The sequence below is a fragment of the Labeo rohita genome, chromosome 14 (genome assembly GCF_022985175.1).
Source record: "Labeo rohita strain BAU-BD-2019 chromosome 14, IGBB_LRoh.1.0, whole genome shotgun sequence".
Classification (NCBI taxonomy): Eukaryota; Metazoa; Chordata; class Actinopteri; order Cypriniformes; family Cyprinidae; genus Labeo; species Labeo rohita.
In genome coordinates, this window is record NC_066882.1 from 4,440,330 (window position 1) to 4,512,418 (window position 72,089).

At 36.8% G+C, this 72,089-nt stretch overlaps 1 protein-coding gene across 1 annotated transcript; it reads right to left on the reverse strand.

Annotated features, from left to right (window-relative positions):
- Nucleotides 1-3,366: 3,366 nt before the first annotated feature.
- On the reverse strand, nucleotides 3,367-59,676 carry fat2 (FAT atypical cadherin 2). Its single transcript, XM_051127184.1, has 24 exons — nucleotides 59,017-59,676; nucleotides 51,985-55,260; nucleotides 50,145-50,456; nucleotides 48,366-48,424; nucleotides 46,401-46,712; nucleotides 44,802-45,012; nucleotides 42,064-42,203; nucleotides 41,647-41,922; nucleotides 41,105-41,315; nucleotides 36,872-40,912; nucleotides 36,481-36,677; nucleotides 35,516-35,669; nucleotides 34,757-34,990; nucleotides 32,521-32,910; nucleotides 25,808-26,019; nucleotides 24,820-24,957; nucleotides 24,477-24,620; nucleotides 22,162-22,359; nucleotides 19,462-20,263; nucleotides 17,737-17,891; nucleotides 11,562-12,003; nucleotides 10,903-11,062; nucleotides 7,867-8,375; nucleotides 3,367-5,606 (listed from the first exon to the last, which is right to left on the reverse strand). The coding sequence occupies exons 2-24, from the start codon at nucleotides 55,229-55,231 to the stop codon at nucleotides 5,149-5,151; spliced, it is 13,002 nt and encodes a 4,333-aa protein (XP_050983141.1). The 5' UTR covers nucleotides 55,232-55,260; nucleotides 59,017-59,676; the 3' UTR covers nucleotides 3,367-5,148.
- Between the last annotated feature and the right edge of the window lie 12,413 nt (nucleotides 59,677-72,089).

A 72,089-nucleotide genomic window follows, 5' to 3' on the forward strand; every position in this document is an offset into this window, starting at 1 on the left:
TCTGCTAGTCTATTGTTTTTTCCTAGCTATAATAAACTTCATTAGATTAAAGTCTTTAAGGTCCAATGTAAAAATGCCATGTAACAGGACAGACAAATGTCCTATACCATCACCATCACATATGAAATATTTGGTCAGGATTATCAGGTGGCCTGAGCTTGATCTGTGTGTGTTTTTCTTCACACACTTTCTCCCTGTTTTATATTAAAAATATAAAAAATAAATATTTTAAAAATAAATAAAAAATGTAAAAAATATAATAAAAAATCATAAAATAAAATAAAATAAGAAATAAAAAGATAAAAAAAAATAAAAAAATAAATAAGTAAAATAAAAACATAAAAAGTTTAAAAAAAAAATAAAAAAAATATAAAATGAATTAAATTAAATAAATAATAAAATAATATAATAATAATAAGTAAAATAATAATAAATAAAATAAAATAATTCAACAAACATGCTCAGTCCAAAATCCATCAAGCTTTTGCAGCATCTATTCGTGGACATAAATATTAAAGAGTGCCACTCAGTTGAAGTAAGTGTAAATCGTCAACAGCGTTTAACATTGCAAACGACGTTCTAAACAGTTACATCATGCACTTCAAATGTCCTGTCTGTGTACGAGTTCAGGATGAGTTACGGCCATCAGTACTGTTATGAGTTGACACTTATTTCCGAAAGCCTCAAGGGTCCACAGCTGTGAGGTTATTTGAGATTCTTGTGCTGTAGGACAAGAGATGTATACATTATGGGACTGCTCCGCTTTCACTCGTGCATAAATCTTGGGGAATTGCTGAGTTACAGTAATTGTGGTGAAGCCCCCGGCGAGCTGAGTCAGAGCTCCTCCGAGTGTTGCCACTCTGATTCACGACCTTGATCGCTTATGTTCTTCCATTATTCTAATCGCTTTTATTCCACGTCTGAAAGCTAATGAGTCTCCCTCATCCATCGCTTAATTCATCCAGAGATGTCTGGAACAGAAACAACTGTGTGAAGCACATTTATAGGCTACACTACCAGTCAAAAGTTTCTTAATGTTTTTTTTTTTCTTCTGCTTACCAAGCCTGTATTTATTTGATCCAAATTACAACACAAACAGTACAATTTTGAAATATTTTTACTATTTAAAGGAGAAGTCCACTACCAAAACAAAAATTGACAGATAATGTACCCCCCTTGTCATCCAAGATGTTCATGTCTTTCTTTCTTAAGTCGTAAAGAAATTATGTTTTTTGAGAAAAACATTTCAGCATTTTTCTCCATATAATGGACTGATATGGTGCCCCGAGTTTGAACTTCCAAAATGCTGTTTAAATGCATCTTCAATCAATCCCAGATGCGGTTGTAAATGATCCCAGCCGAGGAAGAAGGGTCTTATCTAGCGAAACAATCGGTTATTTTCATAAAACAATTTATGTACTTTTTAATATCAGAAGCTCGTCTTGTCTTACTCTGCCTGAACTGAGTTTTTGTTCCGGTTCATAACAGTTAGGGTATGTCGAAAAACTCCCATCTCATGTTCTCCCTCAACTTCAAAATCATCATATTTTCGACCTTTTTTGTTAAGGGTGTTTGAGCTTCTTTGCATGTTCACTTTGCAAAGACTGGGTCGGTACTTCTGCAGCGATACAGGATGATTTTGAAATGATTTTTGAAGTTGAAGGAGAAAATACGATTGGAGTTTTGACAAACCCTAACTGTCTTGAGTCAGAATACTCAGAGTTCATGGAGAGAAAGACAAGACGAGCGTCTGAGATTAAAAAGTATTTAAATTGTATTTTTTAAATGAAAATAACCGATCATTTCGCTAAATAAGACCCTTCTTCCTCAGCTGGGATCGTTTACAACCACATTTGGGATCGTTTGAAGCCGCATTTAAACTGCATTTTGGAAGTTCAAACACGGGGCACCATATCAGTCCATTATATGGAGAAAAATCCTGAAATGTTTTCCTCAAAAAACATAATTTCTTTACGACTGAAGAAAGAAAGACATGAACATCTTGGATGACAAGGGGTGAGTACATTATCTGTCAATTTTTGCTCTGGAAGTGAATTTTAAAATAACTGTTTTATATTTAAATATATTTAAAAATGTAATTTATGTGTGATCAAAGCTACATTTTAGCACCATCTTTAGTGTCACATGATCCTTCAGAAATCATTCTAATATGCTGATTTTGTGTTCAAGAAACATTTTTATGATTATAATTATTATCAATATTTAAAACAGTTGAGTACATTTTTACATCTTTGATGAATAGAAAGATCCAAAGATCAGTATTTATCTGAAATAAAACCTTTTGTAACATTATACTACACTATACTATTCAAAAACTTAGAGTCTGCATAATTTATTTTTTTATTTTATTTTATTTTTTATTTTTTTGGAGGGTGGAGGGGGGTGATAGAAATGAATACTTTATAATCAGCGAGGATGCTTTAAATTGATCAAAAGTGATGATAAAGATATTTATAATGTTACAAAAGATTTCTATTTCAGATAAATGCAGTTTTTTCTAAACCTTCTATTCATCAAAGAAACATGAAAAAAAATATTATTAATAATAATAATAATCATAATAATAATAAATGTTTTTTGAACACCAAACCATAATATTAGAATGATTTCTGAAGGATCATGTGACTGGAGTAATGATGTTAAAAATGTAGCTTTAAATCACAGGAATAAATTACATTTTAAAATATATTCAAATAGAAAACTGTTATTTTAAATAGTAAAACTATTTCAAAATTTCACTGTTTTGCTGTAATTTGGATCACATAAATGCAGGCTTGGTTTGCAGAAGAAACATCTTTAAAAAACATTAAAAATCTTACTTTTCAAAAACTTTTGACTGATAGTGTATATGGTGTATTATAGTATGTAAGACTTTTAAAAGTTTTAAAAGTCTCTTGCTCACCAAGGTTGCATTTATTTGATAAACAGTAATATTGCGAGATATTACAATACAATATACATGCTCTGTATTTGATTTTGTTTTTTTGTTTTTTTAATGTATTATTCCTCTTCAGTATCACATGATCCTTCAGAAATGGTTCTAATATGCTGATTTGCTGCTCAAGAAACAGTTCTTATTATTGATATGTTGAAAAGTTGTGCCACCTAATATTTTGGTGAATTTAATGTGTTTGCTGAAGGATTAATTTAGTTACTTTTTTTTTTTTTTTTTTTTTTTTTTTTTTTTAAATGAACAAAAATACTAAACACTAAGAAAATGGCAAAAACATAAATACATTTTTTGGCATCTCAACACTATCAATGTTGAATTGAAAAATGACTTTTGAATTATTGATTTTTTGAATCTATAGGATTCTCATGAATCAAAATACAACAAACAGTACATTCTGTATATTAAACATAATTTTATTTTATATATTTCATAGTATTTTCTACATACATGGGAAATGGCAAAGACAACACAGATTCTCTCACAGAGGAACTTATTTAAAACATGGGATTGGTCCCACATTGAATTTTCAAAATACAAAAAAATTACATTCGCACTCACCACACCCACTGCACAAACATACGGCAGATCAGAACAACAAATACTTGCAACAGCTGCCAATAATATGTACATCAACACTGTACTATGTCAGTTGAAACACTATAGACTACAGTCAATGAGAGAAGGGAGCACATGCAATATCATTTGATGACACATGCATCAGTCCGCTAAACCGATCTCCAAAGCCAGTCGCATTCAGGTCAACTTTGCATCCAATAAAATGTACTCTTGGAAATCCCTATTCATAACAAAAAATATTGAACCCTAAAGATGACATTGACAGAAGCGCTTTAGAATACAAAATGATGCTCACACACACACACCATATACATGATTCTTCAATCAGTTCAGTTTCTTTCATACTTTGGCAGTATTTTTGATCTTTCTAATGATTAGTAAGCATTATGACAGTTTGTCAAGAAGCATAATTGAGCTGCATAGAGATTTTTTTTATGCCTTAAGTTTGATTGCCTTTGATCACTGAAAACTTCTAAAACTGCAGAACGTCTGCAGCATGAGTAGATAAAGCCAGCGGAGTTCACATTTAAAATTGCAATTCATCAAGCGCAGCAATCCAGACACATCTTAAAGGAATAGCTCACCCAAAAATGAAAATTTGCTGAACGTGTATTCACCCCAAGGCCATTTAAGATGCAAATGAGTTTGTTTCTTCACCCGAACAGATTTGGAGAAGTTTAGCATTGGATTGCTTACCAGCATGAAAAAGTCCATTCCCTGAGACTGACTTTTTCACTTTAGGAAAGCGTAATTATGCATTATGGACTCATATTTTGAACAGAACATGAAGCTTTTTGCTTCATAAGATGGACTGGAGTGGTGTGGATTAGTTGTGATGTTTTTATGACTCTCATTCTGACGGCACCCATTCACTGCATTCATCTATTGTGAGCAAGTGATCTAATGCTCAACTTCTAAAAACATCTTAGAAGGCCCGAGTGCACGAGATGAGCTATTCATTTAACGAAACAGTCAAAAAGCTGTACGTTTCCCAACAACCAATGACTTATCAGGGACCTATATTTGACATTTCATAACATACATTTTATATTTCACATTGTGTACTTATTTTTGATACAGCAGGGATCCAGCCTCTGCTTCAGTCGCATGTACAAATCAATGTATAATTTTGCTCTAAAATGTGCTTGCAAAAAATGTTTACACCATATTGAAAATGTTTCATAGCGCACTGATTTCGGTGAGCACATATGGGCAGTCCTCAGTTATGTTTTACAGAAATAATCATCCGCCCCACAGCTGGTTTCCAGTCTGATAATGACATGCAACACTACAATCAGTCATTCAACACATGTGCCGAAAAGAACATACACTTTTTCCCAATCAAACTGGACGGGGTGCGATTGAACTCACAAATTAGGCCGCATTAGCTCTAGACACTAATAACATCATTTATAATCACACCGTAGACGTTTTAAGGTCATGCAACAGTTCTACAGGGTAAATCTGCGTGTGTTTGCTTTCCCTGAAAGTGACTATTAATACTGATAGTGCTTCTGTGGCTTTCAGCCATTGAGCTTCATATACTATACGTACGAGATGAGCTTCCCATCTATAACCCGACTCATCATTTTTGTAACCTAGAACATGACCTCCTCACAGCTGCCATAGTCACTCTCCACCATATCCGAGCCAGCGTAACTGCGAGGCGTCCTTCTAGTAGATCCGTCGCCGTCCGCGTAGGAAGGCTGTGCCACACTCAAACGCACGCTGAGCCTCTTATAGCCGCTGGAGACGTTGTCCAGGCTGCGCGCGTGCTGGGTAGGGTAGTAGCTTATGGCAGTGTACTCATTAGGGCACTGAGAGCTGGGCAGCGGCAGGCCGTCCGGCCCCAGGAAGTCATCTAAATTCTGATTGCTGTAACAAGGGGGTAATGGAGCGCGGCGGTCGGCGCGGTCCAGCGGGAAAGGGAAGCCTCCGAAACGTGAGTTCCTGCGCGACTCTGTGGTCGCCGTCGAGTAGGTGCTTTCCACAATGTCGAACTGTGGGAAATCTTGAACCGTGGGTCGGCCGTAGTAGTCAGGATCAGCTGGGTACACTGTGAATGAGAGTTATTGTTAAAAATGGTTTATTTCTTGCAGCTCGGGGTTGCACAGATTAGGTGATTAGTTCTGACATTAGTAGATGAGTTCTTGGTTTAAAAGAAATTATTTAAATATTCTATTTATAAAACGGGAGTTCCAATCCTTGATTCTGATTGGTTGAGCCGTGTTCTAAAGTGTTGCAAATTACTCTACAAACATATGCCTTTGTTTACTTCTTTGTTGCTTGGAAACTACAACTGTTTCTGAGGAGCATTGTTTGGTGGAAGAAAAATGTTTTTATTAATATCACACTTTATTTGCTCTGCTTTATTTTGTGAAACCTTACTACATATGTGAAACAAACAGCTAAGGGGGTTTTAGGCACGCTTCACGTCATGCCTAACAACAGCCATTAGCTGTTATAAATTCACTGTAAACCACAGCTTCACGGGGCTTACTGCTTTATTTCATGTTATGGCTGATAAACAATAGATGCTTGATGTACACTACTGTTTGAAAGTTTGGGGTTGGTAAGATTTGTTTTTAAAAGAAATTCACCAGGGCTGCATTTAGAAATCATAGTAGTGCTCAAGAAACATGTATTATCATTAACGGTAATATAGTTGTGTTGCTTAATATTTTGTCTATTTTAAAATGCTCTTGCCGAAGAAACTTTTTTTTCCTTTTTTCAAAAACAAACAAAAAACTTTGGTTGGGTTGGTTGGTTTGTTTAATCTCATGTAAATCAACTTTTTTAAACATTTTTAAATTTAAAATACTTTTTTTCTATTAAAAATACTTTACTTTTACTTTACTTTTTTCATCTAAATAAATAAAAAAACATTTTTTTCTCTTTTACATTTTTTAAATACTTTAGGTTTTTTTTTTTTTCTAAAAATACTTTACTTTTACTTTTTCATCTAAGTAAAATAAAAACAAATAAACTTTTTTAACATTTTACATTTTTTAAATACTTTACCCTTTTTTCTAAAAAAACATTACACTTTTACTTTCTTACTTTTTCATCAAAACAAAACTTTGCTTTTTTCTAAAAATACTTTACTTTTACTTTTGCATCTAAATAAATAAAAAAATCAACTTTTTAACATTTCTAAAAATGCTTTACTTTTACTTTTTTCATCTAATTAATTTGTTTTAACATTTTTTGTTTTTTTTAAATACCTTTTTTTCTCAAACTAATTAACTTTTTTATATAAATAAATGTATATTTTTTCCCTTAAAAAATCAAAAACAAAAAATGTTTTGTTTTGTTTTTTTTACATTTTTAATTTTTTAAATACTACAAGTGAATTTAGGAATCACAACCTTATAATTTTCAAAAAAAAATACTGGGTTAAAAACCACCAAGCGCTGAGTAAAATATGGATAAACCCAGCAACTGGGTTGTTTTGACCCAGCGGTTGGGTTAAATGTTTAAGCCAAGCTAAGTTATATTTCCTGCTTAAAATGAATTCAAAATAGGTTGTTTTTAACCAGGCATTTTTTTAGTGTACAGAATGAGATATGTTTTAATAAACTGTTTTTAAAGATTTACTTTAAGTGAAAGCAAGATAGCAGGGTTAAATGTATCAACAGGGGAAATAAACGTACAATGTACACATAAAATATCCACCTATATGTATCTAATATTGACCACCACTATCATCTGAAAATGATATATGTACGGATATATTTTGCCTCACTAACGGCAAGAGCGGAAGAAAATATATATATATAACCAAATATACGAAACAAAGAAAGTTTTGCTCAGAGTCTTCCCACTATGTGAGTGGGGTGAGACTGTTTTGCACTGATTATGACAGTCATGACAGTTTATGACTTTCCATCGATGTGCCACAAACAGCAGAGACACAGTGTATTTGCATCAGGTAAAATTCTGTTCTGCTGACTATTTGAATTTAGTAAAAATCAGTAGTCATGTTTAAGTCAAAATTCAAAAAGTAATCAAATTCTCAACTTTTTTTGAGTGTTAAGGATTTGCTTGAGAAACTAGCATGTCATCATTCTAAGTGTGATATTTACAGTTATTAAGCCATAGCTTTTAAGAAGAGGCACACATGAGAAAGTGCTCAGTGCGGCAGCAAACAGAAGATGTAATTGAATATGACCCACGCATGCTTTCCCATTGACCTGCACAAGCGCACACAGCTATTTGTCCTCCACCTCTCTCGTCTTTTATGATGTGACTAAATTCCAAATGAAGTGAAGTGCCTGTAGAAGATGGGCAAATAGTAAATAAACTCAAGTTCTCACCTTCGTAGTCGTGCTCCCAGTTGCTTTTCATAATAGAGTCGTTATCAGAGCTGGTGGAGGGAGGAGGAGGTAGATTGGGGGCCACGCTGCAAATTACAGGACCCTGAGGCCTCTGGGAGCGAGAGCCCACCTGAGGCCCGAGCTCTCGCTGTTCGTGAGGTTTGAGGGAACGGAAAGGACTGCTGTCCAGATCGCCTACGGAGCCAATCAGGGTGCTGATCTCCATTGGAGAGCTGATCTCGGTTTCTTTCATCATGGTTTTGGGCAACGTCGGGAAGTAGCCATTGGAATCTTGCACGCAGCCGGACTTGTGCTTCTTACGGCTGACGTAGTGTTTTCGGATAAACACAAAGGCCACGACGAGGAGGACAAGCCCCAGTATGCCTGCGCAGATCTCGGCGATTTCCACATATGGAGGGGAAGTGGTGCGCTCACAGTGGATTGAGTTTCCTGCCACTGAACAGGCGAAACCAGCGAGACATGGATTGGGAGTGCATGCATTCTGACATCTGCAAAGAGAAGGAACAGTTGACTGAATGTAGGAGTGTGTGTGTGGGCCACACCGATCTAGATATTTTACGCTCAGTCACAGATACCACAGATGAGTTACCATTCAGTGGAAATGGCATATGCCATCTAATCAAAATTAAATATCTTCCTCACTGCAAACTTCCAGTGTATCAGATACATTTCTTTCATCTTTCAAGCTATCATCTGGGTGTTTCCACATAACTCGTTTCATCTTCAAAAAGAAAATAACAAATCAGCTACACACCTCTTCTTCCAGGCGTGAAAAGTATTTTCTTTTTTTAATTCATTCCATATGATTTAATCTGAGATACCTTTATGCATTTGATAATATAAAATGCTACTGTTAACTCTTTCCCTGACAGCATTTTGTTTGAAGTTGTCAGTCACCGGCACATTTTTTATTATTTTTTTACAAAAAAATAATGCAATATGTCAAAAGTTTTTAAACCAACTAACAAACAACAACAACAACAAAATATTCTAGCTTTTTATCAACAATTGATTTTTGGTAAGTTTCATAAAAAAGCAACATTTTGGAAAAAAAAAAATAATAATAAAAAAGCTGAGAAAATTGCCACTCTATTCAAGTATGCAAGTTGCAGGTGATCCAGAGCCAAACATTGGTCAGCTTAAATGGACAAATACGCAAAAAATATGTCAAAATGTCCACTTTGGTGGGTTTTTAGTTAAACGCAGTAAGTTACATCTTAGGTGAACATAAAATAATTGGGAAAGCGATCTGTGCATTCAGTCTTAAAGAGACAGCAGCCAATAAACCTGTTGCTGTCTCTGTCATTTAATCTTAATAAAACAACAAAAGAAAGCTTTCACTTAATATCTTTAGTAACTTTAATAAGAATCAATGTATTGTAAGAATCAATTTGTACACTACCAGTCAAACGTTTTTCAACAGTAAGATTTTTAATGTTTTTAAAAAAAGTCTCTTCTGCTCACCAAGCCTGCATTTATTTAATCTAAAGTACAGCAAAAATAGTAAAATTGTGAAATATTTTTACAGCAATCAGCATTTATCTGAAATAAAAATTATAGAAATGAATACTTTTATTTTGCAAGGATACTTTAAATTGATCAAAAGTAATGATAAAGACATTTATAAGGTTACAAAAGATTTATATTTCAGATAAATGCTGTTTATCAAATTCATCAAAGAAACCTGAAAAAAATTCTACTCGGCTGTTTTCAACATAATAATAGTAATAAGTGTTTTTTGTGCAGCAAATCAAAATTGAATGATTTCTGAAGGATCATGTGACCGGAGTAATAATGCTAAAAAATCTGCTTTGAAATCACAGGAATAAATTACATTTTAAAATATATTCAAATAAAAATCATTTTAAACAGTAAAAATATTTCAAAATTGTACTGTTTTGTGCTGTACTTTATATAAAATAAACGCAGGAGTGGTGAGCAGAAGACACTTCTTTTAAAAACATTAAAAATCTACTGTTCAAAAACTTTTGACTGGTAGTGTATTTTTTACGGGGAAGACTGTTCAGCGTTTTATTTTTTTTTATTATAATTTTTTTTAATATACATTTTCCTATTGTTTTTGTCCTGTTGTTTGTATTTTTTTTTTATTATATTACTGGCTCTCTCAACTGAGTTATGCTTAGGGCCCCCATAGGTCTAAGACTGGCACTGAAGACATGTCAAAAAAGAACAGACAAATATTTATTTTAAATAACAATGAATGGAAATTTGATTGATTTTTTGAGTGCTATTTGAGTGTCTAGATAAAACACATTACATATGAAAATAATGGCAATAAAATAAACATTAACAATGTGTTAGCTGCTCCAGAAAATAATTACATATTAAATCATATTAAATAAATGGTTAAATTAATATTACACATTTTTCATTAATATTTCTCGCTACTTAATGTTATGACACTATAGTGTTAAAAATGCATTATTTATATTTTTTAATTTAAAGATACAGTATTAGTTTACATTTTTACATGCAGTATACAGATGTGCTGTTCTAGCGAAACACTGGTGAAAATAATCTTTTTTCATATATCTGAATAATATCAAGTGGCATTTTGCTACTTGAAGTAGCATAAGTTGATGTGTCCATATTGTTCACAATACAGAGAAAAATATTGCATTTTGCAATTTGACATAAGCATCTAACATTATTTCATAAGTAAACAATGTTGGTAAAGTTTTGATGCTGTGATGACCAATACACTGTTATGGTTTAATGCACACAGAGACAGACACGCACAAGGACATCTATTGATTGAAATTCTCACTCCATGACTAATTTCCTCAAGCTTTGGTGTTATATATGAATGAGGACAATCAATAACATTTTAATTTGGTAACTCAAAGGCGCACGGCAAATGGCAAACACACGTAACGTGTGTAACCTGTGTGGGCGAGTATTCATTCTCATGCAAATTAGTCAGACTTCTCAATGCCTTCACCAAGGACATGATATGCATGTCTGATTTCGAGAGCTTCGCTGTGTGATTCTCACCTGTTTCCAGCAATTTGTGCAGAGCAGTTGCAGATGTACCCTTGATTATTTGGCGTACACAAGCCATTAGCACATGGCTGGGATGCACAAGGATCGTCCGGCAGGATGCCGTTCTCACAGCGGGAGCCAAAGTACGGCGATAGACAGCTACAGCGAAACTCTGGAGGACAGATGGGGAAAAAATGGATCTTAGCATAATGGTCAGTATAACAAAGACATTTCCAGAGGAACTTCTCTGTGCTGAGATGAAAGTGTATAATGACACTGGGGTATTGAGAGATCTTTTAAGTGAAGATACAGTGGAGACTCCCTAGCTTTATTTCCATATCTGTGTAGTTATACTCCAAAGACATTCCAGTATTTCTGTTTGTTGTCCCTTACCAGTTTGTTAAGGGACCTTGTTTAATATGCAAGAATTAATTAACTACTTCACAACTGTATAACATGTAAACAAAAAAGGTGAAATATAGGGGGTGAATACTTTTGCACCACTTTCACTATATGCTATTAAATGATGGATGATTATAATCATCCATATATCAACCAAGTTGGGAAAGTGTGTTGTGCAAATGAGCTAATTTGCATATCAAATTTTATGAACTAGTTGGTGAAACATTGAAGACAGTGTGAGCAAATTTAGAGTAAAACTGCTTTCCCACCTCCACTGGGGTCTTCGACACAAGTGCCTCCGTTCTCACAAGGATTACTGGCACAGATCTTCACATCAGAGCAGCATTGGTAGATCCCGAAGAGTCTGCCAATCTGCGGGCCAGTTCCTGTCATCCCCTCCTGTCCTCTCACCGCCTCTCCATTGAACTGTACGCTCTCCAAACAGCCGGTGAAGCCCAGCTGCTCTGCATCTGTGCTGGGATTGGAGCTGGCCAGGATCAAGGCCCCACCGGACTGACTGAGCCTGCAGGGTTGAGGAAGAACCACAGAGTTGGAGTGGCTGGCATCAATGGTGAGTCTTAGGGTTGTGCCGTTGACATCCAGAGAGACGTGATGCCAGCGGCCGTCAGCCACAGGGTGGTTGGCCACATGCAGACTGGCAGGGAGCATGTTGCCACATCTATATCTGAGCCACAGCTCCTTGTCCACCAGCTAGAAAACAAACACAAATGAGTCAATGACAAATAACAGTATTCATGATGAGAACAGGAAAAATCTTATTTAAAAAGTTACAAATGTACTCTTTGTATTCATGTCGGTTTCATATGTATTTGAACAACTTTTATAATTTTCTTAATGAAAAGGTTAAATCTACTGACTATACATATTTCACTTGAATACATTTGAATGTATGTATTTGAATCTAAAAAATAGTATAGGTTATAAACCCCACCCTCTCCATGAAAACAAATGGGACATAAGCCAAACTAAAAAATGAAATTACATTTCATATAAATGTTTCCCAACGATGGTTTCTGTCATTTTAGCTAGGTCTTGTCACGCTAATGTATGTTCAAGTTTTCATTTTACTAATAAGTTTGCTTTTATATATTTGATTCTATAAAAACGGGGTGTGGCGTCATGGTTGTGAGCTTGTGATTGGTTCTGCGGGAGTTTGAGGAGGACTTTGACTTTGAAGGCTCCAGCTCATGATCAAATTAATTACTATTGCACAGACTCTGCTCCAAATGAATCACTTTCTCACAGACTGCTCCAAATGAATCTTTAGTGCACCAACTCGCGATCCAAATGAATCACTACTGCTCAGACTCTGACTCCAAATGAATCACTTTCTCACGGACTGCTCCAAATGAATCTTTACTGCACCAACTCGGGATCCAAATGAATCACGACTGCTCCGACTCTGACTTCAAATGAATCACTATTGCGCTGACACAGGCTCCAAATCAATCACTACTATGACTCAGGATCAAAATGAATCATGACTGCTCAGACTCTGACTCCAAATGAATCACTACTGTGCACACTCAGGCTCCAAATGATTCACTACTATGCAGACTCAGGCTCCAAATGAATTACTACTGCTCCAAATGAATCACTACTGCCCTGACTCAGGCTCCAAATGAATCACTACTGCTCAGGCTCTGACTCCAAATGAATCACTACTGTGCTGACATAGGCTCCAAATGATTCACTGCTGTGCTGACACAGGATCCAAATGAATTACTACTGCTCTGATTTTGGCTCCAAATGAATCACTACTGCGCACACACAGGCTCCAAATGAATCACTACTGCTCAGACTCGGGATCCAAATGAATCACTACTGCTCAGACTCGGGATCCAAATGAATCACTACTGCTCAAACTCGGGCTCCAAATGAATCACTACTACACAGACTCGGGATCGAAAATGAATCACTACCACACAAACTCAGACTCAAAATTCTCACTACTGCGCAGACTCGGGGTCCAAATGAATCACTACTGAGCAGACTCGGCTCTAAATGAATCGTTAAGTTTAAACTTGGCTCCAAATAAATAGTTGCTGTGTAGAATCAGCTCCAAATGAATCACTGCTGCGTAGACTCAGGCTCCAAATGAATCACTGCTACACCGACTCTGGCTCCAAATGAATCACTACTGTGCAAACTTGGGTTCCAACTGAATCACTATTGTTCAGACTCTGGCTCCAAATGAATTACTACTGCTCAGACTCAGCTCAAAAATGAATTACTACTGTGCAAACTCTAGCTCCAAATAAATCACTACTGTGTTGACTTGGGCTCCAAATGAAGTTTTCATTTTCACAAGATGACAGCGGCTAAACTGATGTTTTGGCTTCACTTTTGTATAGTGGAAGGAAGTTGAGATGCATCATCCATGGTTTTTTTTTTTTTTTTACAGTCTATGGTCAAACTGCATTAAAAAAAATAACATAAAAATCTTAATAAAGCTGTAAAATACTAAACAGATTCTCAAAAAATCTGAATTTTAAACTTCAGAAGAAAAGTGCAACACTCACTCTACAAACACAGACTTTAGCAATGTTTCAGCCAACTTTAAGGCCTTCATTAAACAAAAGAAATAAAGACTATAGACTATGAGTCCAAAATTTGAGCCATGTTCATCAGAAAACATACACAGTAAAGTCACTGCATGTATAATTGCATATTGAAAGTTTTTTTGAAAAGACTAAAGAAAAATGAGCATTACACCTTCGGTCTGGCATGTAAGAACATATTCAAAAACCATCAAAACAAAAGCACACACTTATTAGCTTTAGCCTGGTGTCTGCGGATTGAATGAAGTTACATATTTACAGACTGTGCCCAGGTTGCTGAAGAGCAAGCGAAGCTCTTGCTGAGCTAGGTTAGATAGGTTGTGTTTTTGCACAGTTGGAAGCGTGTGCTCCCAGCGCTCACTCTGTGGGAGATAAGAAGCCCTTTGTGTGCGCAGAAGGTGGTTGTGAAAGACAGAGCTCACGGGAGAATGCGGTTAGTTCTCCTTCAATCGCACCAACAACTTTATGATGCAAAGCCGAAGTCCAATCAGGAGCGTTCAAACAGGCGCTGACATTCTGCCTCCTCAGCGATCCACCCACAAATAATGGATCACTCACGTATGCATGTATTAGTTTCCTGTTCTGTGCATTAAAAAAACATAGCTTGTGTGTGTGCACTCCACATCTGAAAGTATAGTACACTGATGCTGAGAGTATGCATTATTAACAATCATCTCCTTCACACCAGCCTCTTAATTGCTGCGGCAGAATCTTCAGAGAGTTTTGGGATGTGAGAAGCGAAGTACAGAGCCTTTTGCTCTGATCTGATACCAGTCAGCCCATGGGTTTTGCTCATTTGCTTTCATTGGACGGAGCTGCTGTTTGATTTTGCTGTGCTGGGCTGAGCTGAGTGTGCAGTGGTGGTGGTGGTGAGATGAGCACAAAAAAGGAAGAGGAACTTTTCCCGAGAGAACTCATCGAGAGTGAATGTACGATCTGAGCTTTGGTTCCTCGAGGGCAATGCTGAGTTTGACAGGTAAGAAGGCTGTTTAGCCACCAGGGTTCACATCAAAAAAAAAAAAAAAAAAAACATACAGCACATGATCTCACTGTGCTTGTAAATCCAAAACAAAACATCAGCTAACTAAATATTTATGCTCAAACAAGCAATAAAGAGTATATTTAAAGGAAGTGAAATTCCCTGCCCAGTCATTTGTCTTGAAAAATGATGAGTGCAAAGTATGATGGCAAAAATATGTTTGCTGATATGGTTAAACTAACTTATATTTATCATACTCAATATTACATGTGCAATAATTTATTTGTCCAACAGCCACACAATAAGTGAGATAAACTGAAAATAGGCTGTTTATGGATAATAAAAATGTCTTGATCATCCTGTATACAGCCTGACTATTATCCCTTACTTTATTTTTATGTTATTATCCCTCAATGAATGATTGGATGAAATCTATTTTTTCTGCTTTATTCTCCACTGGATTCATATATGCAGTAACTCCACATATATAAACCCTAGTGAAAAAAAATACTAAAATGTATTTAAAATACATTTATTTGTGCTATGTATACTAGAAATACATATTTATGTGCTTAATAAAAATGCCCTGCAATTGTACTTTTGGTATGCTAAACTGGTATACTTAAAGTCTCCTAAATTGGAACAACTAATTTTGTGCTTTGTGCTAATTGTGCAGAAGTAGTGCTGAGGTCCAATTACAGATATACTTAAGTATAGCTGATTGTGCTAAAGTGAAACTGTTGCAAGTATACTTCAGGTGCACTTTAAATTTCTTGCATTCAAAGACTGATATTATACAGAGATCATACAATTCTTATTAATAGTGATATTAAAAAACATTTTAGGTATGATATTCAGAAATGTGGATTGTGCAATAAAAAATACTCCAAATTAAGTTTAATTTTAATTTTATATCAGTAAGTCTAAAGTGATATGTCAATAAATACTGTATGTTAATGGATTTGAAGTAGACTTAGTATGAAATAAATGTATTTTAAATAAATTATGGCATTGTTTTTTTGTTTTTGTTTTTTTAAATAGAGAATTTTATTGATACTTTTTAGTAGTGAATGACTCAAATTGATTTTGTAAGAATGCATTTATACTAGTTATACTAGGATCAGTAAGAGTTTTAAACGTTTTAAAAGAAGTCTCCAAGGCTACATTTATTTGACCAAAAATATTAAAAAAAAACATTAATATTGTAAAATATTATTACAATTTAAAACGCCTGTTTTCTATTTTAATATATTTTAAAATTCAATTTATTCCTGTGATGCAAAGCTGAATTTTCATCATTCAGTGTCAAAATGCTGAATAAAAAAGTAGCACGGCTATTGTTTTTTAACAGTGATAACATTGATATAATAAGTATTTCTTAAGAAACAAAACTGCATATTATAATCATTTCTGAAGGATCATGTGACAGTGAAGACTGGAGTAATGATGCTGAAAATTCAGTTTTGCAATAAAGGCATTCATTTCTTACAGAAAAAAAAATAATAAAATCTCTAATAAAATATCTACCACCCAAGATAAAATGTAGCATTAGAATTTGTCAGACTAATAGATCCTACATGAATCATTTTACTGCCTGCTGTTTGGAAGAGTCTTGGCATCAGGATTGTGCCTGCGATGCCTTACAAACGCTGTCTAGGTAGGTTTCGCAACAGACCTCCTGATGTGAGTCCGGTTAGAAGAAAAACCTAATTATTGCGATCAATGCCCCCATGCTCGGACACTTCACTGCATTAAAGGCTATCAGTTCCACCGTATCTATCCCGCCACAGATCTCGTTTCTCTTAATAACGTTAGATCGCAGCTGTCAGTATTCATAAATGCTACAGCTTTTTAACTGACAAGTCACCTTTTCTTCCCTTTATCTTGTCAGAGGTGGCTTTGCTCAAACGGGCTCGATTTCCATTTGAAAGTAATTACTTAAAACGCAAGAAAACTGAAAGTACTAGCTTAGCAGTTGATTCAAATTTTACAGGTTTCCAAAGCTTAAGCTGTCGCTCTTTTCAGATTAAAAGACTGAGAACTGATAGGAATTTGCTGAGATGCGCCAGAATGGTAATTCTCGAGAGAGACACATGAATTATGTCATGTATAGCTTTGCAACGTGTGAAGATGAATGCCCTGAAGATTTCTTGGATGACCATGTTTAACAATTCCTTTTGAAGCCCATCTGCAACAATGAAACGGTCCAGCTTGCCAGTTTTCAAAACCCAGAGGTAAAGCTTTGAAATAAAGAAGAGTGCACTTTTGATGTTGCAACCCATTTAAATTGAATATTCAATTATGGTGCATAAACGAGATGTCCTCTGGGAGAGATGTCACATGATTTTGAAGCAGAGGTTGGTGTTCTTTATCTTACTTAGAATGTATAGAACATGAATGCAATTTCAGTTTTTCTTTTGTGTGAAACCTTAAAGACTTTCTGTAGCTGAAGCTTCAAAGCTGCATTAGGCCGTTTAAATAAACAAATACTCAAAGAGCCCTCGCTGTGCCTCTGAGTCAAAGGAGGAGAGCAGTCAGCCATGAATTCATCATAACACTCATTTCAGAAATCCAGGTTGATTTATCACTGATGTGCTCAAGGGGTGGGATGAAATCAACATCACAAGCGCTTTCATTCCCTTCTGGAATGTGCTTCTGAATATTAACGCGTTTAATGCGCAGTTAGTTGTTCATGAGGACAAACAAGCTTCTACTGCAAACATTCGGACATTGTATTTGTCGTGGGTGGAGAGAAGTTTCCTGTGATCGTTCTATTGTGATCTGGATGGCAGGGTTTTCTTTGTGTTTTAGATTTATACCTACAGCTATGCGCTTAAAGTAAGCTTTCTGTGCAAGACAAAAGACTTCTGAAAAATGTCGTACCTCTAATTTTCCCCAGTCAGAGGCATTGGTGGACATCACTGTGCCCTCTGTTGCAGATGTCTTGAGTCGGAGAGACAGATGGAAGTTTTCTTTGCCCTCTTCCATTTGATAGAGGTATTTCAGATAACCCTTGCCGTCAAAACTCACAGCAGATTCTGCAATGCAGGAAGTATGAATAGTAAATACATTTGGCAAAATGCCCACTGTCCACTTCCTGTTGAAACCAAAACTCTTAAAAATAAAGGTGCTTTAAACGGTTCTTTACAGTGATCCCATAGAAGAACCATCTTCTTTAAAGAACCATCTTACCTTTTTATAATCTGAAGAACCTTCTTTTGTCACAAAGAACTTTTGTGAAACAGAAAGGTTCTTCAGATGTTAAAGGTTCTTCTATGGCATCGTGAAGCACCTTTATTTTTAAGAGTGTAATAACAGGAATTAAGTTAAACATGCAAACTTTAAAACAGGCATCTTTAAAGGAATAGCTTAGCAAAAAATGAAAACACTGCACTGTTTGCATATACTACTGTTCAAAGGTTTATGGTCAGTCAGATTTGTTTTAAAAACATTTATGTTTTTATTCAGGAAGGATGCATTAACCTAATCAAAAATTAGATTAAAGACATTTACAAAATCACAAAAGATTTATATTTCAAATCAATGCTGTTCTTTCTATTCATCAAAGAATCCTGAATAAAAACGCAGCACAACTATTATTTATTTTTTTTTTAACATTGATAAGAAGAAGAAATGTGACTCTGGATCACAAAACCAGTCATAAGTAGAACTGGCATATTTGTAGAAATATATTTATTTATTGTAATGATACTGTACATTATTTTGCACCCTCAAATTCCAGATTTTCAAATAGTTGCATCTCGGCCAAATATTCCTTTTCAGCTTTCAGATGATGTATAATTCTCCATTTCAAAAAATTGTCCCTTATGACTGGTTTTGTGGTTCAGGGTCACAAATCTTTCTTGAGAAGCCATGTGACACTGAAGGCTAGAGAGTAATGATATTGAAAATTCAGCTTTGCATCACAAGAATAAATTACATTTTAAAATATATTCAAATAGAAAATGTTTTTTTTTTCCGATCTGTTAAAAATTGTCACAATATTACTGTTTTACTCTATTTTTGATCAAATAAATGCAGCTTTGGTAAGCACAAGATACTTCTTTCAAATGCATTAAAAATCTACATATGATAAAAATAATTTTGATAAAAAAAATGATAAAGTGGATCATTTTGAAAAATAAATAAACTTCTTTTTACTTACAGCATAACTATAAAATGTATAAACATTATAAAAATACCCATAGTGTTTTAAGATTGTATTCATTTACATGACTTCTCTAGAAATCTAAAAATCACATTATTAAAATGAGGTGGGAACAAGATGTGGGAATCTTAGTTTTTCAAACACAAAGAGAGGGTGAATTATAAGATTATTTAGTCTTATTTTTGGTTGAGAACCACTGATATAAACTATTGCTTTTTATCGTTATTGGAGCTTTTTTAGCATTTCTGCTAAACATCTCCTTTTGTGTTCCCTGGTTTTGGAATGACATGAGGGTACATTTAATTTAGGGTGAGCTGTCCCTTTAAGGCAAACCCAGAGAAGTCAAAACAAAGGTGCAACTAAGTGAGAAACAAGATAATATTCAAGGCCTCCAGGTTTGTCTAAATCCTCAGTGGAATGCTGGTGGTCTCGCCGCTTACCATTGCAGGTGCAAACGCTTTCCCAGCTGTGCTGTGGTGTGATGAAGTTCGCCCGTGTGGTGGCGTAGTTACTCATTCTCCCCTGTCTCATCACTACAGCGTTCCTGCAACCCCGAGGTGGGCATCCAGCGCCCACACAACCATCATGCTTCAGCCTTAAGACGTTCAAACCCAGCGTATCTTCTACAGTCGAAAGCACACCGGTGAGCCGCTGAGCAGACACGGGCTGGACGGAGCCGTCCTGAGCTCTCCGGACCAGCAGCACCTCCATGTTGACGGAGTTTGGCTGCTGTTGCAAGCTGGCGATGTGCAACTCTTGTCTGGGGATGTTCAGCTCCAAGCCCAGGTTGCGCTGGAGGCCTCGCCAGTGATCGGACACGAACTCTTCGGCCGAAAGTCCAGCCAACTGCAGCGTGAAGCCCTGATCCAGATCGTGTTGAGCGGCAGCCCAAACATAGACCTTCACTCCCGCCCAAATGCTGAATTTCCCATCGGACACGCTCACGTTCAACTGGTACAGGCCTGGATCCAGGTTCTTCTCCACCACGATCTTTCCATCCACTGGATCCACTGAGAACAGGCCTTGGTCCAGGCCATCAGAAACCAGTTTGTAAGTTAGGACATCTTGGGGATCTTGGTCCGTGGCGTGCAGCTTGCCGATGACACGCTTCGAGATCGTCCCGCCGGCGGTGGTGATGAAAACCTCTAGCGGAGTCACCGTGGGTGGATATCGGCTCTGCTCCGTGATGTTGATTTTCACCACGCATATTGAGGACAGGGGAGGGTGGCCGCTGTCAGTGACCTGTGGAGATGATATTTATGTGATGTGTGAAAAAAACATTGCGACGTGCAAACAATACACTGACCTTTGAAGAGTCGCTTTACATTATTTAAGATGGTGTGGTAGAATCACTGCTCCTCAGATAAGAATCAAGTTTAGGTCAGGTTGTACTATGCCATACATGCCATATTCCATTTGAAGGTATAGTTTCTGTCATCATTTATTCACTCTAGTGTTGTTCCAAACCTGTGTGTGACTTTTTGTTTTTCTTCAGACAGGAAAAAGGAGAAGTTTTGAAAAATGTTCACAATACTCTTTTCTATACAATGAGAATGAATGGTGACCAGGATTGTGTGCCTTTTATAATTTAAATGTGAAAACATTCCAAATTCCAATTCAAGTTTTGAATTTGAATTAATGTAGCAAACAGGATTCGGAATTCAAATTGAATGTTAATTCAAATCTGAGTTAACGGAAGCGCAATTTTAAAATTTAAATTTTATTTAAAATTTAAACTTTACATTTAAACTCAAGGAAACTGCAGTAAGTATAATTTATAACTTGCAAACGAAAGTTTGTCAAGACAAATTTCTAAGGTTGGGTTAACAACGCCTTGTCTGAAAAGTTAAAGTCTTGAAGATCATGTAGATTATACATACCCTAGTAAAAAAGTAATAGATTTAAAATGCATTTATTTCATACTAAGTATAGTTCAAGTCTATTTACATATTTACTGATATATCGCTCAAGACTGATATAAAAATTGTAATTAAACTTTATCTGCAGTACTACATGTGCACAATGCACATTTCTTAATATTAAGCCTAAAATATGTTTAAATGTCACTGTTGATGAGGACTGTATGATCTTTAAATAACATCAGTCTTTAAAAGCAAAATATTTAAAGTGTACCTAAAGTAAACTTGCAATACTTCCACTTTAGCACAATCAAATATACTTAAGTATATCTTTAGTTAGACTTCAGCACTACTTCCACACAATTAAAGTGCATTAAGTACAAAATTAGTTGTTCCAATTTAGCAGACTTTAAATATAAAGTCGGAAAAAAAAAATCTAAATATTGAGAAAATTGCCTTTAAAGTTGTCCAAATTAAGTTCTTAGCAATGCATATAACTAATCAAAAAATTAAGTTTTGATATATTTACAGTAGGACATTTGCGAAATATCTTCATGTAATATATGAACTTTACTTAATATCCTAATGATTTTTGGCATGAAAGAAAAATCAATCATTTTGACACAAACAATGTATTTTTGGCTATTGATATAAGTACACCTGTGCTACTTAAGACTGGTTTTGTGGTCCAGGGTCACATATGATAAAAAATCTAACATCTTTTCTGGTAAAATCTTACTAAACAGGTCCCTGAGTGAGCATACTTCATAAAAAAAGTTTCTACTTGCATTAAAACCAATAAAAATAACCAATAGTCCAATAAAAATGTTGGTAACACTTTACAATACGGTCCAAATTTGTTAATGCATTAACTTACACAAACTAACAATGAACCGTTTTGAACTATGAACTATTTTTACAGCATTTATTAATATTTGTTAATGTTAAATGTTTGTTAATGTAAAATATAATATAATATAATATAATATAACATCCCTCTCCCCTTTGGCATATAATGTAATATAATGTAATATAATATAATATAATTCTGCATCATTCTTTGAAAGGAAGCAAATTCCTAAATTCTGAATTTTGCCCTTTTATGGTACTTTCACACTGTTTTTGGGCTGTTTCTGACAGCACCCATCCTTGTTCACTTCTATTATTAAGAAAAGAGCAGCATGTAAACATTTCTAGCAGTCCTAATTGCTTTGGAACAACATGAGACTGAATAAATGACAAGAGTCTTTCATTTTTTCATTAATGAATGAAATCTTTCACCTGGATTTTTAGCAGATGCTGAGGCTTGCCTCTCCTCCTCAGGGGGGAGGATACAGACAGCAGTCCTCCTTGGTCAATGTTAAAGCTCCTGTCCTCATTTCCTGAGACAATATGGAAGGAGAAGGGAGGGCCGTTCTGAGGCGTATCTCTGTCTGTTACTAGCAGCTGCAGAATCCCACTGCCCACAGCCTCTCCTTCCTGTGGCCAGAAAAACACCATTAATCAAGCCGCACATGCTTGGAAAATACCATCTGACTTTTAGGAAAGTTGTAGCTGTCCTTTCTTGAAACTACATAAACATGTTGTTTATGTTGATCGGGACGCAGGTGATTTTGGAGTTCGCTCCTCTGAGTGTTATTGTATTCTACTACTCTGCCAACAGAATCTATCATGTTGACCAGAGAAAAATTGCTGGAAAAGAATAACCGTGATCAATCCGCCCTGTTGTTTGTATGTTGCTTGCTGTTTTTCAAATCAATAGCTTATTTCTGTCACGGGACTCGTTTTCGATGCCAGGATCTTCTGTGCAAACAAATCTAAGCTTGAAGAAACAGCCCCATTCTGTCGAAATGAGAACGCAGCAAGAACAGATGGTGATTTTTATCACTCTGTCTGCATTTGTCAAGAAAGTTACCGATTCGACATGTGCTCCTCATCTTCCTTCAAGCTGGCACAACTGGAACAGGTAATTGAAACAGAGCGCTCGGGCAGCAGAGATGAGCCTAATTGTTACTGACCACCTACATGGTGGCAAATAGCCGCTGCACTCTGAACACACAGACACCTTGGGTGGGGGTAAATGGGGTGTGAAAAATATTTCCAAGTCAGCAGATCTGACCCTATAATTAGAAGCAATGGATCCGGCTGACGCCGAAGGGGTAAAAAGACAGTTCGAACACTTTTTTTGTTGTTGCAGACAAAAAATGACTATATTATACATGGCTGACTGGCTCTTTAGCTTGAACTCTTGGCTTCCTCTGTGCTCATGTGCAGAAATGAGATGACAACTGTGTCCGCTTTTTGCACCTTTGATGTCACACAATCCTATGCTTGAGAAGAATTGGTGTAGAAACAACCAGAAATTGCTACCTTACTTAAAGCATTTATGTATAATGCATTATAAAGGTATTATAATGCATGTTTTAATGATTTTTAAAGAAGCCTCTTCTGCTCACCAATCCTGCATTTATTTGAAGTACAGTAAAATTGTAAACTATTTTCACTATTTAAAATAACTGTTATCTATCTGAATATATTTAAAAATGTAATTTATTCAGATTTTTTAGAATCATTACTCCAGTCACATGATCCTTCAGAAATCATTCTAATATTATGATTTGCAGCTCAAATTTTTTATTATTATTATTATTATGCTGAAAACAGCTGAGTAGAATTTTTAAGGTTTCTCTGATGAATAGAAAGTTACAAAGAACATTATAAATGCCTTTATCATCACTTTTGATCAATTTAAAGCATCTTTGCTAAATAAAAGTATTCATAAAAATAAATAAAAATATTTCTATAATTTTTTTCCCAATAAAAAATAAAAAATACAAATTTTACTGACTCCAAGCTTTTCAAGGTATAGTATATACTGTTAAAAAAAAACATTTTATTACAGATAAACGCTGATCTTTCTATTCATCAAAGATTCCTAAAAATAGTACTCAACTGCTTTAAATATTGATAATAATAATAATAATAATAATAATAATAATAAATGTTTCTTGAGCAGCAAATCAACATATTAGAATGATTTCTAAAGGATCATGTGACTGGAGTAATGATGCTGAAAATTTAGCTTTGATCACAGGAATAAATTACATTTTAAAATATATTCAAATAGAAAACAGTTATTTTTAGTTTTACTGTTTTTACTGTGCTTTGAATCAAATAAATGCAGGCTTGGTGAGCAGAAGTCATTAAAAAAAGCAAAAAAAATCTTACTGTTCAAAAACTTTTGACTGGTAGTTTATGTGGTTACAATAATTCATACTATATCATATTATAAGGTGCATTACAAAACATAATTAATGCATTAAAACTATTTTATAACACATTATAAATTAGCAATTTCTGAATAAAAATTGGTTGGTTGAATCTTGTGTCTTGTGGAGCGGCAGTAAATAAAAGTAAATATCCATTTTTAACACATTCTTTCATTTCTACCGTGAAATATCCATTACAATCAAGAAAATTTGCTTGGTTATCTCTAAAGCTCGTTTAGATCGTTAGGCGTGATATTACAATGCCGTCTGAAGAAAGCGAAATCATCGACTAACTGGACAGGGAGGCAAAAAGGTTTGTGTTTTTACCTGAAGAACGAGGCTGTGATTGATCTGTGAGAACATCGGTGGGTTGTCGTTGACGTCAGAGACGGTCACTGTCACCTGAACGGCTGAGGATAAAGGAGGATCGCCTTCATCGGCAGCTTGCACGGTTAATGAGTAGTGCGTTATCTGAAAGGCGAGGGGGCCGTGTCAGTGGGATTATGAAGATATGAACATCACGGCACCGACATTCAATAACAGCAGTCAAATATGCACAGATTAAAATGTTCATCTGTGATCAGACGATTCAACAGATACAACAAAATCCCTGATAAAACAAGCAAGTACGTGTTCTGGGCAGCGATTCAGGAGTGAAAGTGAAACCCACCTCTTCCCTGTCCAGCATGGAGCGCACAGTTACGTGGCCGGAGCGAGGGTCGATGCTGAACTGCTGCTTTGGATCACCGCTCACAATAGAGTAGATGATGAAGTTATTCGGGGGCTCATCAAGGTCAACGGCTCTTACCTGAGACAGATGCACAGTTAGTGAAAGGAAGACTAGCACACAGTGGAATTAAAGCTCTGGATTACTGCAGGTTCTTCTAATCTAGCAGTCTCCATCAGACACGGCTAATGTCATAATGAATATCTGACTGTGAGAACATTAGATGATTGCTCCATTCAGAATGTTTTTCTGATTGATGCAGTAAATCATTCACTCAACAGCTGCCACAATAGCTAGTCTCAATCCTGTCACCAGACTGACAACAGTTGGCTTTATTTTGCCACACAGGAAGCCTCATGGAGAAAGTCTGACACACCTTGCATTTGAAGTCAACCAATATGATAAGAAAAATTAATAAATACTATGATTGTACAGAAAAAAATACTAACATTTTTTTTTTCTGTCTGATTTCCTGAGATTTATTCTATTTTATTTTAAGTTTAAATGAAATATTTATAATATTAATAATAAAATATTAACAGCAATATTATATATATATATATGACAAAACCACAAAATAAAATGGTTAAAACTCAGTAAAATTTTAATTAGAACTAAAATATAAAAAATAAAAATGAAGAACATTTTCAGAAAATTGTACAGAAAAAATACTAACATATTTTTTGTCTGATTTCCTGAGACTTCTTTTATTTTATTTTATTTTGTTGTTGTTGTTGTTGTTACCATTAAAAATGTATCTTTCCTACGCAATACAATATTACTGACTATGAACAAGCAGCAATTATCAATTTACTGAGGCAAAAGTCATAGTTAATACTTAGTTAATAGTGAGAATTGAACCTTATAATAAAGTGTGACCTAAAGGTTTTATCACTGGATGTTCAGTGACAGTTAAGGGAAAGCGTGATACCTGCAGAACCATATGCCCAGGTGAAATGTCCTCTGCAATCACAGCACTGTAGCTGCTGCGGTTAAAGACTGGCGGGTTGTCGTTGACGTCTGTGATATTGATGATAACCGTGGCAATGTCAGTGAGCGACGGTTTGCCCCTTGCTCCCTCCACTGACAGGTAATATTCATGGCAGAGCTCGAAATCCAGCGCGGAGTTCACCGACAGCAAACCTGTGGCACAAAACAACAAAATCACATCCAGGCCTGGCCCATCTCTGTATCAGTTTTCAAGCTGGCTGACAGTAATTGCAAAAATGACAAAGAAAAGTAACGTTTGTTCTGGGAAAACTGGGAAAAGTATGAATTAAAAATACAAAATACAATGCTGGCAGGATTTAACACAAACTTTTTTTATTATTATTTATTTTATTATTGCTGCATAGGCTGACCACATACAGTAAAAACATACAGTAATAACTCTCATGTACTTCTCAGTGGAGTTGGACTAAATGCATTATATCTTTTATGCATTGTTGCTTTTTCTGTTTTTGCAAAGCCGTTGATTCCTACAAGAAGCTGATGTGTCTAAAGCCGGTGGGATTTGCTCTGCTATTAGGGGTGTAACGGTACACAGAAGTCACGGTTCGATACGATTTCGGTACAACAGAGGGAAAAAAACAACAAATGTACTATGCTTGCTATGCTAAGTTTCTTTTCATTTATTTTGAACAGACAGTAGTACAAATTACATTTTTTTTCCAAACAGATGTGAAAATACTAAATATATTAAATTATAATGTGATATATATATAATCTGCAGTACATATATACATACAAGGAATAAATACTTGAAATCAATTTGATTTAGTTAACAGATAAACAAGGGGGGAAATCATAACGTAGCCTATATTTACTCAGTTTCAGTTCATTATTGTGACAGAAAGGAAACTCAAATGGCAGAAAGCGACATCCTATTTGTTTTCTTTAATTTGCAAAAGACCTTTTACATTGATGCATTACTAAAAAGACAATAAATGTCAGTGTTAAGTTGACGTTGCTGGTATAAGAAAAACAGTTTAAGTAATCGCGCCGGCGCGCGCACATAAAACATAGCAGTTCCAGGCTTCTAGCATTGGTAACTTGACAGCGCAGTTGGTAGTTTATCTAAATAAAATACAGTGAGCCAAACACGCCCACCTCATTGTTTCAACGTTGGAACCAAGCGGCAACCTCCAGGTGTCCCTCTTGAACCCAACACGGAAGTGATTAAAAACTGCAATTCATCGACTGGCCGCTAGAGACTGGGTCCAAAAGGGAGTCAATCCCATAGACTCCCCATGTTAAAATGCCCAACTTTACAGCAGAAAAAAATATGTTTACAGCCTGGTACAAAAAAGTGGCTAATTTTAGCTAATTTTGCCCTTCATGTCAACTGTGAGGGGGCTGAATTTTTTTATAACTCATCCGTTTAATTAATATTAAGCCTTAAAGTTCTGCATAATTCAGGGTGTGGCCATTTGAGTGACAGGTGGATTGCCGCTGCATTAACACCGTCGCGCTAGGCGGGCGTGGCTTCACCAACCGGCTCCACCCACCTCCCGCCGCTTTGCCCATTTTCGATTATCCGGGAGTGACGTACAGTGACGCGTTTCTAAGATGGCGACGGCCGACTCCCGCCCACTAAAAGCTTCAAAAATGCTCTTCAGAAACCTACGGGTGACGTCACGGACACTACATCCATAATTTTACAGTCTATGATTGGAACGCGACTGAAGTACAAAACCTATATTTTACATACTAAATAATAGCATTTGGATACATCGCAAATATGGAAATATTATGGAATATTTGGATTTGTGCCGAATGAGAGAGGTAGGATACACGAGCACAAAGCTCCATTTCGCAAACAGTCGAATATCCAAGCCTTTAAAGTAACGTTATAATCATTTGTCAGTGAAAGACGCGTTCAGAATCAGCACATGATCACTGTCTGGGGGGCTTTGTTTTTAAATACGCAACTCACAGCATTCGCTGTTCTTCTGCGGTCAGTTATCAAACAGCGTTGCATTACTTAGGGCGCCACCTTCTGGGTTAAGGGTGAATTGCCTGTATTCGTTATAAGGCCTCATGCACCGAACCGAGATGGTTCGGTACGAATACATGTATCGTTACACCCCTATCTGCTATGTCTCATTCTCCAGCAGAAAATAAATAAAGTTTACTACCAGACCTCTTGCTGCTCCATCCGCTCTCATTTTTAAACTAAAACAAGGCAGCGCAGAACAACACAAGCACTGGCATTTTTGCTTAGCTCAAGAATCCAGTTTGCAACAAGTGCACAGTTGCTTTCTGTAATGTTTCTTTTTATTGATTCTAAAGATCAAGGGCTGTGTTGTGTCACTTAATGGCTTTCTTAGAGATCCTCCACCATATTATTAACAGGGCTGTGTTTGTCCTTGGCACATGTTCTGTCAATATAGGCGTGTTTGTGCTTGTGTTTGAACACAGAGCTTGTGTTCAATGCAAGAGTGGACAGCAATAGTAATCCTTGTCTAAGCAAAAGGAGCACTTGTCAATGTCAAGTGTGATGAAGATGCATCAGTGTGTTCTCTGCATTTCAACATGACTGGCTCAGTAGGAATGAATGTGCGTCATTTAATTGTAAGATGGAGAATGATGCATGCTCGGCATTCATAAAAATAGCAGTCCATGTGGTCTGCAATAGCCATCAGCAGCAGACATCAGTATATGCCTGGTCGTATTTTCATTTTTCATTTGCTTCGGATGACAGAAATAACTTTAGAGCATAGAGATCACAGCCACTGATCTTGTCATGAAAGATGCAATGTGACAGTGAACCGTGGGTAATAAGATGTAAAACTGTGACATCTACTGGAAGATGCAAAAACTGGAAAATTATATTATTTCATGAGGGTTTATGTGATTCAATAGTCTGCTTTAGACATTCTACTAACTATAAGTAACTTTGTAACTACATGTCAACTAACTAAATAAGTTGACAAGTACTTCCAAAGTATTATAGTCAGTAGAATGTTTGCGTTAGCAGATATTAAGCAGACTGTTTACTAATTCTCTAATGACTGCTAGTTGACATGTAGTTGCAAAGTGACTTAAAGTAGAATGTCTGAAGTAGTGTTTGCAATGACAAAATCACATGCTTTTTATGTCTAAAAACAGTTATGAATCTACATTATTCCATATAATAGCCCTTATAACCCTCTAATGTTGATGTCACACATATGAATGTTTTATTAACAATAAAGGATTACTTTAGCTCACAATGACAAATACTGTCAAGTAGCATCGCCTATTTTCATAATTAGTGTGAGAATGGACAGCTTTACTTTACTAATGATCAACACCCAGATCACAAAAGTACAACCAGCTGAACAAACTACACATCTTCGCTCATCATTATTCACCAAAATAAGCAAAAAAAATATGCGGTTTACCTCAACTAAGGTCTGTATGGGTGGGGGAAGATAATGTCGTTAATTAGTCAACAGTAACCTGCAAAACGACTTACTTGCAAAAAAATTAACCCTTGTGAACCTTCCAGTTTTAATGAACATGTGCAAACATGCGAGCCCAAGCATAAGCTGAAGCTTTATTTTAGTCATTTTAAAATTGCAGTAGCAAACCGATGTTTTAAACTCTTAGGAAATCATTCCTGAGGCTATTTATAACCGTTAGATGAATATTTTTTTGACATTTCATTAAGCCCCAGTGATTAAAAAAGTTCTCTTGAAATGTCAGCGGTGTTAGCTTGTTAATCAAATTATGATCGCTTTTTCACCGCAGTAGGTCAGGTGATTGTCTAATGCGGTCATGCTTATACATTTCTGTAATTCATAGCTACATCATGTAAATCATCTTACTCATTACTCACTCATTAGTGTTACTTGTTCTTTTTGCGTTTAATTAGGTTTAAGAGATGTAAATTAAATGTATTTATTTTTAATCCTAGACTTATTCAGTCTGACCTCGCATGAAATGAGAAAAAGGCTAAATAATACAGTGCAAGTGGTTTGATGTATGATTGATGAGTTTCAATTATTTCATGCAAAAATATTCTTATGTGCAAAATGCATTTGATTATTATTGCTAAAATGTGATTAACTACCCCTTTTTATGAGTCCCTTGTTTGTCCTGAACAGTTAAACTGCCCGCTGTTCTTCAGAAAAATCCTTCAGGTCCCACAAATTTTTTGTTTTTTCTGCATTTTGTGTATTTGAACCCTTTTCAACAATGACTGTATGATTTTGAGATCTATCTTTTTTACACTGAGGACAACTGAGGGATTCATATGCAACTATTACAGAAGGTTCAAAAACTCACTGATGCTTCAGAAGGAAACACGTTGCATTAAGAGCCGAGGGTGAAAACTTTTTGAATTTGAAGATCAGGGCAAATTTAACTTATTTTGTCTTCTGGGAAACATGTAAGTGTCTTCTGTAGCTTCTGAAGGGCAGTACTAAATTAAAAAAAATACGATATTTAGGCAAAATAAGAATAATGTACACATCTTCATTCTGTTCAAAAGTGTTCACCCCCCGGCTCTTAATGCATCGTGTTTCCTTCTGGAGCATCAGTGAGCATTTGAACCTTCTGGTTATAGTTGCATATGAGTCCCTCAGTTGTCCTCAGAGTGAAAAGATGGATCTCAAAATCATACATTTGATATTTTAATACACAAAAAAAAGAACAGCAGGCAGTTTAACTGTTCAGGACAAACAAGGGACTCATGAACAACGATCACAAAACAGGAAAAACACAGCTGTGGATTATAACAACACAGTAAGAATCAAGCGTATGTAAACTTTTAAACAGGGTCACTTTTATAAATTCAACTATTATGTATGTATATGTAAATGTCTTTTATGTGAAATACCTTATTCAGGTCAGTACTAAATAAAAAAAAAAAAAAATCACATGCATTTTGTATGATCTCTCTTTTTTTTGCTAAAATAATTAACATTTTGCAGATTCTGCAAGGTTTATGTAAACTTATGACCTCAACTGTAAATACACAAACTTCACTGAAAGGAAAATATTGCTGACATAACACTAGAAAAACTGCTTATAAACTGCAATAAATCATCTTTTTTCTTTCCTTTCTTGTATAGGTTTGTATAGATAGAGCACCTTAAAAAAAACACTACACTCGAGGCAATAAGAAAAAGTCCAAAATCTAATGCAGCAGATGTGAGCTTGACTGAATGCGCTATGAGACTATAAGAAACTACACAGTGGATTTATAGCTTTAGGAATGAAATTATCTCTAAATAGACAATTGATTTGTGCAGGATGCCTGCTAGCAGAACTCAAAGTTGCGTATTGTTTGACAACTAATAAAGAGCTTGGCTCAATCTCTCACAAAAGTCCTACAGCACGAAGGCTCTGAGGATTCACGATAAGGGGACATAAGCGAGAGAGGAGAGACTAAGAGGAATGAACAGATGGGAATAAACAAGCTGACAAGTGCCTGTGTGGATTCAAAACATGTCAGCACAGGTTCTTCAGTTTAACATTTACTCATGCTGAAGAAAATTCCAGCTACACAGGAATAAAGCCACAGCGAGTCAATGGCGGCATGCTAATATATCAAGTCTGCTTTCTGTGAGTAATGATGAGTAATACATGTTCTGTGCATTAATCACAAACATATTTAGCCTTAATTTTTCATTTTTTGACACATGCTGTCAAATCTTTTCAAATCAGATTTTTTGGTCCCTGAAAATAAAAGTGTCAGGTAACACTTTATTTTAAAGACCAATTCTCACTATTAACTAGTATGCATATTACTAGCATACTGGTTGTTTATAAGTACTCATGCATTATTCTGCATGATATTTTAGATATCTTAATTCTAAACTTAACTATTAATATCTTAACTATCATTGAGTATTGTTTATTGATGCAAAGGTCATAGTTAATAGTTAGTTAACAGTGAGAATTGGACCTTAAAGTGTGATCAAACTTAAAAAAAAAAAAAAAAAAATTAGAAGATTTATACCATTTTCAAGAAAAGATTGAATTTAATCACTTTAAAAATGCCATGTAACCATCAAATGTGACCCTGGACCAAAAAAACAGTCATAAGGGTCAATTTTTTTAAATTGAGATTTATACCACATGGTTTGTTAGGATAAGTCAATATTTGGCCGATATACAACTTGCAATACAATTTGAAAATCTGGAATCTGAGGGTGCAAAAAAACTAAATATTGAGAAAATTGCCTTTAAAGTTGTCCAAATGAAGTTCTTAGCAATGCATATTACTAATCATAAATTAAGCTTTGATATATTTACGGTAGGAAATTTACAAATTATCTTCATGGAACATGATCTTTACTTAATATTCTATAAGGTATAAAAGAAAAATAATAATTTTGACCCATGCAATGTATTGTTGGCTATTGCTACAAATATATCCGTGCTACTTAACACTGGTTTCGTGTTCCAGGGTCACAAATAATAAGTAAAAACCATACAACTTGAATATATGCAAGTGTGACTTGTTATTTTTTTCTTGTTAGTTGCACCTTGATTTCATTATAATAAAAGATTACTGCATCTCAAACCTCCCAAAATAAACCCAAATCTAAGTGTTCTTAAGTGTAAAAATGTTGACATGCTTTATTATTTATTTCATCGACCAAATTTCTTTTACGTGCATTAAAAAAGAAATCTAAATTTAAAAGCCTGTACCTGTCATGGGGTTTATCTGGAATCGTCCGTCTTCATTGCCAGATATGATAGTATATCGCACAGGCTCGCTTTCAGTGCCATCTTTGGCGAGAGCGGACACGCTGATCACCTCCGAGCCGATCTGGAGTGATTCTGGGATCTGTACATAGTACTCCGAGCTGAGAAACAATGGCTGGTAATCACTCAGGATGACCACGTGTACTGTAACGGTGGCGAAGGAGAAAAGGTGGCGAGGGAGGCCTCGGTCAGTGGCTTTCACTTTCATCTCGTAAGTGGACTTGGTCTCATCGGCTAGAGATCTCTCCAGTCTCAGAATGCCTGAGATTTCATCTAGGGAGAAGAAGCCGCTGTCGGCGCCTTGAAGAGAGTATCGCACTTCTGAATTTATACCTGGAAGAGTTATACAACATAATATTCTCAGAATTTCAGTTCAGGAATGGCAGAACAAGACATGGGGATCAGTAAGATTTTTAATGTTTTTCAAAGAAGTTTCTTCTACTCTTCAAGACTGTGTTTAAAAAGTAAATATTATTACAATGTAAAATAAGGTTTTTCTATTTTATTATACATTAATATCTAATTTATTCCTGTGATCAAAGCTGTATTTTCAGCATCATTACTCCAGTATTCAGTCACATGATCCCTCAGAAATCATTCTAATATGCTGTGATTCCTTTTTGCAGGATTCTTTGATGAACAAAATGTTAAAAAGAACAGTGTTTATTTAAAATAGAAATATTTTCTAACAATATACACTATTGTTCAAAAGTTTGGGTTCAGTAAATCTTTATTCTTTTTTGTTTTGAAAGAAATTAATACTTTTATTCAGCAAAGGATGTGATAAATTGACAGCAAGTGATAGCAAAGACTTACATTTTTAGAAAAGATGTATATTTTGAATAAATGCTGTTATTTTTAACTGTTTATTCATCAAAGAATCAGGTTACAAATTCTAACACTGATAATAAATCGGCATATTAGAATGATTTCTGAAGGATCATGTGACATTTAAGACTGGAGTAATGGCTAATGAAAATTCAGATTTGCATCACAGGAATAAATCATATTTGAAAGTATATTAAATTAGAAACCATTATTTTATATTGTAATAACATTTTGCAATATTACAGTTTTTTTCTGTATTTTTGATAAAATAAATGCAGCCTTAATGAGCATAAGAAACTTCTTTAAAAAACATTACAAGTCTTACTGAGCCCAAACTTTTGAATGGCAGTGAATATATATATTATAACTGGTCACACTATTTTAAGGGCCAATTCTCACTATTAACAAGCTATTAACTACAACTTTTGCCTCAGAAAACTCTTAATTTGCTGTATATTAATAGTTAGTAAGATTAGTTTAGGATTAAGGAATCTAAAATATGGTCATGGAGAATAAGGAATTAATGTGTGCTTTATAAGTACTAATAAACAGCCAGTGTGAAAGTAATATGCATGCTAGTTAATAGTAAGAATTGGCATATCATTTTTAATTAGTTAAAGTTGATTTGATTACACTTTATTTTAATAGTCCACTTTAGACATTCTACTTGCTATAACTCGCAACTACATACTAACTAACTGTCATTAGAGTATTAGTAGATTAATAGGCAAGTGTTATGGTTAGGGTCAGTAAAATAAGCTGACATGTGCTTGCAAAGATACTTATATTTAGTAAAATGTCTGTTGGGGAGCTACAAAATAAAGTGTAAGTAGATATTAAGCAGATAGTTTATTAATACTCTAATGACTGCTAGTTGACATGCAGCTGCAAAGTTACTTTTGTTAGCAAAATGTCTAAAGTGGACTATCAAAAAAAAGCATTTCCATTCATTTATGTTGACATTGAAGGGTAAAAAAAACATTCTGTCCTTTGCGTGACAGTGACTTTGCGTAATACTTGTGCTTAGACACGATAATGTCATTATTCACTCGAAGACATAATATATAAAAGTCAAAGTAATTCACATGAATCCATGTAACAGTAGCTAGTATGTGTACTCTGCATGTTCACACACATCTCCAGGTGTGGTCGGTCCCTCCCTAATCATGTTTCTCTGTCACAACCTTCAATCCTAGATCAAACGCTGCATACCTTTAGGATTTCAACCTGCGTGTGATGGGTCAAGGAAATAACCTGGGGGCGTTTAAAGCTTTCTGAGTGGATAAGCCGAAAATAGTCAGTGCTTTTTGCTTTAAAGCAGCCATTCATGACAAGAGAAGCCGTACTATACCTGTGTCTGGGTCTTTGGCATAGATGACAGCAATAGGTGTCCTAATTGTCGTGTTGTCAAACACTGTGATTTCATAATGACTTGTGGAGAATTGTGGCGGGTTGTCATTCATGTCTTGCACCATGAGCGTGACGTCTGCCTGACAAGAGCGGCCACCGCCATCGGTCGCTTTGACGACAAGATCATATTCAGTTTCCCGCTCCCGGTCCAGGACAGCAAGTGTAAACAGCTCTCCTAAAAAAAAAAAAAAAAAACAAGGCTTTACTGACAATAACAGGGGAGGGTTAAACACTGTGTTGTAACACGTACGGTATCTAAGACGAGCCTTGACTAGTTATTTATTTGATAAAGGTGCTCAACAGATTATTTACTTGGAATTAGTGGTTTCTTTTCTTTAACATGGCTACAAAAAATAAAGAAAGGTGCTGTTTCAGAAATGTAACACTACAGAGCTGGACACAGTCCTTTGTTTCTATTAGACATTTCATCTTGTTTATTGGCAACCCAATATAACCGTCTTAAAAGATGTTACATTTAGATAGGATACACTAGAAGAAGGTCAAATACTCGCATTGTTTACAAAGAATTCTAACAATTCCAAATGCCCTGGGAAAGTTGCCTCTTATCTCTGTTGTATATTTGATTTCCTCAAACCTGCAGTAAGCAAAGACCACCTCTATGTGATTGTAACTATTTTAACAGTAAATGCTATTAGAAATATGTACAGTAGGAGGATCTAGATCTAGAGATCAAAATTACCAGTTTTGGAGTCAAGATGGAACTTGTCAGCATTAGGCCCATGAAGAGTGAATGACACTTGGCCATTTGTTCCAATGTCGGGGTCAGAAGCAGAGATCTTCAAGATGAACAAGCCCGCTGGGGAATTCTCCATGACAGCCTCAGTATAAAGTAACTGGGAAAAAAGGGAAAAAGTTAAATAAATAAAATAAATATTTTCCAAGTGTGAAGTTTTCAATAAAATAGCCTGCCATTTATAAAGCTGAAGTCAAAAGTTTACATACACCTTGCAGAATCTGCAAAATGTTCATTATTTTACATCAGTGAGTGTTTGAACCTTCTGTAATAGTTGCATGTGAGTCCCTCAGTTGTCCCAAGATGGATCTCAAAATCACACAATCATTGTTGGAAGGGGTTCAAATACACAATAATGTTAAAAAACCAAAGATTTTGCTGAAGAACAGTGAGCAGTTTAACTGTTCAGAACAAAAGAACTCATGAACAACTATTACTAAACAAGAAAACACAGCTGTGGATCATTCAGGTACTGTAACAACACAGTATTAAAAAAGTATATGCAAACTTTTGAACTATTTTCTTTTGTGGACCATATGTAAACGTCTTTCAATAGAAATATCTTATTCAGGTCAGTACTAAATAAAAAAATAACAAGCATTTTGTATGATTCCCCTTATTTTGGTAAAATAACGTTTTGCAGATTCTGCAAGGTGTATGTAAACTTTTGACTTCAACTGTATTTCAACATCATATTTAATCTTGTTTTGTGCTTTTAGTATTTGAGTGTTTCTATATGCACTTTTATGTCCCAAGGCTGATTTCACTTGAATGGATTTCAAAGTTCTCAATCTACTTATGAATATCATCTTGGAAACTTTTTACCATGCATTCATTGCATGCATTTATTTTCTACATGTCCACAGGTACAAAAGTGCCCATAGTTGAAGATGCACACATATCTGACTTACTTGCTCACACAAAGGACTGTTGTCATTGAGGTCAAGAACATGGACCTCTACATTAGCAGACGTTTGAAACCTTCCATCGGTGGCGATTATTTTAAGGTTATATCTGTCTTTGTCTTCTCTGTCAAGCGGGCTTTTGGAAATCACTGTCCACTCCTCCCCAACTGCCATGACTGAGAACTGGCCCAATGGGTCTCCATCTTGAGAGATGAAAACACCAACAACATTTGTTTAAAACCAAAATACATAACTTCACCCATGCAAAAATGTTTATACAACAGTCAAAGCTGAAGTAAAATGTCAAAGATGTACTGAAAAGCCAATAGAACTACTAGTATCATGAGTGATTTAAACTTAGTAATAGACAAATGTGACCTTTACAGTCTTTGCATACCTGTTATATAACATACAATCTGTCGATTTTCTGCAGACACGTCTTTATCAGCAGTCGTCAAAGTGACGATGGTTTCTCCAGGCCTGCTGTTCTCAAGGATGGACCCTTGGTACAGTTCCTCTGTAAACTGAGGTGGGTTATCGTTTTCATCTGTGATAGTCACCTTAACTAGCACTGAAGAGGATAGTTTGACAGAGTCACCATGATCAGTAGCCACCACATAGAATCTATAAAGCTGTTTGGTCTCAGAATCAGCCCTCTTAAAGGTAGTAATCCAGCCAGTTTGCGAATCAATGGTAAACATGTCGCCAATATCATCTGACTCCGGTTCAAGCGTGTATGAGACTTCTCCATTGATGTTTGTATCTGCATCACTAGCTGTCACTTGAATGACCGTGGTGCCAGGAGGCAAATTCTCAGCCAGGAATGCCTCATAGGGATCAGCCTCGAACACAGGCGGATTGTCATTAACATCTTGAACCTCTATGTGAACAGATACAAGAGATGCTAGATCAGTTCCATTGTGACTTCCTTGAGCGATCACGTCGATCTTGTACACCTTGGTTTTTTCATGGTCAATGTTCTTCTGCACTACAAGAGTGCCGCTGTCTTTGTCGACAGCAAAAACATGTTCATTGTTGCTGTCTATAGTGTTGCCGTTCACCAAGCTGTAAATCAGTGGCATGTCGGCATCTGCCTTGACCGTGCCAATCTCATATCCGATAGGCAGGTCCTCCGATGCCGAGAACGAGTACAATGGCTCGGTAAACTGAGGCAGAGTGACTTCCGGTGGGACCACTTTGACCTGTACTGGCACAGAGGAGTTGTAAAAAGGAATGCCTCCATCTCTGGCCTTAACTTTGAAGCTGAAAATCTTATTCTCCAAACCGACCAGACTCTCTTTGACGCTGACCACTCCAGTAAAAGGGTTGACCTCAATAACATCTTCCGTGACCTCTTCCGCTTCTTCTACTGTGTAAGTGACGTCAGCGTTTTTGCCTTCATCTGCGTCATAAGCCATTATCTGTATAACCGGCGAGCCCTTGTTCACTGTGGACTGAATGGAAACCTGATACTCCGAAGCTTTGAAATGAGGGGCATTGTCGTTCTCATCTGTTAGAATAATCTTTACAGTGCAGAAGCCCACTCTTCCTCCTCCATCCTTAGCCATGACCTTGATCGCGATCACTCGTTGCGAGGGATTTTCTCTGTCCAAAGACTGAGAAGTCACAATTTGCCCATCTTCGTCGATAGAGAACTTCTCATCAGCGAGCTTGTTAATGATGGTGTAATCGACACTGCCGTATGGACCGTCGTCCGGGTCGATAGCAGCCAGTCGGATCACACGAGTTCCCACTTCTGCATTCTCGGCCAGATCTGCCTCGTAAATGTTCTGGCTGAAATAGGGGCTGTGCTTGTTGCCGTTTGTCATGTCAATGTTAACGGGAGCGGTCTTCTGAAACACACCGTCGGAAACCGCGACGGTGAGGTTATAAAATGGATCTAGGTTTCTCTTGCACACATTTGAGAACGAGATAAGTCCAGATGATTCATTTATGGAGAAATATCTTCCTTCATTGCCTGACAGAATCTTATATTGGAGGTCATCCTTACTATCGGGGTCTGACGCCTGAACTTTGATAACAATGTGGCCACAAGTGGCCTTTTCATCAAGAGAGGCCCGATAAGACGGTTCGCTAAAATCTGGAGGGTTATCATTGACATCTACGACGTTCACGATGATTTGAGCCTCACCGCTTAGAGGCGGTGCACCTTTATCTGTGGCTTTAACTTTAAGAGTAAACTGTTGCGAAGCTTCATAGTCTAATACTTGCAACGTCGACAAAATCCCACTCTGTCGGTCGATTTCAAAAAACTCATTTTCTTTGTCAACCAACTGGTAAGTTATATCTGAATTCTTGCCCGAATCTCTATCAACGGCCAAGACTTGTAAAACAGATGTGCCTATTGGAAGGCCTTCAGACACATCTGCAACATAAGACAGACTCTGGAAGACAGGGGCGTTGTCATTTATATCTTCCACGTCAATCTCTACTTTGGCTTCGGCAAAGGTGCCGGTCACCGAATCCGTGGCACGAACAGTCAAAATATGCTTTGTTTGAGTCTCAAAGTCTAGGAAATCAGTGACACTTAAGACCCCTGTTTTGAAATCGATGTTAAATAACCTGGAGGCGTTGTCTTCCTCTAGATTGTAGATAAGGCGGTATCCTTCAGGATTTCTTGCTTGCACATGCAGGATCGTTGTAAATGGCTTGATATTCTCGGGTAATTTCAATGGGTAGTACAAGCTTTGAAATATCGGGTGAGAACGATTTTGCACTTGGACATACAGTGTCTCGGCAGCTGACAGACTCGGCTCACCCTCATCCGACACCAGTACAGTGAGAACATATTTATTCAGGGACTCAAAGTCTAAAGGTCTTAGCAGCGACACATCTCCAATATAACGGTCGATTCGGAAGAGATTGAAATCGTCCTCCAGTGAAAATAGTATAGAGCCATTCTCGCCAGAGTCTTTGTCAGTCGCTAGCACTTGAAAAAGAACATCCCCTGCTTCGGTTTCATCCGAAATCAGCAGCGAATGAGGCAAATTTGATATTTCTGGAGCATTGTCGTTGATGTCATCTATATAGACCTTAACATGAGTGACGTCCACACGTGGTGGACGCCTCATGTCTCGTACTTCTACAGCAACATCATACTCATTCTGTTCCTCCCGGTCAAACGGAATGCCGGTGGTCTGCAAGACTCCAGACGATGGAACTACTGCAAACTTCCCATGTGGGTTCAAAACAGTGTACTGCAAGGGCTCGTTCAGGTAGCAACCTGTCGTTCTCAAAACGGCTAAAATTTTAATAGACGTACTGTTCTCCAGTACAGTGCCTACATGCATCCGGTCCTCAAACTTCAGAGTAGTCTTTGTCGCATTGGTGATATTGAATTTCACTAGGGTAGTGTCTTTATATAACCCATCTGAGGCAGTGATCTTTAACTCATTACGTGGCTGCAGTTCAGACGAATCATTCACCGAGATGATTCCAGTGGACCGGTCTATTTTAAAAGCATTTTTATTAGTGCTCTCTGAAATCATATAGGCGACTGCTGAATCTGCATCGTGAGCTGTTACTTTGATCAGTTCCATGTCTTTAAAAACTGGTAAGGTGAGGGTAGTTTCATATGCAGGTAAGGCAAATTTGGGAGGACAATCGTTAATGTCCAGGACATGGATGTTTACTTTGCATGGCTTGGATGCACTTAGCGATGGCTCGCCAGAATCCCAAACCTGAACGGTGAAGGAAAATTCAGGTGTTGCCTCATAATCAACCGTAGACTTTAAAAAGATAGTACCCATGCTTGGGTCTATTTTAAACACTTTTTGAGCTGCAGGCTCAAGAATTTGGAAAACCAGAAGAGCGTTTGTGTCTTTGTCCGCATCTGATGCCTTTATCACTAACGGCGTGTTGTTCTCTCCGGTTACCATGCTGTTGACGGGTGCAGACTCACTAATTTGTCCATAATAAGTGTCCTGATGGAAAACAGGGGCGTTGTCATTTTCATCTATCACGTAAATGTAAACAACCGCATCAGATGAGACTCCCGCTGTATTCGTAGCTCTTATTATCAAACGGTAGGAAGGGTGTTGCTCAAAATCGAGTGCGTTATGAACAGACAAGAGTCCAGAGTTGATATTGATGTGGAACGTCCCATTGGGGTCGCCTTCATTGATCCTGTACAGCACTGAGGACGGGCAGCTAGCGGAGACAGACAGTGCAGGAGAGCCAGGAGGCAAAGCCTCACTTATCTCAGTGATGTATTCTTCAGAGGAGAACCTGGGTGGTGTGAATTCAGACAGCTTTATAGTAATGGTAACGGGGCAAAGGGCACTGCGCTGGGGAAAACCCTGATCTGTGGCTTTTACTGTGAGGTGATACTGCTCCTGTGCAAGCTTGTCTAATGCATCAGACACATGAATGCTTCCAGTCTCCTGGTCGATTTCAAAGGCACCATCAACTTTCCCACCTGGATAAAAAAGATAGTTTTTGTGTTAAATGTCAAAAAGAGATTATATGTGATTAGCATTTTAATTGCCACCCAAGAGTATTTATAAATGCCACATTAAAAAAAGCATTAAGGCAAGACATCTGTGCTTTCCATGAATGCAAAAGTTGTTAAAAAGCAAAGGTAACCCATTGCTTCAGGCAAATGTCTTACCAGAGTGAAAGGAATAAACAATCTCAGCATTGCTCCCTGTATCCTTATCCAGGGCTTTGACTCGTAGCACTTCAGTGCCAGTGAGTGCCAGATTACTTATGGTGCTCTCATAATGACTACTCAGAAAAGATGGGTTGTGGTCGTTACAGTCTTCTACATGCACAACAACTTTTGCAAAGTTCTTTTTGATTGGGATCTTCTCATCTCGTACCTGGAATGATAAAGTACATGGGTCAATGTGTGTGTGGTGCAAGGGTCAGGAAGATGACTTTAGATGACTTTTAGCTGCTTAATTGAGGTCAGGAATTTTTGGGGAATGTGGATTTATGGTCTTCCCTGTGCACTGACCCCATCCATATCATTATGTGAGGGACTCGAGATGATTAAATGAATTCCAGTATGATTTAACTGCAAAAATAACCAAATGTTTTCATGCCCGTTTAATCAAAGCTTGTCCGTAATTGTGACAGATTGCACTGGCCACTATTTACATAAGACCTTGAGATAAGAGTCTGGTTGAGTCAATTCAAGTGTCTCTTTACCATCACAATCAGAGTATGAGTGGAGATGGTCTCGTAGTCTAGCTCCTCTTTCATGACAAGAACACCGCTCCGTTGGTCCAGGTGAAAGTACTTGAGGCTGTCTGGGTTAAGGCTGCTGTGGATGGAGTAAAAGAGTCCACTGTTGGCATCTGCATCATGGGCGCTGATGTGAAGGATCTCCTTCCACGGAGATGTGTCCTCCGGCACTCTCACCTCATAGAGGCTCTTTAAGAACATGGGCCGATGCTCATTTATATCCACTACTTGAATGTAGGCCTAAAAAGTGAGACATATTAAAATGCTGGCCTGATAACAATGGTAAATCTTTCACCTCACGTTCTATTTGCCGAGGCGCATGCTATGAATTTATTGACTCTGCGTTCGATGTGTGATGGAATTTGGCATGTGTGCTCATACCTGAGTGGTTATGGCCTGAAATCCATCTGTGACTCTGACTGTTAAGTTGTAATGAGATTTTTTGCCCGCATCCAGACGTCGAGCTTTCACAATGCTCCCTGTGTTCTTCTCAATGTAGAAGTCCTGCTCTTCATCGCCACCTAAGATACAACATTAGCTATTTGTTAGATCAGCGGTTCTCAACCCATCAGATGTTTGTTCTGAACTAACCACATAAATGCAACCACAAAAAAGGCTTGTCAGCTTTAAAAAGGAAGGATAAAGCACTTCCCACATATTATACTCATCAAAGGATGTGTATTCAGTCAAACTACACTACCAGTCAAAAGATTTTTAATGTTTTTTAAAGAAGTCTCTTTTGCTCACCAAGTAAAGCAAAAAAAAAAAAATAGTAAAAATATTTATAAATTTTACCGTATTTGCTGTACTTTGGATCAAATAAATGCAGGCTTGGTGAGCAGAAGAGACTTCTTTAAAAAGCATTAAAAATCTTACTGTTCAAAACTTTTGACTGGTAGTGTATTTTGATGCATATTCATTTGTCGCTTCTCTAGCCGGTCAATTAATCATTGTTTATGTGTTTTTATTTAATATTCCAATAATATTATTTAAATGTATGCATTGCAATATTACACAATTACAACAGTCTATAAAAATAATCTTGTTTGTATACAGATGAGTGCTTTTTAATTATAAATGTATGTAACCACATAGCAACATATCGATTTATATACATGCTTTTTGCATTACTGACTGCTAATATTAATATTAATTCATATTCTAATTCAATATTACATTAATATTATGAAGATTAATGTATTATAATGTTTGACTTTAAGAGAACTGTTTACGTTTGTACAATTTGGTTCTGTTTTAGGTCAACACTTAGGTCCAATGTAAAATCTAATGTGGGCTAGAATAACACGCTTCGCACATCTGGTGGTTTACCATCAACACCTCTGGGTGAACCATTGTGTGTGAACCCGTATGCATTAGTTTAGGGCTGAGTGAGTAACATGAAGTGTTGTGACAGTAAGATTCAGGTGAACTATAATAAACGTGCAATCCTCTAAATCTTGCATGAGCAGAATAAGTACACAAGTAGCAACAAAAAAGCCTTGATGAAATGCACCAGCATATTGTACATTTCACATTTCAGAGTATGGGTACCAATCATGCAAATTGAGTCTTTGTTGTTATACCCATCCTGGTACAATAATGACAGAAAACAAGGGCACTCCTGGGACACTTCATCAAACCAACACCATTGTTTAAGGGAAAACATTTGGCACATGCATAAAAAGAGCAGACGTCTTACCCAGTGGGGGTAAATTCATGCTTGCTTTAACAGATGGTGTTTATTAAAAATTCCACCTATTGAAGGCTTTCTGGTCCTGAGTTGCTATAACTATATTTTCAGGTGTAATGTTTATTTCCAGACTTTACAAAGCAGTCTTGCTTTGATTTTTCTCTTTGCTAAAAACCAACCACATCTAATACTGGCCTTGCCGGAGGCTTTGAGGTATTTTCTGAAGAAATCTGTCTTAATTAATACATAATTAGCTTCTTGAGTCGAGAAAGCTGCTACAGTGAAACAAAGCCTTCAAATTAAAAAATGAAAAGTCAGGGTTTGGGTTAAAGTTAAGCACACTACAGACGATTTTATGCAATCATTTAGACCCTATATTCTCTGTAATCTTATATTCTCTTCAAATATGAATATTTTCCTGCTGTTTATGTAAATTAGCGCTTTTATTATAAATTATCCTTTGAAGTCCATCATAAAACCATTATAGAATATTTAATGTTTTGATGAACAAATCAACTATGCGCTGTTAAATCAGACATGCAAAGTAATAATCCATAACTTATTACAGCATCTGCTTATTTTTGACATTGTGTAGGGTTTACAGACTAGCACTTTTAATTATAAATTTATGTCATCACATTCTAACTGTCTAGCTTCATGTATCAAGCACAGAATAAAATAAAAAAATAATTTAAAGCACAAAGAATGACATTAAACGACCATATATTACTTAACATTAATAAATCACAAAATTATGCATGACAAATTCAGAGCAACGTATGAATGTAAGAACTTTTTCCATCAGTCTTCCTAAATATAATATGCTCGTATCTAAGAGTAAGATAACGAATGTAAATTAATGCAGGCCTCACTGTCATCATATCAGAATCACGCTGAGATAAAACAAGATCTGTAGCCAACAGGTGAATTCTCTTCCGTGCGATTCGTTTTCCCTCCCTGCTACAAAAGCTTGTGATTTATTTCCCCTGAAGCTCATTTCTGAAGGTAAGAATGTGGGAGAGGAGAAAAGGTCAGGTTCAGCCCTTAACTGCGGGCGAATATGTGCTGCATGCACAGCCGCAGAGAGACTGATGGCAGAGCTGTGAGGAAGGCAGCTCCTCTGGTGCTCTGGCTTGTCATCTGAAGAAATGTGTCACTGCTAAGATCAGCCTCCTGGCACAGATAGCACCACAGTGGCACCAGACCACCTACAAGCAGTACTGTACCAGGATAGCCAAGATTACACACCTTCCTTACTGTTCGACTCCAGTCTAATTAAGTTTTTATTTCTTTTTGCATAGCTGTTTTGTAAAACATGAATTAACTGTGATTTATATGTGATTTCTGAGTTACAAAAGTTTCTTTCAGCTCAGGACCTCACTTAGGAAACTTAGGAAAGAGCAATGGTGAATAATAGAGCGGCGCTTACCGATAATGTCAAACAAGAGCAGGTTCTTCGGGATCTCCGTTCGGATGATTCCCACCATGTCGGTGACCGGATCTGTCTCCATCACCACATAGTTGAAGGGGGGCTCATCAAAAGCCAGCACGTCAGTGCTGGGCTCAGGTTGGGGCAGCCATTCGACATGCAGACGAGCCTTAGACATTCTGGAAGGGCTGCCTTGGTCTTTTGCTTGAATCTATGACAGTAAAGGAGAAACTAAATGTGAAAAGATGTTCTTTCTTTTTACGTAATATGTGATATTTGTCTGCATGTATTTTGTTTATGCTTGTAGAACGTTTTAGCAATGCAATGACTTGTTTTCAGAACATATTGCTTTAAAATACCGCACATGAATATGTATCATTCCTAAAATACGCCATTTAAATTGTGAATCATTGCACTAGACAAAAAGTTTGAAATAATTATGATTTTTGAATATTTTTGAAAAAAGTCTAGTAACACTTTGCTTAAAGCCTTTATGCATAATGCATTATAAAATAGTTTTAATGCATTAATTATGCCTTGTGATGCACATTATAATGCACTGTACAATCTCATAAATAATTGTAACCATGGTTAATACACTAAAACACTTACCAGTTCATTGTTACACTATGCATTTAAAAATCTGGTTATAATTATTTACGAAAAGATATGATGAATTACAACACGCATTATAATTATAATGCATTATATCCTTTAATAGCCCTTTAAATTACATTATACATAAAGGCTTTAACTGTTACCAGAAGTCTTTTATGCGTACCAGTGCTGTTTATTTAATTAAGTTAGTAAACACAATAGAATTGTGAAATATTATTAATATTTAAAATAACTTTTCTATGTGAATATACGTCTACGTCTTCAGTGTCACATAATCTTTTAGAAATTATTCTGTCTCATGGTTTTCACAAAAATATTAACCAGAACAGTTTTTAACTTTGCTAATAAGAAATAAATACTTAAGCAGCCTATCAGCCTATTAGAATGATTTCTTGAAGGATCATGTGACACTGAAAACTGGAGCAATGAGCCTGAAAATTCAGCTTTTACAATTTAAAAGTAATATTTTAAGAATGGTGCATATGAATCTGCAGTATTTTTAAGCAATATATCCAGAAAACAAATAAGTATAATGCTACTAAAACATTCTGAAAGCATAAAAAAATTATACAAACAAATATCACAATCCATAAAAATTCATCACAGTACTAAATGATATTTTAAAATACATTTAAATAGAAAACAGCTCTATTAAATTTCAGTAACAGTTCACAATATTGCAGCTTCACTGTATTTTTGATCTACTAAATGCTGCCTTTGTGAGCAACAGAGACTTATTACAAACTTTTGACCTACTTTACTTCTTTTAAAAATTACACGTCATGTTTAATTTTGCCCCAAAACTGTCATATGAGTAAATAACACTATGACACACCTGATATATTATTTCACTAATAACTTAACGGAAAGAACATTACAAATGGATTTTATATGGTTGTTCTGAATCAAACTGAAACATTGTGAATCACACCCCGATTCCCTGTCAATCTAAAAGTCAACAGCCCTAGTTTGTGTCTGTACCGTGAGAATACTGTAGTTGCCCCGAACAAACTCTCCTCTAGCCGTCACCACCCCGGTCTCAGGATGGATATCAAAACGGTCCTCACTGTCGTCTTCCAGACTGTATGTGATCTTGCCGTTGGGCCCCACATCGTCATCACCTGCCACCATCCTGTAGATCTCCTGAGGCCCAGCCGTGCTCCGCCGCTCAGGGAGTTTTACCTGGAAAAGCTTATGACTGAACTGAGGGCTGTTATCATTCTCATCCAGGACTTCAATGACTACGGTGGCAGTGGAGCTTAATGGTGGGGCCCCTTCATCTGATACCATGACCTAAACAAGGGCAGGTGAGGGAAAGATCATGTGAACCAATCAAAACCACATTTGTCTTTAAATAAACAGCCATCCACAGGGTACTCTTTTTTATTTTAAAAATGTTTAAGTACTTTTACTGTGTGACACAGTAATTGCAGTTGAAGTCAAAAGTTTAGATACACCCTGCAGTATCTGCAAAATGTTAATTATTTTACCAAAATAAAAGAGATCATACAAAATGCATGTTGTTCATGAGTCCCTTGTTTGTCCTGAACAGTTAAACTGCCCGCTGTTCTTCAGAAAAAATTTTCAGGTCTCACAAATTCTTTGTTTTTTCAGCATTTTTGTGTGTTTGAACCCTTTCCAATAATAACTGTATGATTCTGAGATCCATATTTTCACACTGAGGACAACTGATATTTAGGCAAAATAAAAAAAATGTACACATCTTCATACTGTTCAAAAGTTTTCACCCCCGGCTCTTAATGCATCATATTTCCTTCTGGAGCATCAGTGAGCGTTTGAATCTTCTGTAATAGTTGCATATGAGTCCATTAGTTGTCCTCAGTGTGAAAAGATGGATCTCAAAATCATACAGTCATTGTTGAAAAGGGTTCAAATACACAAAAACGCTGAAAAACCAACTCATTTGTTGGACCTGGAGGATTTTTCTGAAAGACAGCTGGCAGATTAACTGTTCGGGACAAACAAGGGACTCATGAACAACTATCACCAAACAAAAAAAAAAAAACCACCGCTGTGGATCATTCAGGTAACAACACTGTATTAAGAATCAAGTGTGTGTAAACTTTTGAACAGTATGTAAACATCTTTTAGTTGAAATATCTTATTCAGGTCAGTATTAAATAAAAAATAACATGCATTTTGTATGATCCCTCCTATTTTGGTAAAATAAAAAACATTTGTAGTTTTTAGAAGGTGTATGTAAACTTTTGACCTCAACTGTAATCAAACACAAGACAAACTAATAAAACTGGCTCTTAGGAATTAAATATTAAAAGCAGAGATATTTAATAATTAATATTATAACTGCAATATTCTTGAGCATTCAACCCTTTCCACAGCATTTGTATCTTTTAGTATTTCAAATGTGAATTTTCATCTAAAATCAAATGCTTTTAAATTATTAACCATTGTCCTATGCATCATGTAACAAAATAAAATATTACTTTAAGTTACTTTTTACAGGTCAAATTTTGAGTCAGTCTTCATGTATATCAAACGATTCTAAATGATCACGTATGATTTGTGAACCAGATCAACCAGTTTGTTTAAAAGAACTGGCTCAAAGGAGTGATTTGTTCACAAATCAGACAGATCTGGTTCTCTGATTCAACAGTGACTCAATGATTCGGTCACAACGGATCTGAGGTTAACAGCACACTAGAAGAGATGATTACGAGTGAATCATTTTACATTTCCGACTGCTCAGCACTCAAAACTTGCCATCATTTATTAGCTCTAAACACCGTGTTGTACGGCTAAGATGCACTTAAAGATTTGTCAAAACTTCTCTTTTATGTGTTACACACAAAAAACCTATCCCTTTAAGACTGAGATACAACAAACAGCAACACGTTCTCAGCAATCAGCTAGAGAAAGGCTCTGAGGATCACAACCTAGTAAACAGAAGGAAGCTAGTAAACCAACCTCAATGATATGCTCTGCTTTTTGTTCCCGGTCCAGGGGAGCAAGCGTGCTGATCACACCTAAACAAACATAGAGGAAGAACAGACAAGCTGATCAATGCCACCAGCTTCAGATGGATGGCACACCTGTTCGTTCACCCCAGGGCTGCCCATTTTACTTTCCCTTCCCACAGGTTTGTTTTTAAAGCTTTATTTGTTTTGTTCCACTGTTTATAGTAGGTCAAGCCGCGGTATACAAGTCGTGGGAACAACGGTTATTATTCATATCCGTGTCAGGGAGGATTTAGCCATGGCTGACGTATACTAAAGGGCCAGACGTCCCAGTTGCCAAGAAGCTGCCAGAAAATGAACCAAGGCTTTAGAAGCAGTTTTGAATTAGTATAAGAGGTTTTCAAACACATGGGTGTTAGGGACTTGGTTAAGTGTGCTCCATGACTCAACAGCTGTTTTCAGGCAAAGGGCGGACAAAATGCACCAGTGACAGTGGTTTACCACCACTGCAATAAACACTTAAGAGTGTCATTTCAGTAGTCGAGGGCTGGCAGGGACCCACAGTGTCTATCAACTTGTGCAACACTCAAAACAAACCCTGCTGAGCTTTTATAACAGCCTGTATTTAGGCAAGCAAGTGTGGTTTTGGCATTAATGCCCACCTGTGGAAAAATTGCTCTATCGTGCATGGGACAATAGGCAAATGCACGGATTAAAAAAGAAACGTCTTTAGCATTCAAAATATTACAAAGGAACCATTTTTGTCTGTATTCTAACGTCTTAATCTCCCCTAGAGCATTTGGCTTTTGATAATGTAAACTCACACAACCCACACAAGAAATATTTGTCTTATCTACTTACTCACTAGAAATTGTTCACATTCGATAAATGCTATGGTTTAGTGGTGCTAAGCTGTTAAGGCGGTTAGCTTAGTCACAGTGTTCACTCTAGTGATTAGTCATCTTAGGCCGTCCTGTCCTGACATGGAGCGCCAAACAACTCCAGAGAGCTCTAGTCCCTTTTACCCTGCGGGAAACAGGCTAAACTGCATTGAGGTGTGATTTGTTGCTGTCTCTGCAGCTGATCTGGCTCTTGATTCTTTCACGCTTTTATATTCATTTAGCATGCTCCTTGATCCTCGTGGACAGTACATGCATACAGTATTCATAGATAAAAGTAAAGCTTCACACCAGCTGGGTTTTTGAAAGAGTTTTTCACCTCAAGCTTCCAGGCAAACCCGTTAGCACTTTAACAATGGCAACGCAAACATCAACAATTTTTTTGGCCAGTCTTAAACTTCTAGACACGAACATTTCAGTGGTAGATCCTTCATATAATACAACCCAACCCCCCTGTTTTCTTTGTAATCCTCGTCTATTAGCTCAGGGCGGGGCAGATGAAACAACAAAGAGACGAGACTTGGTAAAGACAAGTGCAAGCTTGCAACGCTGGTTAATGCAGTTCTAATTTTCATAGCCAGTGTTCAAAGAGCTGCAAAAAGGGTCATAGGTGTTGCGTTTTTTTGTGATTCTGTGGGCTTGCTTAACAACTGTCCTCACCCTTGACACAAAATGACACACACTGAGCACTAATTAGAGGTCCTATTCATTGTGCCCTTCACAAAGCATACCACCCTTATAAAAAAACATGTGCTTGGACACGTTTTATCAGTCCATCAAAGACTGCATTATGACATGACATGAATCACCTTTTTTTACAACCGTTTCATCATTCCTATAAAAAAAGCCAAAACTGTTGAACAAGTTCTAATGGATAATTTGAAGTATACCTGTTTTGGCATCAATGGTGAAATATATGCGCTGAGAATCAAGGATCTGGAAAGTTAGCTTCCCCTCAGAGGACTTGTCCATGTCTGTGGCGGATACTTTTAGCACAGATTTGTCCTTTGGCAAATTCTCTTGCAATGAGCCAAAGTAGACAGGCTGGGACAGCTCAGGGGGATTGTCATTAATATCCCAAACTTCAATGTAGACCTCAGTCCAGGATACCAGTGGTACAGTGCCCAGATCTTTTGCATAAACTGTCAGCCAATAGTGTGGCACGGCTTCACGATCCAGAAGGCCTGCGGTCCGAATAACACCTGCAAAATGTAATTGTTCAGAATCACTAACTGACATTATACTGCACATTTAACAAAAAAAAGCATGCTTGTCTTCATATACTGTTATACATTCAGTAACTAGATGCATATTAGCATGCATTTTTATTACATGCATTAATTAATAACTTCCCTCACGTCATTCCAAACCCGTAAGACCTTCGTTCAACTTCGGAACACAAATTAAGATATTTTTGATGAAATCTAATAGCTTTCTGACCCTGCACAGACAGCAATGCAACTACCACATTCAAGGCCCAGAAAAGCAGTAAGGACTTCACTAAAATAGTCCATGTGACATCAGTGGTTCAATCAAAATTTTATGAAGCTACGAAAATACTTTTTGTGTGCAAATGCATTGGTGGTACTCTTTAATGAAAGTGCATCAAAGACTGACACTGAAACAAAAAAGTTTAATAAATTTGTATTTTTGTTTTCTTTGCATGCTAAAAGTATTCTCGTAGCTTCATGAAATTAAGGTTGAATCACTGATGTCGCATGGACTATTTTAACAACGTCCTTACTACCTTCCTGAGCCTTCAACTTGGAAATTGCATTGCTGTCTATGCAGGGTTAGAAAGCATTCAGATTTCGTCAAAAATATCTTAATTTGTGTTCTGAAGATGAACGAACATCTTACAAAATGATGATGATTGATTAATGACAGAATTTTCATTTTTGGGTTTGCTATTCTATTCTAACTGCATTTTGGAAGTTCAAAATCGGGGCACCATATCAGTCTATTATGTGGAGAAAAATCCTGAAGAGTTTTCCTCAAAAAACAATTTCTTTACGACTGAAGAAAGAAAGACATGAACATCTTGGATGACAAGGGGGTGAGTACATTATATGTGAATCCTTGTTTTTTGAAGTAGACTTCTCCTTTAACTGAGTGAAACTCTTAGTTAAAAGTGAATATGTGTTCCCTAATCTTACTACTGAACATTCAAGTACCAACATATGTTTTTTTTGTCCTAAAATTCTGAAATCACCCAGAGTGCACAAGAACACCAAAACTCAAGCCAATAATTATATAGTCAAAGAATAACAGTGTATGTAATGTAACAGATGTTAAGGAAATCTTTTAACATGTGCAGGAGAAAGCCTTTTATCATTTTGTCTTTACATATGTTTGGTATGCCTAATGACTGATCTGTAAATGTTTGAACATGCAGTGTTGACCCAACATGCTCAAGGCAGGTCTTGTAAAAGAAAAGGTCAGTCATATCCTATTTACACTGTAAAAAGTTTTTACCAGTTTCAACTTAAAACCTTAAGTTCAGCAGTTCAAATCAACTTAAAAGTACAAGTCATTTTAACTCATTACAATAAAATGAGTTAAAATGACTTGTACTTTTAAGTTGATTTAACTTGCGAGTTGAAATGACTTAAGTTGATTTAACTTAAAATTATAAGGCAGCTGCTAAACTTAGGTTGTCAAGTTGAAACTGGTGGAAACTTTTTACAGTGTAGGTAAGGCATGTGAGACACATTGTAATCACAATCATACCTGTTTCTTCATCAATTGTGAAGACGCCAAGCCCTGAGCCATCATGGATGTAGTATCTGACTACTCCATCTTGTCCGAGGTCGTTATCTACAGCAGTTAGTGTCAATACTGAGGTTCCTACGGTAGCATCCTCCTGAACGGCTGCGTTATGCACAAACTGGTTGAAGAGGGGCCGGTGCAGGTTTTCGTTTACATCTAACACCTCAACCTCAATGAAACACGAAGATGATAAAGACCGGGGCTTTCCGTGGTCTACAGCTCGAACGGTTAGATTATAAAACCGCTGCTTCTCGAAATCCAGTTCACGCTCCAGAGTCAAGCACCCTGTGGATGTATCCAGGAAAAACATCCCTGCTTCGGTGTTCTTCAGGTTGTAGCTTATGAGACCTCCGCTATCCAGATCTAAATCAAAGCTTTCAACCCATAACAGCACTGTCCCTGAAGGAACGTCCTCGGGAACTTTGATCTTGTAGATTGTAGGTACAAACTTTGGAGGGTTGTCATTGATGTCCTCCAGTACAACTATCAGATCTGCAAACGAGAAAAGCTGTGGGTCCAGTTTGGCTTGATCTCTGGCTTCAATTGTTAGGTCATATCTGCTAAAGGTCTCTCTATCCAAAGGCCCGGTTACCTTCACCACCCCTGTGACTTCATCAATCTTAAACAAGTCGGTGAAGGATAACAACGAATACTTAAATGCGCCATTGTCTTCAGAGTCCAAATCGACTGCGGTGACTTTGAATATGCTTTTATCAACCTCTGTGTTTTCTGGGATGTTCACAACATATCTTGGCTGAGAAAATACTGGAGGATTGTCATTTGCATCCAGAACATTGACCGCAAGAAGCTTCCACGTAGATGTTTGTGGAAATCCCAGATCATACACCGTTATGTTGAGAATGTAAAACTCTTTTTGCTCTCTATCCAAAGCACTGATTACCTTCAGTTCACCTGTGCTCATGTCAATAGTAAAACACCCATCTTCGTTTCCACTGGAAATTGCATAGACGAGCTTTCCGTTAAAGCCAGAGTCATTGTCAGTGGCTTTAAACTGCAACACAGATCTATCAAGAGCAAAGTCCTCCCTGATGTCAATTGAGCTTAGTGTGCCCGCGATGAACTTTGGAGAGTGCTGGTTAATTATATGAACATCTGAGATGTACTCTTCTTCTTTGGCATTGAGAGACGGCTTAAATGACTCAATAAGCTTCTCTGTCAACTGCCTCGTAATTCCCGTCTCCTCGCAATGTGTGATGGCACCTTCGCCCTTGCCTATGACGCGCACAGTCACAGTGTTGGGGTCGGCATTATACTTCCCATCAGTTGCTGTTATTTTAAGTGTATATACAGGACTGCCTTCGTAATTTGGGGGAATTGCTTTAGCAAGTTTAATGGAGCCAGAAACAGGGTCAATTGAAAACAGTCCGTCATCGTTCCCAGATTCTATCCTGTATATGATCTGCTGCAGCTCATCCAGATCGAGCGCTGACATCTCCGCAATACTCTTCCCCACACCAAAGTCTCGAGGTATGGAGGCATTGCATGCCACCCGCTCAAACACTGGAACATTGTCGTTGACGTTGGTCATGGTGATGGTTGCTGAGCATTCACTCACTCTGTTAAAAGGGCTTCCGCTATCAGCGGCCCAGATTCTCAGGTGGTACCATCTTTTCATGAGCTCATAATCAAACTCTTGAGAGGTAGAAATCACTCCGGTCAGTGGGTCTATGTTGAACGGAACAGGACTTGTGTTTGCTATGGAGTATGTTACGAATCCATTGTTATCTTTGTCCACATCGATAGCAGAGACAGCCAAGATGCTTGTCCCAATCGGGACATTTTCAGGCAGAGAAGCTTGGTATGAGGGTAACGTGAATCTGGGGGCATTATCGTTTTCATCAATTATATCCACAACGACACGGGTAAATGCTTCCCCGCCATTTGCTATGACATCAAACTCATAATGAGAGTGCTTTTCAAAGTCAAGAGTCTGAGAAGTCATAATCACACCGGTTTTGGCACTGATTTTGAATTTATAGCTATCTGGGTTTTCTTTGATGCGGTAGGTTGTGTTTTTGAAATTCAAACCTACAGATACTCTCACTACGTGACTTTTCGGTGGAGAAAATTCACTGAGATTGACATGATACACTTCTCGTTCGAACGTCAATGGTTTAACTTGAGAAGGAGAAGGGATATGCATGGTTTGCATTGGTGTTAGCAATGGAGGGTTCTGTCTTTTGTCTTTGGCTTGAAGGGAAATGTTTAGTCCAAATGGGTTTTGAGACCAGTCAATCCGTTTTGTTGAGACCAGCTGAAAGCCACCATCATGAAATGTTGAAGGAATAACCTGAAAGGACTTCAGCGGATCCCCTTCAACGATACTTAAAGACGCCACTTTCTCCATCTCCTTGGGATTCGTTTTGACGTTCACACTTATTTTGTCGCCATCTGTTTGCGGAGTCGCTGTACTGACGAGGGTAAAGTTTTCTGTAACCTTTTGTATGGTCACAACAACCGTTGCAACATTTCCAAACTTTTGCACGCCGGATATTTTCTTTGTCCTGTCCTCCGCCAGCACAGTCAGCTCATACCGGTCTCTCTGACTGGCATCAAGTCTCTTTATAAGTGTAACGGTCCCTGTGAACGGATCAACGGCGAAGGGGTGTGACCTTGTGGTGAATGAGTAATAAAAATCCGCGTTGCTGCCAATATCAGCATCCGTTGCGCTCACCCTCACCAAACTTGACTTGATCGGTGTGTCTTCTTTAATTAGCACATGATAAGAGGCAGGGTAGAAGAGCGGTTTCAGATCATTTGTGTCAAGCACTTGGATCGATACCTTTGTTCTAGCTCGGTTGTCGTAGGTGCTTTCGGTAGCCTCGACGGTGAGAGTGTACATGTCTCGTACCTCTCTGTTCAGCACAGCTGAGTAACTGCTTCGGGTTTTGATTCTCAAAAAGCAGAAATCTCCTACGGTTACCTCCTCGGCTTTGAAAAGGCCATCGTCGTCGCCAGAGACGATCTTGTACTTAATGTCCCAGAAGGCATCAGATAGCACGATGCCCATTCGAACCGGGCTCTCCGTGTAGGTCTTAGGAGCACAGTTCTCATAAATGCTGGCATTATACAAATGATGGGTGAACCTCAGTAGAGAGTTGTCTTTAACCAGGCTCCCTTGACATCTGGTTAGCGTTCCTAGGGCTGCTATGACAATGAGAATTATGGCCGTGTCTGAGAAAGCCATTCTCACTGTCTCAACATGGACCCGCAGACCTGAAAGAAAGAAAGAAATGTTTAAAAATGAGGTGATATGCCAAAATAATATTGCAATGACCATTATCTATCCACATACCGAAACCAGAAAGCACAAACACCTCATTGTCTGTTTTACCTAGTGAAAGACCATAGTCAGGTATTTTTTCTCCCGTTTTGACATGCCTTGACAAGCTATATTACATTGTTTCACCGTGAGAAGAGCACCAGAACTATTAAAACCAGGTGATACATTTTCACATGGTTGAGCCAGTTTTCTTTAACTACAATTCAACTAGAATTAGCATATGAAAAGGGGTTTTGTACCTTAGAAACTGAACTGGGATGCTGTTCAAATCGGGTATCAAAATTATACACTACCAATCAAAAGTTTTTGAACAGTAAGATTTTTAATGTTTTTTGTAGAAGTCTCTTCTGCGGACCAAGCCTGCATTTATTTGATCCAAAATATTTCAAAAGCAGTAATGTAAATATTTTTACTATTTAAAATAACTGCTTTCTATTTGAATGTTTTAAAATGTAATTTATTCCTGTGATCAAAGCTACATTTTCAGCATCATTACATCAGTCTTCAGTGCCACGTTCCTTCAAAAATCATTCTAATATGCTGATTTGCTGTTCAAGAAATATTGTTTATTATTATTATAAATATTTAAAACAGCTGAGTACATTTTTTTCAGGATTCTTTGATGAATAAAAAGATCCAAAGATTAGCATTTATCTGAAATAAACAGCTTTTGTAAAATTATACACTGTACCATTCAAAAGCTTGAAGTCAGTATATTTTTTTAATAGAAGTGTATAATGTTACAAAAGATTCTATTTCAGATAAATGCTGTTCTTCTGAACTTTCTATTCATCAAACAAACCTAAAAAAAAATTCTACTCAGCTGTTTTCAACATAATAATAATAATAAATCATTTCTGAGCAGTAAATCAGAATGTTATAATGATTTCTGAAGGATCATGTGACTGGAGTAATGATGCTAAAAATTTAGTTTTGAAATCACAGGAATAAATTACATTTTAAAATATATTCAAACAGAAAACAGTTATTTTAAATCATAAAAATATTTCAAAAATTTTATTGTTTTTGCTGTACTTTAAGTCAAACAAATGCAGGCTTGGTGAGCAGAAGAGACTTCTTTAAAAAACATGAAATTGTCAATTTCCTCATTTTTAGTGACAAAATTTAACCCAATCTTTCATATCCCAGCAGCAATTAAAAAAAAAAAATGTAAAAATAAAAAAAAAAAGAATCTTATTCTTTTCACTTTATTAAACACTAAAACCATTTTTTGGACATTTTTATATAATTTTTGCTTTTTTCAGTTAAATTAGCTTGTATTTCAAATATTAAATATTATTTCAGATGTTTTTATTTAATGAAAATTAAACTTGAGAGATACCAAACCTCCAAAAACAGGTTGTTATGCCCCTGATTTATGTACAATACAGTGTGATACCAAATTAAACAAAAAAGGAGACTGTAAAGAAGTAAAAGCAAGCAGAGCTAATTTGTACTTATTTAAACTATTATGCTCTGTCAGTCTCCTGTATATTTATGTAGATGTACGATAACAGTTCTAACCGCCATAAATCTCTCTATAAGGGGGGTTGGGGAAACCAAGATATATTTCCTGGAATGCATTTATGGGATAGAGGCACTAACAGAGACTGAATCTATCTCATACTGGTTAGACTTAAATAAAACCTGTGCTTCTGTGTGGGTTTGAGCAACAATACTTCTTAACTCTTTTGAAATCGCCTAAAATGCAACAGGTAGGAGTTATGAAATCCCTCAGGGTGAGTCTGTTAGCAGTAGGATGTGCAGTGTGCTGCCCTCCAGCCCACACTCTCACAGCTACCTGCCGCCACATGCTCAGTCAGGCGGCACACACTCGGATCACATTTCACTATCATTTCTCGCTTTGCCAGTTTTGTTCAATTTAATGACATTTAAGGATACTGTGAACAGTTCGGCATGCTTGCACTCTTGTAATGGTACTGTGTGCTTTAATAAATCAAACTTTATCAAGCACTAATAATACTCGAATCAAAGCAAGCTGTAGCTTGTGTTTAAAACATGCACTACTGTAAACCACAAGTAAGCCAGCAAAGTTGAACATACTGCAATTTTTCATTCCCTTTTTAACAGACTCTACAGGAATTCTTTTTACTTTCCCTGCACGTTTTATGCTTTGTGGTGCATGGATTACTAGGATTACACTAGCTCTTGCTGTTGGTTTATTGTTTGCAAAAGTTGTGGCCAGAGCCAAGCATCAACATGCCCACAGACGCGTCATTTTCAACAGAACAGCAAGCTTAATGGTGCATAGGCATTACGGATGACGCCGAATCCAGCGTCCTCCCAAAAGGTTTTTTTGAAACGCCTGCTAATTAAATTCTGATAAATGCAGTTATCTTTGTTTAAAGCGAAGGAATGAATGCATGTGTCATCTGTCATATTCTATCAAGATTAAAGATTAAATTCTTTCCTCAGAAAAAAATAAAATAAAATCACATACCATTTCTGAGAAATCTTAGGTTCACCATCTGTCTGTGAGGACATGAGCACCTCACATAAATTTCCTCACATCCACACCTAGTGCCACAGGCAGACAATTATCTAAATTGCTAGGAGGGCTTTAGAGAATGGATAGTTTAGACAAATGGCTTAAACCACCAGGTTTACTTAGACCTGGACACTTGACGTGACCGCCTTCATGGATCACATGTGCTACCACAGAATGTTCAGCATGTAACCACCTTAATGTTCAATATGTGAACCTGGACCACAAAACCAGTCTTAGCAAGTAGCATGGGTATATTTGTAGCAATAGCCAAAAATACATTGTATGGGTTGAAATCATTAGGATATTAGGCAAAGATCATGTTACGTTAAGATATTTTGTAAATTTCCTACCGTAAATATAACAAAACTTAATTTTGGATTAGAAATATGCTAAGAACTTCATTTGGACAACTTTAAAGCCAATTTTCTCAATATTTTGATTTTTTACACCTTCAGAATCCAGATTTTTAAATAGTTGTATATCAGCCAAATATTCTACTATCCTATTGTCCTGACTGGTTTGGTGGTCCAGGGTCACATATATAATCTCTAATGATCACACCATGTTAAAAGGCCTTGATGAATGAGATGGGATATTGCTACATATATTTAGGAAGAAATTATATTTCATATTGACCAAGATTACCTTAGGCCCCAGTCGAAATGTGTTTAGAATTGAGTAGAGCATCTGTTTTAGATAAGTCAAACATTTAAATTAATAAGAAGAAGAAGAAGAAGAAGAAGAAGAAGAAGAAGAAAATATTAGTTTGTGTTTTAACAAAAATACTTTTTTAGAATATTTAGAACATGAAAAATTGCAACATTTGTAACAGCCTGACTGCAGCCCAAGAAAAGCACCACTTGAATATTTAAAAAAAAAAAAGCAAAAATACTATTTTAGAATGTTTGGAACATTTAAAACTGCAACATTTGTAACAGCCTGACTGCAGTCCAAAGAAACGTACCTGGACTATTTGAATATTTAAAAAAAAAAATATATATACTTTTTTTTAAAAATGGCAACATTTGTAACAGTCCAAAGAAGTGCTTACCACAGCAAAATAACAAGACGCACTACTAACGCACTTTTGAATGTAGATTATGTGCTAAAATCCACTTCCAGAAGAAGAAAAAGTTGTTCAGCAAACTGACACCGCATGCCTGACATCTCAGAAACTCACCTGAGGTCCTCGACTGCTGCTATACATAAAACTTTTCCCAAAGTCCTCAAATCTTTGGTATGACAGTATTCCAGTGCGGAAATAAAGCTAATCGCTTTTCATCCATAATGAACATTCAAAACTCTGCCAGAAAAGCCACAGTTGACGGTTCCAGCTAATTTAGCCTGTTCACGAGACTAGAGAGTTGCTGTTGAGACACCTCATTCCCTGAGGAATCAGGTTGATCTTCTCCTCCCCAATCCTGATGACACACTCCCTCTGAAACCCTCCCCCTTCTCCTGTTAAACTCAGCCCAACACCCGTCAACCATCAGCCGGGCACACAGATTGCAGGCGTTTTTACCCTTTTTTCTCTCTCTTTTTGTTTGTTTTAGCCTTTGGGCGAGGTAAATCTCTAATTTTTACACAAAGTCCCGCTCAAACCTCACAGGTTTCATATTGCTAAGTACAGTACAGAGCCTCTGCTTTGTGTTCGATGGAGTCACCTCAATGCTTTTGAAGTCTGTGGACAAAATATTGAAGCAGGCTTTAAAAAAATTAGCCTTCCCGATTAACTCCCGAAAGCTAAACTCCAGCAGATACCAGAAGGCAATTACCTATTATTAGTGCTAGCACTGCTGCTAACAGCCTGAAGCACTTAGTCTTTGTTCGACTGTTATGTAAACAGAGATCACCGTTCGCACTCGGGCTACCTATAGTGTAATGCGTCTCATGTTGAGATCAGCATTTCTTTAGCAGATTCCTCAATTAAAAGTTCTCCACAGTCACCTCAGGATAAAGACCCAGAACTGTACGTTGAGGTACGACAGGACTTTTTCGTCCAGGGATGATGTAAACAGACCCCACACTCGGTGCCAAGACCTGTCGTGGAGCGAGAGAGGATGAGCACATGGAGCAGGCACGGCCCACAAATAAGACTCAACAGACGGTGGGCACCGGGCCACCGGCAGCAGGTGGACTTTGCCGAAGTGCATTTTGAGGATGAAGTGAAAAATGTGCAACCCTGAGGCCACAAGAGAAAGCCACATGCATCTCTATTTCCCAACGAAGCTTTATTTAGACAGTTTTATGAGTGGATTAACCATGTTCATATTAGTATTTAGTGACATCCTGTCTTTTGAAAGCTTACGAACTGACATGATTTCGCATCCTATTTTGATAATGGATCAATCATCGCTTACGAAATGCAAGGAAGAAAACCAACCCCCTTAATCCCAGGATCCACAAACTAAAAGACACAAAGCATTTTTTGGCAGAGCCTCACAGCTACTCGTTCACTATCAATCGGCAAAAAAATCAGCTTCACCTGGGTTTGACAGACTTGAGTGACAGCTGTTTTATCTGCATCCTTTCTCTTTCCTCTCAGATAATGTGTTGACCTTTCTCATTGTGTGCCTCTCTGATTCTTCATGTCCTCATTTGCCTTGATTTACATTAACCGGCAGAGGATTGCGACAGAGTGAAACAGAGTGTCGTTGTGTTCAACTTCCCTTAAAAAAAAAAAAAAACTCTAAACTTTAAATCATTGTACTAAGGTTGTGAATATTTGCATTAAGTCGCCAACTGCCAACTGTCTTTACAGATTTAGTGTGTAAATTCAGGAGCATTTTAAAAAGCCGTTTCAGCAGTGAAGCTGTAATATGCAAATAAACGGCTATTAGCAGACACTTAATTATTTCTTATTTCTTTCTAATGGCTTTTGGCACACAGTTAATTCTAGAATTTCTCCATGATATTTCTCTGTGATTATTTGTAGGCTGTTTATCCAATAAAATACATATGAATGGATGAAATTTTGCACTAATATTAATTTTAAAAAAATGTTTAAAAGTACTTTTAAATAATTTAAACTGAACAGACTGGTTTGAGTATGAATTTGACATTTAGAAATTTGAAATGAGTATTATTTTAGTGTCCAACATCAATTAATGTTAATAATGTTAATGTGCATATAAAGTTACATGATACAGCAGATCAACCAGTTAGCATTTTTTAAAAAATATATGCATTTTATTTTATTTTTGCACTTAGCAATTCTGACTTTTTTTCTCAGAAATGTGAAATATAAACTCACAATTGCTAGTTATAAAGACATAAATGCACAATTCTGAGAAATGAATTCAGAGTGGAGTGACATAAACTCTGTTGTTACTTTTTTCTGCATAACTTTTTTCTCAGAATTACTAGTGTATATCTCACAATTGCAAATTTTTTCACAGAATTGTGAGTTTATATCTCGAAATTCTGACTTTATATCACACAATTGCGAGTTATTAAGTCAGAAATGTGAGATATAAACTTGCAATTCTGAGAACATTGTATTTTTTCCCCTCCATATCGGACTTTATATCTCAGATTTGCAAAAAAAACAAAAAAAAAGAGTCAGAATTATGAAATATAACATCACAATTGTGCGAAAAAAAATCTGAATTACAATATACAAACTTGTATTTGAAAGAAAAAAGTCAGAAATGTGAGTTTTTATCTTGCTCTATTTTTTGCAGTTGTGAGTTTATATCAAACAATTCTGAGAAAAAAGTCAGAATCGCAAAAACAAGTCAGAATTGTGAAATATAAACTCGCATTTATAAGAAAAAAGTCAGAACTGCGAGTTTTTATGTCGCTTTATTTTTCGCTATTGCAAGTTTATATTACGCAATTCTGAGAAAAAAGTTTGAATTCCAAAAACAAGTCAGAATTGCAAAAACAAGTCAGATATAAACTCGCAACTGCAAGAAAAAAGTCAGAATTGCAAGTTCTTAATCTTGCTTTATTTATTTATTTTTTGCAATTGTGAATTTATATCATGCAATTCAAAATTTTGAGAAAAACTCACAATTGCGAAAAAAAGTCAGAATTGTGATATACAAACTCACATTTGCAAGAAAAAATTTGATAAACTGTGCGAGTTTATATCACGCAATTCTGAGAAAAAAAGTCAGAATTGTGAGATAAAAGTTGCATTTACATGTCATTTTATTTATTTAATTTTTGTTGAGTGTTGAAAATGGACTTCTATAAATAATAAATAATAATACAAATCCTAACAAGGAGCACTTATTTTTAATAAACTGAAAAACATAGTAAATACTGCAGACAAAAAAAAAAAAAAAAAAAAAAAAAAGATTTGCATGAATATTTTAGTTATTTGTTTACTTACTATTTTAAAAGTTAGCATCTTTAACTTTTCCATTACAAATACACTGAGTTTTATAAAACATTCACAAACACAAATAATTTATTTTTGTTTATCAGTCCCATTTGCCCTCATCCAAGCAGCCACTGGGGCGTGAATAATTATTATGTTTGCATTGTTTGACCATTTTCCAGTTTTAATTGCATTGTTGTTGTTTGTTTCACATTTAGTAACTTGTTGGCTTGTAATGTTATGAGTTTGTCCCTGTGTTATCAGTTAATTTTTTCCCCCTTTCATGTACCAAGTACTGCTCACAGCATTTTAATGCATTTCATAAATATTTTGTGTCTCAGGTGTCTGTGATAAGGCTTCATCTGATGTTGTCAACCTTGCTCTCAATGACAAACAGTTCTAATAAATGAAGCAGACATATAGCCATTTAAAATTGGTAAAATATAGAAATACTCAAAAAAAACAAACATTCATAAACTCATGTCTGCAGCGTACTGAATAATAGCTAACGTGGCTAATTTGGAGTGAAAGTGCCTATAAACCACTGTTCATTACTAACTGTCAGATAGACCTAGTTGTTTGTCTGTCAAAGTAAAGGAGGAGATAAATGACTGAAAATCACAACTGTCTACACCCTATAAACAGTATCCTGCACTCACTGACCACATGGCTGTCAGACACATCAGGAGGCTCTTCACTGGTGTTTACACGGACGCAGTGCTGATGACTGCCGGGAAAGGGGTCAGCCTTCATTTCTGGGCAGGCCGACATCCATGTGTTCAGTTCAATCACAACCAATGAATAATTTGAAGACTCCTACAGCACTTATCCACACTGAAACAATTCACAACAATTAAAAATGCTTTAAAAAGGACAAAAACACCATATAACTCATGCATTACACTGATGCAATATGATAACTGTTATGTGTTAACGGCAGACTTTTCATGTTCTGATAAACTGAAGTAAACAATCTAGGCAGTTTTTATGGGGAAAATCTGACTTTGACACAACAATGATCTCTTTCCTCCAGGGCTATAGTAATTATATTCTTATAGTGCCAAAACAATCATATGTTTTTAAAGATTTTGGCAAGCACTGCTTTGTTTATTGTAAATACACACTGATCAAAGCTTGTCATCAGAGTTTTTCAAGCATCGCAACTGGAAACTTGCCCGTAAATATATTGAGGGCAGAATGATCTCAGATGTCGAGAGCTCCTGCAGATTTTACTAATCGATTGCATAAACCTAAAGCCCTGCTGGTGGCTTTTGATCGAGGTGAGTATTATTTAGTTATATGGTTCTGAATATTGCATGGTAATATTGATTACTGTGTGGATGTGTTGGCTTCAGAAGGAGCATGATGTGGTTACAAACATAAACAGAAAGAATGAAACAGATTAGCGGTTTTACAGTGCACTGACAGATTCTGCATCATCACTGAGCTACTTGAAAACACCTGATGAAAGCTGCCATAAAACAAGCATGGAGAAGTACAATGAAACACATTTGTCTTTGAGTACCACGTCATTTACTTATCTTGATTAAAAGAATAGTTTACTCAAAAATAAAACTGCACTTATTCGTCAAAACAGATTTGAAGAAATGTAGCATTACATGACTTGCTCATCAATGGATCCCTTGTAGTGAATAAAAAAAAACATGATAACATCATGACATGATAAAAACATCACAATAATCTATAAGTAATCCGCACAACTTCAGTCCATCAATTAACATCTTGTAAAGTGAAAAGATGCATGTTTCTAAGAAACAAATCCATCAATAAGAAGTTTTAACTTTAAACTGTTGCTTCTAGCCAAAATATCTAGCCAAAAGGTCCATCACTTGTTGTCCTCTCACATCAAAATGAACTGTTTTTACTTGTAAATGGTGCTTGATCTGTGCATGTTTCTCTCCTCATTCAGTCTAGATTACTTTTTTGGTTTTTGGAGAAAGAAATATTACGAATACACGACTCCTCCTTGTCATCCAAGATGTTCATGTCTTTCTTTCTTCAGTCATAAAGAAATTATGTTTTTTGAGGAAAACATTTCTGCATTTTTCTCCATATAATGGACTGATATGGTGCCCTGAGTTTGAACTTCCAAAATGCAGTTTAAATGCAGCTTCAAATGATCCCAAATGCAGTTTTAAATGATCCCAGCCGAGGAAGAACAGTCTTATCTAGCGAAACGGTCAGTTATTTTCATCCCATCTCATGTTCTCCCTCAACTTCAAAATCGTCCTATATCGCTGTTTTACCTTTTTTGTTAAGGGTGTTTGATCTTCTTTGCATGTTTACTTCGCAAAGACTGTGTCGGAACTTCTGCAGTGATGTAGGATGATTTAGAAATGATTTTTGAAGTTGAGGGAGAAAATACGATTGGAGTTTTTCGACATACCCTAACTGTCTTGAGTCAGAATACAGAGTTCAGGCAGAGCAAGACGAGAATTTGAGGTAAAAAAAAAAAAGTATTTAAATTGTATATTTTTAATGAAAAAAACCGATTGTTTTCACTAGATAAGACCCTCGGCTGGGATCGTTTACAACCGCATTTGGGATTGTTTGAAGCCGCATTTAAACAACATTTTGGAAGTTCAAAATCGAGGCACCATAGCAGTCCATTATATGAAGAAAAATGCTGAAATGTTTTCCTCAAAGAACAATTTCTTTAGGACTGAAGAAAGAAAGACATGAACATCTTGGATGACAAGGAGGTGAGTACATTATATGTGAATCTTTGTTTTGGAAGTGGACTTCTCCTTTAATGAGGGATTTCTTTCTTACAAATACAGCTTTTCAGAAGATGTTAACACAAGGACTGGAGATGAACTTGTGAATTATTGTGATCTTTTTATCAGCTGTTTGGACTCATTCTGACGGCACCCATTTACTGCAGAGGATGCATTGGTGAGCAAGTGAAGTAACAACATAATGATGGATAAATGGTTTTGAACTGTGGATCATGGGCAAATGTGACCCTGGACCAGAAAACCAGTCTTAAGTCTGGGTATATTTGTAGCAATAGTCAACAATACACTGTATGGGTCAAAATGATTTTTTTTTCTTTTATGCCAAAAATCATAATGATATTAAGTAAAAATCATGTTCCATGAAGATATTTTGCAAACGTCCTACCGTAAATATATCAAAACTTAATTTTTGATTAGTAATATGCATTGCTAAGAACTTCATTTGGACAACTTTAAAGGTGATTTTCTTAATATTTAGAATTAGATGGGTGCCGTCAAAATGACTGATAAAACATCCCATGCACTGCAGAGGATCCATCGGTGAGCAAGTGATGGAATGCTCACCAATTGTGTGAAAAATCACATAGGTGTGAAACAGCATAATGATGGATAAATGACTGAACTGCAGATTCAACAATACACTGTATGGGTCAAAATGACTGATTTTTCTTTTATTCCAAAAATCATTAAGATATTAATTAACACGTTCCATGAAGATATTTTGTAAATTTCCTACCATAAATATATCAAAACCTACATTTTGATTAGTAATATGCATTGCTAAGAACTTCATTTGGACAACTTTAAAGGTGATTTTCTCAATATTTTGATTTTTTTGCACCCTCAGATTCCAGATTTTCAAAAATTTTGTTCTATCCTAACAAATAGAAAGCTTATTTATTCAGCTTTCAGATGATGTATAAATCTCAGTTTCAGAAAAATGACCCTTATGACTGGTTTTGTGGTCCAGAGTCACAAATGTCTCTATTCCTTTAAGAATGCGATGCACAACTGGTTGACTCAAACTGGCATCTGGCGTTTAAACTGTTGAAATCAGACAACTCTCGATGATCTCTGATTGAAATGCTGGCCAATGAACGGCACAGTTGCTACTAATGTTTATAGCGTTTGGACCTGTCACGGACGCATTAACCGCATCATTAGAATGAGAACAGCTGCTCGCGGCCTGCAAAACAATTCACAGCGAGATCACAGTGGCAGCAGGAGAGGGATCAGGACAGCTATGAGTTTGAGCTCACTCATATGTCAGTCTGACTCTACAATGCTAATCAGAAGACTCCCGTACTGCCTGTTTCTGTAAGATAATGAAGGTCCCGTCAGAGCAAACCACTGGGTTATTATGTTCACATGATGGAAGACTATGATCCTCCTGTATTATTAACAAACCAAGTATTTGAATAGAGAGATGTTAATCTGAATCGAGTCCCGGTTTCAACCACAGTTGAATGTACGGCTTTAGACCACATTGTCCGAGCAAATAAAGAATTCCTGTCAGCTCAGTTCATCTATGACTGAACACAGGACATACTGTGCATGATAAACCACAACTACGCATGCAATCATAAATGCTTTAAGAGTATCTTTCAACAAATGATTTATGTTTCGATCGCTCAGCTGTTTGCTGTTTTCTTCTAGTGTAAACCCTGACCGGTTGTGACATAGATGTGTTGTTACAGGCATTACAGTTTAGGCAAGACAAGTAAATGGCTTGTAGTAGCTTCTATTCAAAAGTATGCTGCCATTCCATCTTCTTTCCTGAGATGGGAGCAATTTTCTTTCAACAGGCCTTTTTGTCTGACGTTGGAGGAAATAGATGGAACTCTTTATTGTTAAATACATGTGACTTTTGCTTGCAGGTACATGAAAAAGTGGATCGAAGACACCTTGAAAAATACGGTCTGTTTTGGACTGGTCTGTGTGTATGCATTGTTGTTTTGATTGTGGCAGATCAAGCGGACCTGTCAAAATTTTTAAGGCCAAACGTTTCAGATAAACTAAAGTTCACTGGGTCAGACTGGAGGATAAAACTTTACCCATCTGCTGCAAACGAGGATATTGCGTTTAAAGGTTAAAGAGATATGAAATGTGAGAATTCTGTCGTCATTTAATCACCCTAATATGTCAACACAATCATGACATCAAATCTCCCAATAGTTAGTAAGTCAAATTTGTGCAATATATTTATATAAACAACAAAACAGTTATCTATTATCATACAGAATGCATTAAAAATGACAGTAGATACATTTGTAATGTTACAAAAGATTTCTATTTCAATAAATACTCTTATTTTGACTTTCTATTCATTACAGAATCCTGAAAAAAGTGAACAAAAGTTTCCACAAAAATATTAAGCAGCTGTTTACTATAGAAGCTTGTTTCACCCACAGAACTTATTAGCTCACAATTCTGACTTGCTTTCCTGCATTTGAGTTTATATCTCAAATTCAGACCTTTCTTTTCCTCATATTGAGAGAACTCTTTTGTCACAACCTTTAAAAAAAAAAAAAAAAAAAAAAAAAAAATTAAATTCTGGAAACATATGGAAGCCCATTTCCACCAGTGAGTAAAAATAAAAAGGTAATTGTGACTTTTTATCTTACAATTCTGACATTTTTTCTCACAATTATGAGTTTATAGCAATTGCGAGTTATTAAGTCTGAATTGTGAACTCGAAATTCTGAGAAAAAGTCAGAAAAAGTCAGACTTTATAACTCGTAAATGCGTATATAAAGTCAAAACTGTGAAATATAAATTCGTAATTCTGAGAAAAATATCTCTCTTTTCCCCCTCAGAACTGGACTTTATAACTCACAATTACAAATTTATATCTCACAATTCTGAGAAAAAAAGTCAGAACTGTGAGATATAAATTCGCAATTACCTTTTTTATTTTTCATTCACGTACCAGTTACCTTTTTTCTCACAATTGTGAGATATCAATTAATAATTCTGAGGAGTCAGAATTGCACACTTATATCACACAATACTGACTTTATAACTCGCAACTGTGTCATAGTCAGAACTGTGAGATATAAACTTGCAATTCTGAGAAAATTATAATGCAACTGCATTAATGTGCAATTGCAATTGCACATTATAAAGTCAGAATTGTCAGATAATTGTGAGATATAAACTTGTAATTCTGAGAAAAAGCCAAAACTGCACGCTTATATCATGCAATACTGACTTTATATTCACAATTCTAAGAAACAGACAGAATTGCATGCTTATATCATGTAATACTGACTTTATAGCTTGCAATTGCGTGTTTATATATCACAATTCTGAAAGAAGTCAGAATTGCGAGATGTAAACTTGCAATTGTGAGAAATAAAAATCAGAATTGCGAGAGTCAGTTACCTTATTTTTTGTTTTTTTTTTATTTACTGGCGGAAAGGGGCTTCTATAGCTTGCATAGTTTTGACCATTCATAATAATAAAATATGTTCTTATGCAGCGAAGGATTGTGTGACACTGAAGACTGAAGTAATGATGCTGAAAATTCAATTTTGCCTCACAGGAATAAATGACATTCTAAAAAAAACCCATTACAATTTGAAAATGCAATACAGTTTAAATTCTAATAATAATACACAAGTTTTACTGTTTTAACTGTATTTGTGATCAAATAAACAGCAGCCTTGGTGAGCAGAAGAGACTTATTTACTTTTGAAATGATTTGTATCCACATAAACATTAAAAATCATCATTTTTGGCCATACAATCAGAAAAAAAAACATTGAAAAAAACTAATTCAATGATGCAGAAAACTAAATGAGGCACAAGCAAAAAAGGCTCCGAGATGCATGTTTCCGCTGTCTGCTGAGCAATGAGTAGGCTGTAATTACTAGTTTTGAGTGTGAACTCTAGCATGTAAATCCCCCATTAGTGCAACACTGTGAGAAAATGTGCATTTAATCCTCTTTTATTTTATCAGTCATATATGTGAGCTGTTCAAACACATGCATCATCCTGCTCATTACAGGGTCACTGAGATCTAAGTAGTAATGCACACAAGTGTTTTCATAGTCTTACAAAAACAAGTCTGGGTATTACTCAGTTCACCACATAAAACTGGAAACACAGCAACTTTTTTCACTCGAGGTGCTATTGTGTGGCATGTTGTTATCCACCCTGTTCTGTCGTAAGAGCGCGGCATGCCAACAGGGAACAAAGAGTGCTAGTGAGGAGAGAAAACCTTTCCTCGTGTCACGCCATCATCGCCCGGCCCGGCTCAAAACAGGGCACGAGAGTGTGGGGGGGAGGGTCGTGGGCGGGTTGAAATGCTGTTTGGATACTGGAGGAGAGAGAGGGGAGGATGAAGAGCGGGAGAGGCAGATGGCGCGTGGTTGGGGAGAGAGGGGACAGGACTAGGCAGAGCGCAGCACGCCCAGGAAATACAATCAAACTCTCAGCAGACCCGCTGAGACTGACATACAACACATCTCTCTCTCTCCCTTTCTCAATCTCAGTCACACTCGAAACATTACCATATACCTGCTATGGCCATTTGCTGTAACTTCAATGTATTTCCAAAAGGTCATCGATATTATGACCCTTTCAGACATGTTTGTGGACAGAAAACTGCACAAACTGCAATATGTGCTTTGATACACATACAGTTGAGTTCAAAAGTTTACATAAACCTTGCAGAATCTGCAAAATGTTTATTATGTTACCAAAATAATAAGGGACATACAAAATGCATGTTATTTTTATTAAGTACTGACGTGAATAAGATATTTCACCTAAAAAATGTTTACATAAGTCCATAAGAGAAAACAGTAGTTGAATTTATAAAAATTACCCTGTTCAAAAGTTTACATAAATTTGATTTTTAATACTGTGTTGTTACCTGAATGATCCACAGCTGTTTGTTTGTTTTGTTTTTTTGGTTTAATGAGAACAACTGAGTTTTTTTTGTTGTTGTTGTTTAGTGAGGATAACAAACTGAGAACAACCGAGGGACTCATATGCAACTATTACAGAAGGTTCAAACGCTCACTGATGCTCCAGAAGGAAACACGATGCATTAAGAGAGCTTCTGGAATTTGAAGATCAGGGTAAATTTAACTTATTTTATCTTCTGGGAATCATGCAAGTATGCTCTGTAGCTTCTGAAGGGCAGTACTAAATGACAAAAATATGATATTTAGGCAAAATAAGAAAAAAGGTGCACATTTTCTTTCTGTTCAAAAGTTTTCATTTTATTTTGGTAAAATAATTAACATTTTGTAGAGTCTGCTAGGTGTATGTAAATTTTTGACCTCAAATGTATGTCATGTTTGCTGTGCTATAGGAAATCAGATATTAAATGCAGGAAATGCAAAATAAAAACCAGTTCCATTGTAAATAAGAGCTGAATGAGGTCACTCTGAAATGTTATCTGTGTACTTCATGCGTTACCATGTAAATTATCTGGTTTTATTCAAGTGATATATGCAATATTATTTTGGTCACACTTTAGTTTGGGGACCTGTTCTCAACTATTAACTATTAACTATGACTTTACCTCCAAACTCCAAATTTGCTGCTTATTAATAGTTAGTAAGGTAGTTGTTAAGTTTAGATATGGAGTATCTAAAATATGGTCATGCAGAATTTATATGTGCTTCATAAGTACAAATAAAATGCCAGTATGCTAGTAATATGCATGCTAAATTTCTTATAACGTGTGAATATACCCCCTATTGTATTCTACAACTAAAACATTCGGATTGCTTTGTTATCACTAGTTTTGTTTTGATTTCCCGAGTTGCTAGCTTATAGCCCGTTAGCAGCACCAGCGTGGTTGCCGCTAATCTTGCTTGCATTGTTTACACACTATTTACACACATTTCCATTGTTTACTCACTGTTACTTGCTTTAATGGCGAATTTGTGTCCACCTTTGAGTGCAGGTGAGGACACGTTCGAGCTGCACTCGTTGCAGCTCGAGCTGGAGGCCGTGGAGAAGCAGATTCAGGAGCTGTTGGTGAGGCAGACGGAGCTGAGAGAGCGGAGAGCCGCTCTGGAATCCTCCCGGGTGAGTAACGTTATACAGCGCGATACTAACACTCTGACCACCTCTACTCCGTGTGCTTCTCTGCACAGCTCCCGTGCACCCTGGACGCGATCTTCCCAGATGTCCTTCACTCCGGCGCCGGGACACCACGGACCCTGGGTGCAGCAGCAGCGGAAGACGCGAGCCAGGCCCCGGCCGAGGACCTCGCCCCCTCCGCCGCCTCCGGTCTTCAAGATCTCCACCCGGAACCGCTTCGCTCCCCTCCGCGAGACGGGACGCGACGCTGTGATCGTCGGAGACTCCATTGACTCCATACGTACGTGCTACTTTAGCTAAAGGTAAAGTCCACACCCACTGTTTTCCTGGTGCTCGCGTTCTCGATGTTTCTGCGCAGATACCCGCGAGACGGCGAGAGCGTCGGCGCGATCGTCCTGCACGCGGGGGTGAACGACACCAGGCTGCGGCAGACGGAGGTTCTGAAGAGGGACTTCAGCAGCCTGATCGAGACGGTTCGCAGCACGTCGCCCGCGACGAGCATCATCGTGTCAGGACCGCTTCCCACGTATCGACGTGGGCACGAAAGGTTCAGTAGACTTCTTGCTCTAAATGAATGGTTATTGACATGGTGTAAAGAACAGAAACTGCTCTTTGTTAATAATTGGAATTTTTGGGAACGTCCTAGGCTTTTCCGTGCTGATGGCCTGCACCCCAGCAGAGTCGGAGCGGAGCTGCTGTCGGACAACATCTCCAGGACGCTACGCTCCATTTGACTAGTAAGTACATTCTCAAATGATTGCTATGATGGCTTTTGTTCTGAACGCTTAAATGATAGTAGTTGCACTGTCCAATCTATAAAGACTGTGTCTGTTCCTCGAATAGTGAGGTCAAAACATAAATTTAATGCAGGATCTAGAAAAAATCTGATCGTAATTAAACCAGAAAAAAATCAAAATACACGAACAGAAACCATTTTTAAAGCTTGGGCTCCTAAACATTAGATCACTTGCACCCAAAGCAGTTATTGTGAATGAAATGATCACAGATAATAGTTTTGATGTACTCTGCTTAACTGAAATCTGGCTAAAACCTAATGATTATATTGGTCTAAATGGGTCTACTTCACCAAACTACTATTATAAG

Excerpts from the sequence above, each read along its gene's own strand:
- fat2 (XM_051127184.1), bottom strand. The coding sequence starts at position 55,231 with ATGGCTTTCTCAGACACGGCCATAATTCTCATTGTCATAGCAGCCCTA. Across the intron at positions 46,713-48,365 it reads AAGCAGAGCATATCATTGAG|GTCATGGTATCAGATGAAGG; the intron begins GTTGGTTTACTA and ends GCCCTTGTTTAG. Across the intron at positions 24,621-24,819 it reads CCATGCTGGACAGGGAAGAG|ATAACGCACTACTCATTAAC; the intron begins GTGGGTTTCACT and ends CTCGCCTTTCAG.